Here is a 72089-nt window from a genome sequence, read left to right as displayed (position 1 = left end):
CTCCACACACTCCAGCATCAAACCCCAGACCGCAATAAACACCTAAAACTATGCCTATATGTAGTCGGCTTCTAAGCAGCATAGTGGGAATATATGAAATCTTCTAAGCCTTAATCTTCCAAAACAAGGAGATAAAACAAAGTGGGCATGCTGAGCTTATCTGTAGCCTTTATATATTTTACCATACTTTTTTTTTGGCAGTGAGTGCCACTTAGCCAGTGCCAGCAGTTAAGATGGTAAGTTGGAGCTAACATGTCAGCCAGTGAAAACCACACTGACCAAACCTGTCTGTCAATGGTTGAGAATGGCACCAATACTAGTCTTGCTAAAGTCCAGTTCAGTGCAGAGTGTTTGGTTTAAGAGCAGACAGAAGGAAAATAAAAGCAGGATGATATAAAAGTGGAGCCCAGGCTAAATGTGTCTTGGAGTTAGCGGGCTAGGCTAGCCACCGCATGGCTAAAGCAAACAAAGAGCTACCCAGGGGACTGAAGTAGGCTGTGCTGTGCTCTGACATTAAACACATAGCCACTGAGAGATGGAAACACACATGCATGCACTCAAATACATGCATACAGAAGTACCCAACTGCAGGTATAGACACAGCCACAAGTTGTTAAATAGAGAGATCACATGCACGCACGCATGCATGTACATGAACACGTGCAACATTTAGATAAGCATTAATGCTTTTCTACAAGGTTGCACTTAGTAAAGTAAATATAGATATTGCATATTAAAATGCCAATAAAATCCACTCCATTGGGGGGGGCGGGGGGGGGGGGGGGGGGGTGTTGTATATGGTTATAGAACACGTGTTTTTTCATGTTACAGTGAAATGTTATATTAAAAATGGCCTGCTCCAAATTTGCCATTTCATTCATCGATCCATCCAGTTATCCAGCTGAGGGTTATGGGAGGTGGACTGCATTCCAACTGTCATAAGGTGATAGGTAAAGTATACCCTGGACAGGTTGGCAGTTTTGCTCCATTTGTGGGGTTTTTTTAATTTACTTATTTATTTATTGAAACTCTTTCCATCCATATTTTCAAACTCTTTGACATGTATGTGATGTCAGACAGAGGTGATATCATCTCAGGAACACTGCTCTGGCTAGCTAGCACAGAAGCCTCACCCCCTTGTTATACAAACCATTTGTTTTCAAGGTGCAGCAAATCAGAAGAAAGTTGGTGTAAAAGGAGCATGGCCCTTAAGAAAGAGGTGCAAAAATACTTTGTTTTATATAGTCAGTAATCTGAGAAGATGAACAATAAAAAAAGATTATTCCTAACTATGAATCATACATAGCTACTCCGTTCCACTCCCAGAATAAAAATATGGGTCTGGAAATGAGTATTATTAAGTGTCCTAATAACACGTCTAGTACTTTGGTAATGTCAACAATAATGCAGCCTAATGCTGCTGCTGTATTCTCAATGTCAAATGAGGGATTTGTCCCTCCTCCCTCTCTACATCCCTCACTCTCTCTCCTGAGTATGTGCCACATCTGTGGGCTCTGTGGTGATGTTTCTCTGCTCAGAATGGATTCACCAGCTCAAAAACGTCCTTATTATATTTATATTTTACTACACCACTAGAAAACCATGCCAGCTGGCCTCCAGAACTTTGGGCAGAAAAAGGGAAAGAAAGTGAAGGGGGAGGAGAGCAAGTGAGAAAGAGAGGGAGGAACGAAAGATGGAGAAAAATGGTAAGACGCAAACAAGCACAAAGACAAAGAGAACAGAAAGATAAAACATAAAAAGTAAACATGTAAGGTGGAAAAGAGAACAAGAGAAATCCAGTGAGAGAGAAAGACAGAGAAAGAGAGGGCACCCTTAAATCAGCTGTGACAACATGATTACCATGCTTGCTCAAAGATAAACACAGAATGAATGCATGAGACAGACATGAAAACAGTAGTTCCATAGAAGTCAACTTTTCAAATAAGTGAAGTTACTGTCACACATAGGTTTTTGTACAGTCACTTGCCCTAATCAGGGATGTAGTGACCTCTGATAACCGGAGCTGGAAGAAGGACATAGAAACTTGGCTTTGAGAGAACACAGGGAAGAGTTGTGTGGCAAGGAGGATGGGAGAATCACAGAGGAACACAGAGAAAGTGAAGGGAAGGGAAGTGGGATGACCGAAAGATCTGTTTAAAAACAGGAAGAGAAAATGCAAACGGAAACACAAAAACAAGCAGCTGAAAACAATCCCTTAGGCTATTTTCACTTCATAGCATTACACTAATTTGTAAGATACCACATTTTTCTTCACATTAATTTTATAGAAAGTGCATTCAGCTAGAACAAGATCTATAGGTTTTTCAACATGCTAGTGCATCATTCCAGAGACTGTAAGGGTCACTCACAGTTCTGCTCTAGGTCCAGCCTGGCAGTTTCAAATGATATGAAGCCCATTAGCCATTATCTCAGGCTGTGGATCTGTGTGTCAGTACAAGTGACGCACAAATGAAACCATGCAGACTCAAGAAATCAAGGCTGGGCTCTGAAGAGGAGATCTCGATCTTGTTCCTGATGTTGGTGATGCTCACCAGTGCCACAGCTGCAGTTTTGCCAGAGAAAACAAAGAAAACAGAGTCACACCAAGGTAGCTTGTGCTGTTGATTGAATCTTGAAAGCACACAGAGTAATTATGGACAGGTGTAGACATGCTAATCCCTTAAAAACCAAAATCTTATGCAAGCTGAGCTGGGTCCATTCACACAAACACAAAATGTCAAGGAGTGATCCAGACCTCAACCTGACAGTCATATGCAAGATTGCTGTCAATAACCCTAGTGAGATCACCAAAGCAGCAGAAACAAAGCCCTGTTATGGAAATGAAGGAAAGGAAGTGAAAGTATCAAGTGATGAGAAACTCATCATTTAACCTGCAGGAGTGATCCATCACAAAATGCACAATAGAGACCCGGAATATGCAGGGCTGTTTAAAGTGTCTAATGGATAACAGCCCCAGAGAAGTTTTAGGGCAAAATATCTCGACATCTGTTGCCATCAACAACTTATTCTGGGGAGAAGATTCATTTGCTGTGGGTTTCTTTGAAGTGAGATTAACATTTGTTCTGGATAATGTTTTGAATATATTCCAAAACTTGTATAAAAGTTAATACATATGTGTAAATCCAATAGTAAATATAATTTTGGTTTGACACAGCCCAACTCATTTGGTCAAACATCAGAAAAAAAGGGATAATATTCTATCCAATTTTTGAAATTTTTACCAACACAACATAAGGATGTGTCACGAGTAACACAGATGATGTTGGAAAATACTGCCAAAGTTACTTCCACAACTATCATCTAGAGCTAAGCTCCACTTCTGGACAAAAGTCAAAAATGAATCTTATATAGGATTAGGATCAGCGCCTGTCTAATGGTGCAGTCACTTCTTTTGTTAAAAAAACTGAACATTGGAAGTCCAGCTCTTCCAGAACACTTGTTGCACAGGGGGTATTTATAGAAATATACACTCAGATACTTTCCCATGAGGCTAATACTTACGAGAGTGGAACAGCTACTACGAAGGAAGGAAATTGGGACTCTGGAACAATTTTATTGAGCACAGTAGGACAAATCATGATTGTTATCAAAAGGAAGTGATACTGGCTACTCCCATTAGAACTGAAAGTACAATAGCCACTGTGAACACTAAAAGAAACTATTTTTTTTTTCATATTTTTAGAACGATGAAAAAAATGACACATTGTAACTAACACTTTTACTCCATCTGGTGGGAATCAAAGCATTTAAATCATAAGATTTTCCACCTAACAGGCTTTATGTATACATTTGCAGACATAAGATTCAAAACTAAGAAAGAATATAACAAACTGTTAACGGACATCTATAGACAGTACAGATGCCAACAATTTTAGGACAGTTGTTTCTAGATTTTTAGTAAGCAACAACTCCACTAAAAGATGTTTACATTCATAACCAGAAACATACTCGAAGAGTTTTGTTACTATTTTTTGTGTAAATAAAAGTTTTTGAGGCAAGAATGGCCAGAATAAAAGGATAAAAAATTAAAGTTGAATCATGAAAAACAAGAAAGAAAGAATAAAAGGGATCATAAAGAGAAGAGAGCAAAGAAAGAGGGCAAGGAAAGAGCAAAAGAGAAAGATGGATGGCTATGAAGACTGGTACTGATCAGTAGCTCTTTTTGTGATGCGGCTTCCAGCTTCCAGCCCACCGATTGGTCAGCTGCCTAACTCGGAACATGCGTCCCCACAATCCCTCAGCACCACTTCAATCCCACCACACTGGTTTACCACTCTGCGGCTCAAAACAGTGCCTGCTGGCATGGGCAACATATCAATAAATTCATTACACATTTATACTTAAATATTTATACTGCAGCAGTGTGTTTTGCACAGAGATGGTATTTATAGTATATGTGTATGTGTTTGTGTGCGTCTGTGTGCACTCGTATTTATAGCACGGTGTCACACCGTGGCTCTGCACTGCGGTGAGACAGATGTCTGGGTTGGGGGTGGGGGCTTCTGGGTAAGGTTGGGGGGTGTATAGTAACAGAGAACAAGTGGAAAGACTGGAGTCTTTAACATAGATATATAATAGAGGCAGAAAGGAAATCCAGCTATGACAAAAATACAAATGTTCAGCGAACACAAGGAAGTGGTGCACAGTAAGTAAAAGTAAATGTAACAACTGGCCAGTTTCAAATAAATAAAAAGCTGATAACCATTCAGTACTACTGCAACCACAAAACAACAGAAAAAAAGGGAATGAAAAAAGGGTCAAGCTGATCAAATTTAAAGAAATTAAATATTCTTGTATGGCCTCTGCCAGTCCCACCCATAGACTCATTTGTGCAAAGACAGAAATATTTATTCTGTGAACAAAAAGAAACTGGGGAAATTACATGGCGTTTTATTGTTCTTCTGTTTATTGAATGAAGACATTCACATTCAGAGGCCCTTTTGGATACTTCACTATTGTTTGTATGGTTACAATGGTTTTCATAAAGTCCATTGAAAACTCCAGTGTACCACTACGTGACATCCAGAACTCGGCAAATAGGGTGAAAAGGCCACAGAGACACCAGAGAACCCTCTTAGAAGCTGCTGGTTGGAAACCCAAAGCTGAAAAATAAGTTAATGAAGAAGGGGGAGTTTTAGCATGCACCATATGTTAAAAAATGAATTCCACATTAAACTGTTTTTGTGATGTTCACTTAATCTCACAGATTCCTGGTGAACAACACACATCAGGATGATTACAATAAAGCGGTAGCACTATCACAAATCGAGGTTTGAAGTTCTTGCTTTAGAAAGTTTCTTGTCCTTTGGTTTAATGAATTTGTTTAATCCATCTTCACAATATTAAACTGTACAGTTTTTCCAGAGATTCGTTTATAGTCTGTCTGAAATAGAAATTAGTGTACAGGATTCACAGGACAGTGTTTCATTCAAGGATACGGCATAAGTGTGCATTTGACCTGATCAAAGCACAAGTCATTATGCAGACCTAACATGTAACAGTACAGTTTATATAAGTTATACATACAATTTTTCATCAAGACCACAATTGCACATCAGGATACTTTATTAAGTTTGACCAAAAACTTCATCTATGTTAGAGGAGGCTCATTTATAGATGGTTTTGAGAATTAAGGTCCTCACATTCAAATGCCTGTTTCAAGACAAAGGCTACAGATGGGTTGAAGTATTTAACTGTTATGATTTACTACATTCTAAGCCCCTTAGGGTTCTAAATGATCTCTTACCTAAGCTACATAAGCAATACATATTTTAGTAGCTTCTACCTTTCCCCAGGCTTCTGTTAAAACATGTTGCACACATAGGCCTATGAAAACAAGACAGCAAACAACAGCTTCATACATGGCTTTGACTTCATACATGATCAACAACCTCATTACCCCATATCATAATTATACCTCCATTCCCCAAAACAATATCTGAACTCACTTTCCATGAAGCATATCAGCATCAATGAAAAAGATAGCCATATTGGAATTAGCACAACTACTGTATTTCATTCTGATTTTAAGCTGAAGAAGAATCATATCTGAGTTCTTTGCAGTACAGTATGAAATCTTGGAAACCCAACTCTTCTTCAAATTTTTGCAAAAGTCACAGTGTTGTCATATGTGCATCCAAATATGGCAGTGGCCAACAAGGGAGAAGGAAATTAGCACCGCTACTCTTAATATTTCATCTAAAAAAGAAGAGGTGCCCTTGTTATGTAGGGCACAAAAATCTTTCATTTTTGATTAATTTGATCGTGTTTGGAATAAAGATTTTTCCATTGAAGTGTCTTCAGAAACATAACATATAAACCAATAATCTCTGGCCCCACTCAGCACTTTTGACTTGGAGAAGCGAGCAGCAGTTTTTAGATGTGAGAGAGAGCAGAGTGAGATGATGTGAGAGTAAGAGAGGTTAACAGGGAGAGACACAAACTCAGAGACAGCAACGGACAGACCGAAAAATTAGGGGCTCTACTGACCAGAAACTGCTGTGACTCAGACAAAGTCAACATCTTTTCTGACATCACTGACCATCAGCTCCATCATTTCAACTTTAAACGCTTTGATGGCTCAAACAACCTTCATTTGTCTCAACCCACAAGAGTTTTACGACTGGCAGTGAGACAGAGGTAGTCCTATAGCACTGTAAACTTTATGCTACATCCAAACACATTAAGAGGGTTTTTTCCTTTTTTTTTTAAGTCAAATGATTTCACTCAAATGCTAAATTCTAGTTTTGGGGTGAAAACGTGGTCAAACCTAAATGATGAGCTTGGCATCAGCAAAGGAGGATTTTTTTTTCACTGACTGCGTAGTTAGACAGGGGTGCTCTGAATAAAAGGTCTGTAGAGTGACATGAGAGAGGTAGACAACTGACCACAGGCGTCCTGCAGGCACCAGTCAAATATGCACAGACTTAATTAACACACTAAAAAAAACCTTTACAAGTGTAGCAATGTGATCCTTGATAATTTTTTATAGCGGGAGAGAAACACGGATGTATAGATCTTCTTTTTCTTCTTTCAGCTCCTCCTTTTAGGAATCACCACACTGGATGATTTCATTATATCTCACTCTATCCCTTGCGTCATTTTGTGTCACACGATCTGTGCTAAAGATTTATATATATTTTTGTTTGTTTGTTTTTTGCATAACAAAGTAGTGAAAAAGGCTGAATGAAACAGTCTGGAGTTATTTGTTAAGGTATGCCTAAAACTGAGGATAACAAGCCACAAAAGACTGAAACAGTACACCATGTACGTTGGAGACATTTTAATTAAAACTTTAAATGGCACCTACTGTAAAAAAAAAAAAAAAAAAAAAAAACTTTCACAAATAAATAAATAAACTGCACAATATCTAAAATTGATGAAATATTATAGTTATGAGACTTTAATGATCTCCGATCTAGTTCTAACACAAAAAGGGAAGAGGGATTTTAGGGTTTAAACTTGTGGTAATCAGCATGGGGGGCCAGGCAGGGAAGGAGGAGGGGGCTTCGGGGTCTCAAACTAGCAGCCTGTAATCCTGACACGCTGCCTGCACCAATTATAAGGGCTTCAAACACGACCGGTGGGAGGAAAAAACATGACCAGGGAGACCAGACTAGCGCCGGGGCGTATTTAGCAACATACAGGCAGACTGTAATTACATATATGGCCAACAGAGAGATTTAATGACTTTTTCCTCCTTCTACTGATTGACAAGGCAGAAGGATGAAGGGGGGTATGGTTGGATAAGGCAGCAAGAGAGAAAGAGCACAAGTCTTACTGTGTTATTTCGGGAGGGAAAAAATCTGGATGTTTGTTAACTGGGGATTATTATTATTATTATTATTGTCCCATCAGTGGACTTACTGTATTATGTGATCAGCTTGCCAGACAGATCGTGATAACACTTCATAATAACCATCCATCCATCCATATTCTTCCACTTATCAAATTTAGGGTCATGGAGGGGTAAGGGCCATTATAGCTATCATAGGAGAAGGTGGGGCACATCCTGTGACACATCACTGTCACAGGGCTAACACAGAGGGACAGACAAGCATTCACATTTACACCGGATTTCCATCCATCCATCCATCCATTCATCCATCCATCCATCCACTTATCTGATTCACGGTTAAAGCTGGGCTGGAGCCTATCCTGTCATAGGGTGAGAGGCAAGGTACACCCTGGATAGGTCGCCATTATATCACAGGACTAACAGAGAGACAGACAACCGTTCACATGCACATTCACACATGGATAATTTAGACTTACCAATTAACTTGCATGTCTTTTTACTGTAGGAGGAAACAGGAGTACATGTCATCATCCAAGTGAGTGTCTGCTCTTTTGGTGTTTTTCTGCATTGGCTCTGGTTTTCTTGTATCCGCCCATGGGGACACAGAGCCCTGTTTTCACACCTGCATAATCCACCTCCAGGAATGACAATTAGCAGGCCAGCATTATAAACCAGCCCCACTTTCCACTCAATGCCAGTTCGTCTACAACCCCACAATTTCTTCCTAGACCCAGACTTGACTCACCTGCACGATTTTCTCCTGAATGCCAGTCACATCGCATCAAACTCACTGTTTCAGTCTGTGTGCTCATTCCTCAGAGCCACCACTACTCAATCACTTTCACCTGCCTGCTATCCGTCTCACCGTGCTCTTCGGAATCCCTTGAAATAAAAGGTTGGAGCATCATACTCATTCAGGTGGACACTCCCTCGATTCACCCGCTCACGGAGAGTACAGTTGGGTAACAAATCAAAGGAGAAAAAAAAGTGGTACTGGCCCACCAAACAACCACAGATCAACTTCAATGAGTGAAACATATTTTCTAAAAGAGTTTCCTGTGATGATGGTGGTTGAGAGAACTATCTAAAATGTTGACCCCAAATCTCCAACAGGCACTGAACTGGATTATGATCTGGTGAGTGTGATCGCAAGTTGATACTCATCAAATCTTTAGTGACCCCTTATGCCCCGTGGATGTGGACGCTGTCATCCTCAATCATCAGCCTGGAAACCAGTCCTATACAAAAAAGGAATATTCCATCATAGGTTAAAGGCAATCACTGAGAACAATTTTTTGTTAATTTGAAGCAACGCTTAACTCTAAGGAGTGGACCCAAACCAACCTAGCCAAATTAAGCTGGGATGGTTTGGGTCCTCTGCTCTACACATGGACAGCTGGAGACACCAGCTAGTCATTCCTGTTATACGCCTTTGAAGTCTGCCTGAAGGTTTTTAACCACGTGCTATGTTTTACTAGTGGGCGTCTGTACCCCTACAGCAAGTAAAAAAGTAGCCCAAGGAAAGCAAAATACATTTATGGCATATTTATCAGGGTTGATAGAGATGACCAGACTTCAACTAACTTCAATTTGTGCCGCTCCTTATACAAAGAAGTAACTTGGAGTCCTGCTGGTAAGCTTTAGATTTGTAGCTGTACTGTGTTCAGATAAGCATCAGTCATGTTTAACAACCAAAGTGAATTTGTACTCAATTTGTTCTCTTTTTTTTTTTTACATATTTATCATTTATTTCTTAATCAGTTAAGACCCACAGAGACATGATGTTTTCATATGTTGCTTGTAGATAGCGTGCTGCTCTTGTTTACTCCCTTCGATCTTACATCATTACAACCACAGCAACATAATAACAGCATGCACTGCAGACACACACACACAAGCAGACATGCACACACACATCTCATCCCATCCTTTCATCGCACACCACATTCACACTTCCCGTAAAACCCTAGCTTCTTAACGATGGGTAGGAACCCAAGATGGGTCACAGCCCTATTTCCGGTGGGTTGCCACATGATAAGGAGTCCTCACATTGTTTAAAGAGTAAGCATCACACACTATATTTCTCATTTTGGTTTAAAGGAAAGAAAAAAAAAACAGTTAAAAACATCCTCTTTTATTGATGATAGAGCTTTCCAACCCCCATCTCTCATCTATCCCCAAAATGTTTTGGTCTCTAGCTTTAACTTCTCCCTTTGAATCTCCATAATCCTTCTCTCTCAAGATATACCACAACCATGGAAAAGACTGCATAATTGCTGATTATTACAGGAAGGGGTTACCATACACGGCTGTACAGAGCACAGTTGTTCAAAATGGACTTGCATGCACAAGCATATTGCCTAGGTTGAGGACAAAGTTTCAATTAGACAGTCAGGGTTTTGTTTGTCACTAATCTGTTTTTGGTGAACCAACATAAATAATATTTCAGATGGTAGCATTTTTTACCAAAAAGCATAACTTCTGAATCCCTGGTGAAAGATGAAATAGGTTATAATGGGCTTCAGTTGCTTCTGCTGTGAAAAAAGTAATAGACCGATTTGATCCTGAGAAATTAGTATTAGCAATCAGGAACAACACACAAGTTGCTGTAACTTGTTGAGGATGTGTGGGGTTGTCACAAATTCATTGACAGTTACACTGTATGGATAAAAGTATTAAACCACACTTTTGTGTAATTGTTGAATCCAAATGTTTCAATCAGTCGCATTGCCACAGGTGTGTAAAATCAAGCTCCTAGCCATGGCGTCTGCCTCGACAAACATTTGTGAAAAAATGGGCCTTTCTAAAGAGCCCACTGGTACTGTAATATAAAGTAATGTCAGTTTATGAAATTTCTTCCCTCCTAGATATTCTATGATAAACTCAACCTCAACAACTCATTGACAAAGTTGCAGAACATGTGAAGTCACAGAGCTGGGTTGCTTAGTCCCGATGCACGTAGCACATGTGTCACGGACCCGGTTCCGGGGACTCGAGGTCCGTGAACAGTGAGGACCATTATTGTTATTATTATTGTATTGGATGTATGTTTGCTGCACTGTGCTCTTGTGTTCCATGCTGGTGTGTGTACGTGTGGGTGTCTGCGGGTGTGGCTGAAGGATGAAGGACAGCCACCTGCAGACCTGATGGGCGTGGCCCTGCCGGCTGCCGGTCACGCCTAGGTTCTCACACACCTGCTTCTGATCAGGCTCGTCGGGGGAGCTACTTAACAGAGCGATGGAGCTTCCTCCGGCGCAGGATCGTTGAGTTAGACTCCATGTCAGTGTTTAAAGTACTGGTCAGTGTATGCCTGCTGGAGTTGGTGCCATAACGGCGGTGTCTGTTGTTTTTTCCTCAGGAGAGCGGAACACGGGACTGCAGGACGCACAGGGTGTGCGCAGGCACGGGAGCAGAGAGCACGGAATACCAGCACTTGGGAGAAGGCACAACACAGGAGTTGAGGGAGCACTCTGGAGACCTATTGCGTGGTGTACATTTACCCCCACTGTAAATAAATGCACTGTTCATTGCACTAAGTCCAGCGTTTGGGTCCTTTCTCCAACATTCCCCACGGTCTGCCAGCCAGACCGTGACAACATGAATGTCACTGCAGATTTCCAAACCTACTCTGGCATTAACAGTGCAAAAACTGAGTTAGGAGCTTTGTGGTACAGGTCTTCATGGTCAACCCACTGCAAGTGGAGTGCAAATTTCTGATGTCCAAATAAATGTCTAAATGTCTGATGGAGTCGTGTAAAACATGTCACCACTGGACTCTAGAGCAGTGGAAATGTGCTTTCTGGAGTAACAACTTAATTTTCTTTATTTTTGTTGCATCCTGATAAATAAGTCTGGTTCTGGTGAATGCCAGCAGAATGTTGCCTACCTGACTGCAATGTGTTAGCTGTGAAGTTTGGTGCAGGTGGAACAATGCTATGTTTTTTGTTTGTTTGTTTTTTCTGGGGCTGGCCTGTGCCCCTTATCCCTTTTGTGGTAAAAGGGATGCATGGCTGGATGACTTATGCATGGAAGAAACTGACTCAAACAGCTCTGGAATGATGCAGAATGGAGATTGTGAGCCAAACCCCAAAGTCCAACATCAGAGTCTGACACAAATGCACTTTGGATGAACAAGCAAATATTCCCACAGACACACGCCGAATTCTTGTAGAAACCCTTTTCAGAAGAGTAAAAGCCAACTCCATATTGACGCCGATGGATTTAGAGTGGGATGTCATAAAAGCTCCAGTAGTGGATAAGTGGCTCATTACTTTTGCTTGTATAGTGTGTTTTGTGATTACCAGCCAGTCTTACAAAGGTAAGACTTAGTTAATTGCCCACAATTCAGAAAATGCACAGAGAAAAAAACACATAGCTAAATAAAATGTAAAGATATTGCTTGTATTTACAACAGTCACAGAGCAATGAGAGTATCCCTTTTTGAAAACAGCAAGGCCTTATGCAACCATTCTAATGAGACTGCTGAGTCAAATTTGACCAAATCTGATCCTTAGAATGTATTTCACAGTTGAAATGTAAGAGAGGATCTTTTAAAAGCAGCTCCATCTCTCATCATACTTAAAAACAGTCTGAATATTCATAAAGGTACAGATTTCCTTCAGTAAACTGTTCAGTGAACTGTACCTCAAAACTGTTCGTTATAACCTTTTTTACATGATTTTAGCAAACTGGAATAAATATCCCTTAAAGACCCCTCCAAATAATTAAAATAAAATAAAATACCTAGCGAAACTCCTGGAGATAATCCATACAGAAAGAGAGAGAACATGCAAACTCCAGAGAGGCCAGCTGGGACCTTTGTCTGCTCTGGGAGCATGGGGTACAGTGGTTAGCAGAGATGGTATTACAGTAATGTGTTACTTGTAACGTGTTACTTTAATCTGATTACTTTTTTCAAGTAATGAGTAAAGTAAGGAATTACTTTTGTAAAAAGGTAATTAGATTACTGTTACTTTCCTGTGAGCACGCTGCATCACTGTGTTACTTAACCGTGATTTTGTTTGTCTGAAAGTGACAAAAACATTAGTGTCCACTGTACACTAATGTTTTTGTCTTTCTGCAGCAAAAAAATTTAACTTCAAATCTGAGCAAGCATCTAGTACACTGCCACGGGAACATGAAATCACACAGAAACCCCCAGATCCCCCCCACTGACATGACCGCTGTAGCACTAGGAAAACCTCCATCCACCCCACTCCTGCTAAACAGGTGAAAATAGATTTAAGAGCATGTTTTTTTGCTGTGTTTTACTTGCATCTATTTGAAAGAGTCAGTGTAAACACAAAACATATTGTATTTTATATGATGAAATATGTAGAAAATAGCTTTAAATGTTAAACAAATTTCTTCAAGCCAAAGACTGTTGCATATAATTTATATTTTGCTTGATGCAATGTGCAAAAAGTTAAAAGATTAAAACTAATAAAACAAAGAGACTTTTTCATTTGATTTAATTTTATATGATGGATTATACAGAAAAAATAGAATTGGGCTGAAAGGTCTATTGCTTTATTAAGTATTCAGGTTGTGTATCGTGTTTTTGAAAAGTAACTAAGTAATAAAGTAACTAATTACTTTTGAAAATAAGTAATCGGTAAAGTAACAGGATCAGTAATTAGTAACTAACTACTATTTTCAAGTAACTTGACCAACACTGGTGGTTAGCACCGTCACCTCACACCAAAAATATCCATGGTTTGAATTCACTAGCCAGCTTTAACATTACCATAACAGTATAAATAAACTACTTCATTCTCAACTTCTATTTGTTAACAACTTTGATAATTTTGTTTAGTTTTAACATTTTGCACAAAGGTAACAATAAGAAAAAAGTACTGCTGTCTTAGTTTAAGCCATAGTTTCTGCTAAACCTAGGCCGAAAGACTTTGACGGATGGACCAGGAAGCAGGTATGCCAAAAGCATGGCAAGCTGTCATTGGTAGGCTTTCAGACTGCCCAAAATGATGGTCCCAAGTGCTAATGTCTGCTCTGCAGACAACAAAATAGATAATTTCTTCTGAGGTTTACCAAGCATAACTGCTTTCTTCTTTGAAGAAACATAGCTTAACAACAATATCCCAGATGCTAGCTATTTGCTAGCATCTGGGATGTCACAATGCAGACATAACCTCAGTAAAGCATGTTAAGACTCAAACTGGCAGTATGTGTTTAAGTGAGTGATGCTTGGTGTCATTTGATGAAGTTAATATTTTTACTTTTCCAGCTGAAACATTGTTACTGTCTTTGCTTTGGCATAGCACCTAAAACAAAGGTATTCGTTTTTTGATTTGTTTAATTTTGTTTTTACTCAACTATCAAAATCTTTCATTAGAATGAGATAAATAAATATTGTATTTTCCTACAGTTTTAGTCATTTAAAAAAACTATGAAGTAAAACTTATAGAATATTAATTGTTTTTTACTATGTCTTACTGTTTTGGTATCACTTAAAAGGATCCACAAACTCAAACATGATGCAAAGGCCATGTCCCTATATGCACGTACTCTCTTCTTCTTTCTCTCTCACACACATGTACACACACTTACATACATCTTGCTCCCAGCAGATGTTTCATTCACCGCTGCCTTCCCAGAAACCCACAAGTGAGCGTATTTTCCCACCGCAGGGTCGGGGAGCAGAACCACTGAAGAAGACCGCTGCACCCCAACATAAAACAAAACACCAGAGGGAAAAAAATGTACAGAAAACCTTTCAAAAAGGAAAGGAAGGGAAAAAAGCAAAGGATTTTCTAATCCATCCTTTATTGAGGTGGCTGGTTTTCGGCAGCGCAACCTTTTTTATGTGTGAGAAGACTGGCCTGTAATTTGGGTAGCCACGGCAACCAGAGGGACTTGTAATAAAACGAGACTCTATTCTGGGATGCTCTGTAATAATGGACGCCACCATCCACCACTCCTGTTAGAGATGGATGGATGGATGGATGGATGGATGGATGGATGGATGGATGGATGGATGGATGGATGAATGGATGGATGGATGGATGGATGAATGGATGGATGGATGGATCACCTAGTCTATAGACTGAAAGCAAGATGGACTGTGGATATTTAACTACTTAATCATATTAGTCAGTCAGGCTCACACTAACTATATCATTCAGTACTGATCCTTATGCAATTCTAGTTTTGATCAATACCTGATAGAACTTCCTAACTTCTGAGTTCTACCAGGTACCAGGTATCTACCAGGTCATTATGCCCTTCAACACCGCACAAGTCAGTGTGGTTAAATTTCTGTATTCAGACACCTCTCTATAATCTCCACGCCATGTTAACAGTCACCCATTATGCCAAGGCCATAATTAGGAAATCACGTTGGCATATACATCCTGTCATTAGAAGTGTCTATTGCTATTGCATTGTAATTACATTTTAGTAGGTTGTTATTACACCATTTAGAAGCTGTCCGTCTTACCTCAATCTCCTCCTTAATTGGTTATGTTGGTCTGTCCCGCCCCCTGGGTCCGCCTACCTCTTTGACGGAACATTCCAGCGGTCTAAGCATTTTAAACTGGAGTATTACAACCAAGTCTAATATGCCACAGAATGAAAGAAATGAAGAAGAGGAAAAAATGTGGAAGAGAGAGGGAGAGAAATTAGAAAAAAGACTTGGAAAAGAGAAGTTTTTAAAAAAGGATCAAGAAGACATGAAAGAGGGAAAAGGGTGAAAAACACAGTTTTTGTGTTGCATGACAGATTCCCTCCCAGCCAACCAAGGCTTGTCCTTTAATACCCAGAAGCTTTAATGTGGCTTCTCAACGATTGCACATGGGGCAAAGCTGACCACATTTCTGCCATGCTGCTTATTATACTGCATTGCTCACACTCACACTGCATATATGTGTGTGTGTGTGTGTGTGTGTGTGTGTGTGTGTGTGTGTGTGTGTGTGTGTGTGTGTGTGTGTGTGTGTGTGTGTGTGTGTGAGAGAGAGAGAGAGAGAGAGAGAGAGAGAGTCTAAGGTAACAGCATACACATGCTTGCTGAAAAGCTGTGGCAGTCATGCAGAGAAGGCTGCACTGAGACTTGCTTGTCTTAATTTGTCAACACATTGGTGATGGATGAGAGAGAGGGAATCAGGAGGACAGCAGGAAAAAGAAAATAATATTTTTTGGATTTCATGCAAGCATCGTGAGTGTTTAAGGAGTGGTAAAGTTTGTAAAAGTCAGCATTATATATACATATATAAGACAGTAATATATAGATAGATAGATAGATAGATAGATAGATAGATAGATAGATAGATAGATAGATAGATAGATAGATAGATAGATAGATAGATAGATAGATAGATAGATAGATAGATAGATAGATAGATAGATATGTATACATGCCATTTGGCTCGGTTTGAAATAGACAACTCTGAACTAGAAGCTTCTAATGCTACTATAAGAGTATAACTATAATAAACTGTCAAAAATTAGGTTTATGGGGGTCACTTAAAAAATAAAAACACGAAGACCTAATATAAATCGGAATAACACACAGGGGCATACTTTAATTGTAGGTAATCCCAAGTATACCGCATCATCATGTGTGTGCTATACAGACTCACCCACGCAAATAAACACACTGCATGAGTTTTCCACCACTCTCAAAGGCAAGAATAGAAGGATGAATGAGAGGAAAATGAAGGATGGAGACTATGACATGGAGCAAAACATGTGTTCCTTTCTAACTGACCACAAGGACTTCCTCTTTATGATCTTCGTGACCAGCCTTGTGCATACAGCATGTACACACATACACACTTAAGCATACACATAAAATGCAACTTCCTAAAACTTGTTATTGACCAGATCTGTTTTTTTAAAAATCCCATAAATGATTGTATCTAAGCCAATCGTGCAATTATTTCAAAACCATGAAAAACATTTTTTTAAGGCAAACAAAAATACATATTCTGACAGGATTTTAGTTCATAAAGACAAAGTATGAATAAAAGATATGCAATCACAGATGTCACTCAAACCTTAACAATTATTGATAAATTATTTGTAAATCTTTTCCATCCATCTATCAATACATCCAATTTCTGCAACAGAAGCAGCAGTCTAAGCAGAGATGCCCAGATCCCTCCAGTCACTTCCCCCAGCCCTTCCAGGGGGGACCTGAAGTTATTCCCAGCTAAGAAATGTTAGCTCTCCAGCATATCTTGAGTTTTCTAACAGGTTTCCTCCAGATTGGACATACATGAAACATGACATCTAAGATGAACCTGGTGGAATCCTATGCCCACTCCTCACACTATCTCTTAAGGTGACACCCTAGGGAGGAAGCTCTGACTGACTTCTGTATCTGTGATCTTATTCTCTACTCAGAGTTTGTGGCCATAATTAAGAAACAACTGGATCAACTAGTAAATCAAAATTTTGCTTTCTTATTCAACTCCTTCTTCAACTTAACCTACCAATAGAACCTATCAATTGCTACTGACACTGCACCATTCCCTCTTTCCAGTCCACTCCTCCTCACTCCTGAACAAGACCCTAATATACTTGAATTCCTCTGCTTGGGGCTGAACTTCTCGCCAGTACCCAGAAATGTAGAAAGGTGGTCTAGAGGCAACCAAACATGAAATCCTCCACCGCTTGGCTGCGCCTAAAAATTCTGTCCTAAAAGTCAGATGTATAATTGGTGGCAAAGGGTAGCCCAGGCAGAATCTAACATCCACAGCAAACAGGTTTGACTTATAGCTAGTATTCCAAATCATGCTCTTAACTGTACAAGTATTGAACAGGCCATAACAACGGTGCAGATTGCCCCAACAGATCTCCCAAAAACACCTCTACAGTGAGATATTATATTACTGTCTTCAAATAGTCTATTTTGAAAATAAAAATACATACACATGTATATTTATGTTATGCAATATATATATTGATTGTCCGTGCATATGTATATTGCTGTACATCAGAGTGAATTGTGCAGAGATTTGTGCAGTGTGTAATGGCTGGTTGTGCAGGCCAACTACACAATACACGTTTCCTTGTAGTGTTTAGGATGTTGTGTTGCTAGATCTTTACATAATGTACTGTAAATATTACCAAAAACCCATTAATATTACAGTAATATGCTTTTTCATTGAAAGTATTCATTATGCAATAATAACACATCTGAAATTTATAAATAGACAAATTATGTCAGGGAAAATTGCATTTAGTTGTTTCACTTTCAGAGTACAAATTCTAGTCTGTCATGATTTGACATTTACAGGCAATTAGCACCACTACAGTGTTTCTTCTGTGATTGGTCAAGAAACCAGTTATATTCATTCATATTGATGACTGTAGCCTGCTTTATTTGATTTTTGCTACCATCTGCTGTTCAAAAGTCAAAACACCAACAGAGAACAGTTTTCTCTAGCAAATGAATTTACAAATTATCAGGCAGTACAGAGGTGGGTATACGGTAATATTCAGTTAGTAGATATGAAAGATGTTTCTCTGGTCAACAGAGCTGCATTAAAACTAGATTAAAACTGCAGTAGTTAATTGATTTTGGCATGCGCAATATTAATTTTATCAGTAGAATCAATATTCACTTCCCAAAACAATAATAGTTAGCAGTCATTGTGAAAGAGATAATGAGTCTCTATAAGTCTATATATCTATATTTACATCTATGATAAACCCAACAGATTTTGTTCAGAATCTCCAAATATCAACAGTCACGCGTACACACAGAAACTGTGCAAAGCTTATTGTAGCTCAGCATTCAAGAACATTGGTCAGCGAGCTCTAAAAAGTTGTCAAATGGCCAATTATAGACAGCCAAATAGGGCTGGAGGTGTGTGTGTCTATATATTTGTGTGCGTGCGGGTATATGTGGACAGGAAGTGGTGGTGGCTGGTTTGAGGTCAGTGGCAGGAAAGAATGGTAGCTATGCTGTTGCTCAGACAACGGCTGGTCACAGCTCAAGCTTTTGGTTTCCTGACACACTGCAGCCTGAAACCGCATCACACCATCACTCCTTCCATCCGCCCATACCTGGTGCATTTGTGCCATCGATAATTTTAAAAGTAATGATTATATTTTTCATTTTACCATCATAATGTTTCTCTATTTTTATGCCTTTTTTCTCACTCCATCCACCCCACATCCCATAACACTCCATCAAACCACTCTATGCCCAGTGGCATCTGCTTCCTTACTAAATCCTGCTCCACCCTTCTCTTTAAACATTAAACACTGAACAACAGCGTGACCACAGGAACTAAAAGGCCGTGTTTCTGTGCTGTTTACTAGCCTGAGGAATACCACATCCCTCTCATTCAGAACTGGGCCCACAACCATCTACAAAAAAAAATGAGGCACGAAAAGATATGACCACAGTGAGGAAACTCATCATGTATGACACCTTTTTCACATTTTTGTGACCATAAAAACAATGGCAAGAAGGCATTGTGTAAGACAAGGAATACTGTAAATGTATAGGGCAATGGCTGCTACTTTTTCATTTGCTAAAAGCACATTTTATATCATGTTTAACCAACAAACTAGTGTTCTAGCCATATAAGAAAGCAAGCATTTGTTTTAACTGCACAGTCCTTTTTTACGAAATAAAATGTTGAAAGATACTTTGCAATAGGCAATACACAGCATACAAAGCAAGAGCTAAATGTAACACAATTAAAGAAAAAAAATCAAAGCCTACATATATTTAAAAAAAAACATAAAACCAAGAGAAAGAAAGCAGAATTGGATTCAAGACTAAATTAAAGGGAGAAATACTGAAATAAGACTAACGCAAAATAGGTAAAAGTTCCAAAAACACAATGCAAAAATTCAGATAACTGTCTACATATATCACACTCACTGCTTATTATCATTCAATGGACGTTTACACTTAGGAGAACATTTACACACTTGGGATTTTGCAATAAGACCAACCGTTTACAAAGTATAGGGTGGAAACGAATGAGTGCCACAATCCAACCAGCAGATGTCAGTATTGCCAAAAAAAGGTGTCGAATAAGCTATGCAAAGGGTAATGGGTTCAACAATGAGGAGTATTGCATGGAAAGCTGCTTTGCAACTTGTAGACACACCTTGTGCAACTATTTCACACGTGCAACCATGTTATGTTTTTTATGTTTTTGCATAATCACGAGGGAAATCCCCTTAATTCTGTAAGATCTGAACATTAACAATTATGCTAAAACTAAAAAAAATACCTATATATTCGGTGTCATTGATTGCAGAGTAATTTGCTATTGTATATATATATATATATATATATATATATATATATATATATATATATATATATATATTGTCTTTGCTTTAGTCTCGTGAGATCGAGTGTGGGATAATAACAGCTTAATACGTACGTATAATTTGCCTAGATGCAAATACTAAAACGCTCAAATGATCACCGAAACCAAAAGCACAGACCCAAAGCAAACCATTTTCCCAGCCGTGAACTGCGCGTGCGCAGAAAACAGGCACCAGTCCACTGCCAGCTCAGCTGACAGCAGCAGCGGCGGCGGCAGTACTCTGGCAGCCTATAACCATGGCAGACTCTGTAAGTAGAGAAGAAGTAGCAGTGATTAGTAATACCGACATCACTTCCACGGAATCTGAGAACAACATCATAAATACGGTCGTACCCTTTGTTGTTCTTCATAATAACCATACTTGAGGTTTAAAAATCTTTTTTGTTTTTACTGCTGAAAACCTTTCAAATAGGGCCTAATTTAATGTTAGCCAGTTGGAGCGTCGAAGACTTTTCCACTGTTTCTACAAAAAGCCTGCGGAGTTTTATGAAACGTTCACTGGCTTCCCCCGCTAGATTTAGCTTACTCCCTTCTGCGGCTTAGCGTTAAATTAATTAAATGACTTAAAGTTGCTTCTGCGAAGACTGTGTCAAACTTTAGTCCTAAACTTTAGTCTTCCTGACGTTAGCTTGCTAGCTATTAAGTCTGAACGCTAAACCTAAGTTTATGTTAGCCATGTTGCCCATTCTGCTCTTTGAGTGCTAACCTGTTAGAAAGATTGAATTCCGAATACTAAAGCAACTTTCCCCCCCAGTATTTCGGTGATTATGGTCTTGTCTTGTGACCTGCACACGCCTGCCATAACTCTGTGTGCTGTACTATTGTTATAGTATCTCCAGCTAACCAAAACAGATTACCCTTATTTTATACTCAAGTTTAATGCATATTTCTGTTCTTTTAGCCCCTGTCCGTTGCCGCTAACACTCTTCCATATGTTTACCTTTTTTTGACTTCCATACTCATAATTTATTCTGGTGTGTGCAGATGGTGGAAAGAGGGACGGCTCTGTTGAGGAAACTGGAGATAAATGTGGCAGAGGCAGAGAAGAGAACAGGGAAGAACACTGTTAACATGCAGGAAACATACACTGTGTACCTGATTGAAATACGGTAGGTTGTAAAGTGAAGCATTCACTTTTCTGTCCGCATCATAGGTGCATCATATGCAAATATTTAGTGCTTATAAAAAAGTAGAGAGAGGTGGAGTACGAACACTTGCATTTTTGCATTCTTTTGCGTGTTTTTTTATTTATTTATTTTTTACCTCAGATATATTACAGTTTGCACAACAAATTTGCCTTTTTGTCTTGATTTTTATAGTATTGAACTGGGAAAATATAGTCACATCATGTACAGTACAGTTGTGTCAACTGGCAAGTTGCTATGAATGAAAGTGTAGTAGCTCAAGCATCTACCACTTTTTTTTGACACACCTGAAATACAATTTTTTTTCTCATTGGTCTTTGTCCAGGCCTGCTGAAACAGAGGGAGGGACACCAGCGGCACCTGACACTTTGTGGAGACGCTACAGTGAGTTTGAGCTTCTCCGAACTTACCTGCTGGTCACCTATCCCTACATTATCATCCCCCCGCTACCAGAGAAAAGGGTGAGTAATGCGTAGGTGGTGGGAAAGGACTAATCAATAATTTTAAAAAAAGAATTAAATGGAAATTATTAAGTGACTATTACTAATACAGCTTACCTTCAACTTCATAGTAAATAATATTCAGCCATTTACCTTTTTTGTTTCCACCCTTGTTTGTGTCTCTTACAGGCCGAGTTTGTGTGGCACAAGCTTTCAGCAGACAACTTAGATCCAGACTTTGTTGAGCGGCGGCGAGTTGGCCTGGAAAATTTCCTGTTGCGTGTTGCATCACATCCGGTCCTCTCCAATGACAAAATTTTCTTCCTCTTTCTTACAGAGGTTAGCAGCCTAACATAAGTTGCATAATGTCCGTGTAGATCTTTTGCCATTCATGTAGTATATTCACGCCTTCCACATTCACAGTATAACAGATTTCAAACTGACGTTAAAGATGAACCCTGAACTGTAAAGAATTTAAGAGCTATTTATGCACCCATAGTTGGTAGATTTGTCTCTTCATTGCAGCCGCTTTTGTAGCTGGAATACCCCGTTTTTTGTTTTTTGGAGAGGGGTTATACAATCTGGCTGACTTTCGAGTCTGTCATGTATTTTTTCTGTCATTTCTTTAGGAAAAGGGATGGAGAGATGCGGTTTTGGAAACGGGCTTCCAAGACAAGGTACAACCAGATGGAGTGTGAAAGACACAAGTTCAGGTCACATGTGTAAACGATGCAAGTAGTTTCCAGGTCTGACAAGGAAAGCTGATGTTGGAAGTGCCAGAAACTGGCATTCTTTCTAATGGCCAGCAGGGGGCATCTAAAGTTATGGTTTCATGGAAGACCATGGGGGGAAAACTGCCCACTCTTTTGATCAATGCCTCCTGTAAATACTTTCCTGATGAGCTTATGGGCTGAATCACTACTTTCAGTATGATTATCCCTTTTTAAATTATTGGTCCCACCAGTGTCCAGAAGGACAATAAACCAGGGTAAGCTTTTTTGCCTGTATAAACTGTTCTTGCCACAAACTAATGGCCAAGTGGCAAACATGACAGAAATACATGTCTGCTTAATACTGTGTGATTTATTTTGAACTAATTTCCAGTTCAAAAGTAAGTTGCATATGAGCATGCAGGTGACAATGACATGACGGTGGCAAATCTCAGCTCAGAGCTTTAAAACCAAACCAGCCTGTGGCTCCTTCCATCTTTTATACACTGTAAATGATTCTGTTGATGTTTTCATCATTTTAATCTGAATTTCATATCCGCATTTTTTGTGTGTTTTACAAATTCAAACTGAGTTATGTTTAAAGCACTTCTTCGTATATTTTGCTGTGTGTAATTCTTTTCCCTAACAGGCTGATTCCAGACTCAAGTCTCTGAGTGCCATGTTCAGAGTCAAGAATCCTGACAAGTAGGTGTAAAAACAGCCAAACCTAACCTAATTTTTCCATTTTCTAGGATTTATGCAAGTTACACAACTTAGACAGATTTAAGACTATTGTGAAATACTTTCTCAGGAATTTTTAATAACTAAAATAAATGAAATATTCATTATAAAATCAGGCAGCAAAAACAGGGTGTAAGATGTGTGATAATCACTTGGATATATTTATGAGCACAAATATGAAAATTCTATTTTTACCACCATATTAAGTAATAATTTATTCTGTTCCAAGGCAAACTGAAAGAACAAATTTCTAGAGTGAATAATGTAAAAGAAAATACTGTTCAATCAGTTACTTTTCTTCTTGTTTTGCCTCTAGGCGGTTTACAGCACTGAAACAGTACAGTGATGAACTGAACAGCGTCATCTCTCAGTTACTCAGAATTCGAGCGGTAAGTTTTGGCACGTTTGTTTAGAGAGACTGAGGTTTATCTTAAGTTGATGCTTTGTGCAAGCCGTGGGCATCCGTTGGTGGTTGCTTGTGGAACTTCAAATTCCAACATTTTTGTCTCTGAAATACAAAAATCTGTATCTACTTTCCTAGAATTTTGACTTTCTTTTCCAGGGCACTCACCATTTTATCTTGGATGTCTACTCCATAGCATGCCAACATTTATTATTTAAAAGTGATTTAAAAGCTGGCTGCATCCAAGACATTGAGAATAATAGAAAGTTATTGAATTGCACTCTAATGCCAAATGTATCTCTTCAAGGTTTTTAAAGCAGACGGTCTAAGGTCTGTTTCTAATGATTAGTTTTGTTTTTTTCTTCTAGCGAGTAGCAGACAGGCTATATGGAGTTTACAAAGTCCATGGTAACTATGGCAGAGTTTTCAGGTGAGGAACACCTGTTCTACTCTGTTTTCTACTGTATCAAATTATAGTTACAAGCATAAATTACTGTATCCATTTATATAAGCAGAATAAAAACACATTTTAGGCAGATGATATTTTACCTTATATTGAATTAGGTCACTTAAAAAGTTTCCCTGCAGCAATAATGCATTTAGTATTAAAGGATTGTTGTGGGTCATTAGGGAATTCCTTTTTTCATAGATATGCCTCAATTGCCTTCTTTGTTTCTGTATGCCCACACAATCTCCTTTTGTTTGGGTAATCATGATATAATAGATACTTAACTACTTAAAAACAATCATTATTTCAGACAGCCATTTTCCTGTTTAGTGAACAAAGAGAGCTGCTGCATTCAAGTCAAGTATACATGAACATTTTTCTGTCTTTAGTGAGTGGAGCGCAATAGAGAAAGAGATGGGAGATGGACTGCAGAGTGCTGGACACCACATGGACACGTAAGTAAAGGTGTTACCTGAATTGGTGATGGACACAAACACATAATGTTTGTTTGGTATTGCTTCAATTGTACAGTGACTTTGCGTGTTATCTCAGTTATGCTGCATCAATTGACGACATTCTGGAGGAGGAAGAGCACTTTGCAGACCAGCTCAAAGAATACCTCTTCTACACTGACGCCGTCAGGTATTATATTGTGTTACAAGATGGTTTTGTTAACACACTTATCAGGGTAGACAGATGCTCTGAATATGCTGTCATTTTATTACATTTTGCATAAAAGTTGCATACATGAATCTCACCATATGTAAAAACATGGAATTAGACGTTAGGCATAATACAATAATCACTGTGCTGAAGCAGGTATTCTAGCTCAGTTACCGATGCAGCAGTGATTTATAGCAGGAACAGGAAGCCATCATTATCTTTGTTAATATCTGGAAAGGTTAATGTCTTCCATAGCACAGTCATGTAAACAGTAAAAGGAGACTTCATACCAACAAGGCTTCTGCTTGCATAACTTGGAAAGCCTGGACATTTTGTTTTTCATGCTTTACCTTCCACCTCATCTATTCCTTATTTTGTTTTGTTTTTCCTCTTTCACAAACACACAAGGGTTGCTTTGGTCAGTGTGTAACTTCATGCTTTATTCCTCTTAATTGGTCTGTAGTGATGCAGCACACATTTCTGACACTATATCTCTTATTTTATGTTTGCTAAAAATCTATTCTTCTGAATGAATTGAATTTTATTGTAAGCATTAAAACATCATTCAGCAGAGAAAAGAGTGTCAGTTTTGTAGATCAGACGCAGCCCACATCTTTATTTACAGTAAATGTAAATACATTCTGTTGACTGTTATAGCCTTTGTAGCAGAATGCATTCATGTTTTGGGACTGTCAGGGTTTAAAGTATGTCTGAATTTGTGTGTGCGTTAAGGTCAGTGTGCAGAAAACATGAGCTGATTCAGTATGAATTGGAGATGGCAGCTCAGGACCTTGCCCAAAAGAAACAACAGAAAGAAGAGCTGGCAACCGGGGTAACACACTTTCACACACTCTGGCTTATAATCTGTCTTTCTCCTCGCACGATATGTGCAAATTAAGAACCAGAAGTGGGCGTGTGTTCAAAAACACCGTTGTGATCCAAATTGTCGTGAACATAATTTAATGCGTGCATTTGTTTTTCCGTGTGTGTCTGTTTGTGTGTGAGTGCAGACGGTGCGAATCTTTTCTTTGAAGGGAATGACCAGTAAATTATTTGGCCAAGAGAGCCCGGAGCAAAAAGAGAGCAGGTTAGCAGCCCTGGAGCAGAGTATTCAGGAAGGAGAGGAAACGGTCAAGGAGAAGAACACCGAGTGCCAGTAAGCACAACACTATCTTATCAACCACTTACCTATTTTGAAATTATCCCTATTTTAAATTTCTCTTCCTCACTGTTCTTCCTCTGTGTGAAAAATATAGCACATAATCTGACTCTGTTTTCTGACTGAACTGTTGCAACTGAACAACATAAATGCAAAGAATAATAACAGGAGACTAGATAATTTTTTCCCCAGCACAAACTGGTGAACTGAGGTATTTGCTGAAAGTGTTGAGAGACAAATTGAGGTTCTGTGTGTAATTAAAAAGTAGTTCTATTCAATTTCTTTTTGTTTTTTTCAACGGAAAAACAAAAGTCAGTGGTATCAGTAGAAAATACAGGAACTAGAACCTAATAAGAATAAGGAACAAAGCAAATGCTGCATTGTTTTTCTTTTCTTCTTCCTCTACCTCTTCCTTTGTTCTTCTCCCTGTGCTTCTTCTCCACGCAAACAGACTAACAGTATCATGCGTCTTTGTGATTGTGCCACCAGGGAGTTTGTGCGAGCAGCATGGGATGACATCGAACATTTTAAAGAGCAGAAAGACAAAGATTTGCGTGAGGCGCTGATAAGCTACGCCATTATGCAGATCAGTATGTGTAAGAAGGTGTGGACATTTATTCTTGTGTGTATTTTGTGTATGTATATAAATTCATAGCATGTGGTCTTTTGTTCAGCAGTACCACTCCTTAACTGTTTAGTATTTCTGTCTTGTCTTTCAATGTCTCTAAGTCACTCCTTTTTTCTGGTACTTGTGTACTGTTACAGGGAATCCAGGTGTGGTCCAATGCCAAGGAGTGTTTCAGCAAAATGTGAGCCGAACTTTCCAAAGCGATCGTACTTTGCACCAAAACTATACTCTGATTGTACAGACTAGGACCAACAGCCAGTGATTATACTGTAGTCCTGTGGAGAAAAGATGGGAACCCAAATGCTGCCTTTAATTTGTTTTGCTATACTCAGTTGAAGCACACACACATTAAAAAAGTGAAAGTGGAACAATGCCTCTTTAACGTCAAGTGTCTTAATAGAACCTTTTCCTTGATTTTCTGACCTTCGTACTTCAGACAGTCCAAATTTACACACTCATCCTTAGTTGCGCTTTCATTAACATGTCCAAGAAGAAAATGTGGCATTATCATTGCACAATGGATCCATGGGATTATCCATGCAGTATATTTCAGTTGTTAGCTCTCTCAATCAGTCACAATGAATAACACAGAGCAATATACTAGTTTGAGTTGACACAGGCTGCACTTTGCAAACAGTGGTTCATGTGACTCGTTTTAGAGTTGCCTGCCTTGATGGAAGGGTCTTTACGTGTTACCTTTCAACCCTCTCCAGAATCTCCTTACATAAAGGTTTTCATACTATTTGATTTTAGGTGATTAATGGCAATAGTGATGAGTTAAAGAATGGGGAACTTGTTTCTGACAGAACTTCTAATGTTATGCTTACGTTTGTGTTTAAATTTCACATTTGCAACAGCAAGTCGAACCAAACAAAAGCAGAAGAGTGCACTGGTGAATGTTCAATTTGAAATAAACTGCAAGAAATATGACTGTAAACATGGACCGAGCTTTAGAAAGCCACTACACTTTTTACATTTCCATTTTTCTTTTTCTTAATTTTTTTAAAAGTCATTTTATGTTCGTCACACAGAAGTAATCTTTGTTATTGTTAATCTGTTGCTGACCAAAGTATTGACGACCAAGTGCTTTTATACTACAAATTTATAGTAGAAAATACAGAAGAAGGGTTGAAAAACTTCGGTTATGTGATTTTTGTTTTGTTTTTTGGCTGAGGAAAGAAATCACTCTCACAATTTGAGTTTCATAGTTTAATTGTTTACACAAAATTTAACCGTAAATGCGAAAAATCAGATCCTTTATTTGCTGTCAAGCATTGTAGCTTTAATGCAACAGAAAAAAAACCCATATAGAACTCAGCCCACTGTCAATGTGCCTCACCACTTATTCTGATATGACCTGAGTGCAGCTACACACAGATACAGACTGTTTTTTGGTTGAGATCCTCACATTAGGCTTACATAAACATACACGCATACTTGTGCTTCTTCGATGACATCAATCTGAAGGGGAGAAAAATTGGTGCATAATGGATCTGACGTCTGAATGTTGTGCTGAGATCAGCAAAAATTTTTCCCCAGAATAAACAATTGTTTTACTGAAAGAATCTCAAATTGAAGCTTTATGTATGTTTGTTTTGTTTTTTTTCTAAATGACAAATGTGTCAGATGTAATCATTGTGTTATGACACTAATAAACATTTCCCTTTTTTGAACTTACTGTTGTGTTTTTATACCGACTGGCAGAGGAACCAAAGAGAACGGGGAAGCAGGATGAAATGTGACTGCTGGTTTTGCTTAGCATGTAAAGGTGGCTGTGGGTGTTTTGATTCTTCACGTAGACATGTTTGCTTTTCCTGTTTACATTTATTTGCCGTTAAAAGATAAGAGAAACAGGCTTTTTATTACCAAAGTCTAAAGGTCAAACCTCAGTGATTCATCTCTGCCAAGATAACTCAAAACCATCCCCTCAGGTTTTTTTTTAAATTTTTCCATGACACTTGTTGGTGCTCATATTAGTGTCTTCAGTGGATACATGGGTCAAATGCATGCAAATGTACTACACAGCACACAAAATGTAGTGTAAAATTCATTAAAAATGTCAACAAACGGCCCTAGATGGTGGCATGTTGTCTTCTGTGTTTTTATATCTGAACACAGCCCTGAACATTTGGAGTTTATTAAGATTTGAATTAATGGCGCCACCTGTGGATTAATAAAAGCACACGCATTTCACTTTGGCAGAGAGGAAAGGGTTTTTTTGGGGTTTTTTTTTAATGGTGAGGAAAGGAAAATGTTCCCCTTTCAGATCCACCTTCTGGTCGGTTGGTTGGTGTGCATGAGGTCATGTGTGGTTTTCTCAAATGGAAACCTAACATTAATTTAACATCAAAAACAGACCTAAGGCTTACATCAGTGATTTTCTGTCCTCTTCAGAAAATGATATTTTTAATAAATTGAAGCAAATTACAGACTTAATCTTAAATCTTAGCATAAGTTTATAAATGTAGAATACACAATCGAAATCATGATTAAACTTATGTGGAAATCATTAAGTCATGAAGGGATAAGCTGCTGTAAGAAAACAAAACAGACAAAAAAAAATCCCTTTAGGTGTCTCAGCCAAGGCCATGGGAAGCAGGGGTACTGAGGATCCTGCAGCACATCCTGGATTCTCTGTTATTTTTATTTACTTTCCATTTAAATTCTATTAGTTTAAGAAAGTTTTAGTAGTGTATGGTGTGTGTGTATCTTGCATAGGTTAAGTTGTGTCCCTGACCACAGATTAGTGACTGCACATGAAAATGGCTATGCAAAACTGAATTTCCCATGAAACATCGTTAGAATCAGCATGCTGCTCCTACAGTACTCACGAAGACAGCCCAAGGAGGTTGGCTATTTCTTTGCTTCAAGGGAGCAGAAAACCAACCTAGAAACTAGACATGATGAAAAGTATGTGGCTGGAAACATACTTTTGGGGTTTGGGTAATATTTGAAATTATTGAGAATATTTGAGGCCTTCCGTGCTCTGCCACAATAAATTAACCAAACATCACCTGTTATTAAGTGTTAGTTGGATCCGATGCGTTTCCTTGGCCTGTAAATTGAGCATGGCCGGATCGACAAGATATTTATGTGGCTTTCATAAGAGCCAGCTCAGAGCTGCTATTGGCTGTTACTATTCTGTGGGTAAATCATGGCGTGCTTGTTATCTGGTTACCACTGGTTTTGAAAGGAAATGAGTGTTTGAGGCAGTTGTGATAAAGAGTGAGGCTTAGGTGCAGTGTTGTCTTTGCTGTCTGGATGGTTACAGGTTTATTAATGTTTTCTGTATAAATCTGCCTTTCATCTCGCAGCCGTTCTGTATGATTTTTGTTGGGTTTTTTTTACTTTATTTTAAAGGCAATCGTCATATTAGGTAACATGGTAACCAAAGTACATTTTACAACATATATAATTTATACAGCTCTTATCTAACTGCTGATGATACTACCCTACCCAACTCATAGTACCATCCCCACAGCTATGACCTCAGCACATAAGAGATAGATCCTTTCGAGGTCTTGCTGGACCCTTTATCAAAATTTGGGAAATACTTAATGAATGACACGATTATACTCATTAGTGGCACTTTCGAGTTAAAATAGTGCATGGCGGCTGCTATCATGAATGACACAAGTCCTAATCGGCACTAATCGCGCTTGATAACGAAGAGCATGCACCCGAAATGTTCGCAATACTTAACAGAGAGATACAGACAAAAAGCCCACTAATTAGCGCGGAAAGTCATGTGAATGCCAGCACAGCAACGTACCTAGCAGTCAGTCCGCCTCCCTTCATTTGAGAGAAGAGACCGCCTACCAATAAAAACCGAACCTTCTCTCCCAATCCAGACAAAGGGGACGACGGATCCGCGGCGGCGCGCACTGAGCCTGAGCATCTCAGCACCTTGGATTGATCCGACGCGCAAGAACGCACCGGCACACACGCGAGCACGCCCTCCAGATCTACCTGAAACCTCCACGCCAGTTAATTGTCATTGTTGAAGGGCGAGAAAAGGGAGATTGAACCCCGATTTTATTCGCAGCCTCGCCGTGTTCCCATGATGTCATACCTGTGGATTCTGCTATTAGGAAGCCTGCTGGCTACGCACGCCAAGGCACAAGGTAATAATTTGTTTCCAGTTAATTCAGCGCATTCTTCAGCAGAGCATTTCATGTGTTAGTGTGCATGGTGGCTTCTATCTATCTTTTTATCTGTGCATCTATCTGTCTATCTATTTATCCATCTATGTCTGTCTCTCCCCCCGTCTGTCTGTCTGTATGTCTGACTAACTGACTGTGCTGGTCATTATCTCACTGCCTCCATTTCTCCCCCCACCTTTACTCCCCTCTGGCTCTCACCTGTCTTTCTCCTTTTCTGTCTTTTTCTCTCCTCTTGCCTTTGCTTGTGTGAGCACAATTACCACTGTGCCTTTTGCCCGAATCCCTGTCATGTTTCAATTCAATTAACCTTTAGCTGATTAAAAAAAAATCTATGTTATTATTGTTATTATCAGTTCTGGCTAAGCGAATGAAAAGCCCTCCATCTTTATTACTATATTGGGGTTCCAGCTTTGTTTCCCAGACATCATCATTAAAAAAAGGTGTGTCTTGTCATGTGGCCATTTCTTTTTGGACTGGAGTTTAGGTCCATAGGGGTGTGGTGGTTCCATTGTTGTTACATAAATAATTATAATTGATTCCCGTTTCCCTGTTTCTGTTTCAATGTGTTATTGAGCCACATCTATTCTTTTCCTCTGCATCTCTCGTTCTTCGTGTTTTCTCTCTCCTCTTCCTTTCCCTTCTCCTTCAGCTGGCCCATGGGCCTCTGCCCTTCCCTGCGGCACATGCAATGATTCCAGATTGTTTAAATGTGCAGTAAAACTCACAGGAATAGAAAGAAGCATTGAGAAAAACACATAAAGTGAGGAAAAACTAAAGAGAAAAGTGGACAGCTGTTGGCAAAAGATAAAGGAACAATGTAGCTGATTGAGAGGGAAAACAAGGATACACAAGCATGGAAAAAGTGAGACAAATTCGTTTTATTATCCTTATGCAAAAAAATTCAGTTGGACGTTGGTGCGCATGGATGCAATCTGGCAAAATCTCACTCTACCGGTTATCACCAGATAAACCATCAGAGAGGAACCACCTTCACACACACGCACACTCTCTCTCTCTCTCACACACACACACACACACACACACACACACACACACACACACACACACACACACACACACACAAACAGACAGACAGAGAAAGAGAGCGCTTTTTTCCCTTCTCTTTTCACACACATTGCCCATAATTGCAGAAGTTTAATGTGATTTTAAACTCAGTAGATGTTGGACTACTCAATCACAGAAAATCTCAATGGGTGTGTTTGCTGACTTGCATATGTGTGCACACCAATTCTTAGTCACACCAAAAAAGATGGGGCGCTAGCTCAGCTGTATATGTGCACATCAGTTATAGTGCGATTTATAGAGTTGAATGATAGGGAGTGTCAGTAACTAGATCCAGCACCAGCTGTAGACAACACCCATCTACAGAACTAGTCTCAGCGCCTTACGCTTCCCGGGGGCCCTTAGCATCTGTGTGCGTATGTGTAGGTGGGAGTGGGGTAGAAGTTTAATGTACAGAACATGTGGGAGTATGGGTGTGCTTTATTTATCGGTGTGCACAATTCAGCTAGGGAACATGTGTTTGCCTTAGAAACAAATAAAAGAAAAAAGAGCTGTGATGTGAGCCAGGTGTGTGTGTGTGTGTGTGTGTGTGTGTGTGTGTGTGTGTGTGTGTGTGTGTGTGTGTGTGTGTGTGTGTGTGTGTGTGTGTGTGTGTGTGTGTGTGCAGACTTGTCTGTGTTTACACCTTCAACTGCTAGCACATAAATCATTCTTTCGGTGGATAAGGGAAACCCACACCCATGCACACAAACACTCCACACATGCATTATCTCTATGGGGGCATTGTTAAGACACATGATTGGGGTAAACACAGCACTTTCTATCCCATAGAAACACAACAGAACCATACCTGTGTCACCTGGCACACATGCACAAATGAGTTCATGTGTATTTTTACAAGGCAGGGCATGCACACGCATTATTACTCATTCAGCTACACACAGGAAATCGCACAAAATCTCATGGTAGGAACCAGAAAAGCTCGAGAGTAATGTTCTTTTTTACTTCATGGTGCTGGTAACGTGTTTCAGATTCCAATTTATGTAATGCACTGTCCTGTGTGTTACATAACTAAAACTCCATTAAAAACACCTTTACTCTTCTTCAGTTTCCAAAACAAACAAAAAGAGAACGTAATAGGAATTAAAACAAATTCAGCTTTTTATTGTCAGGCTTGCTAGGGCGTAATATAAAATGCCAAGATAAGGAGTTCCATCACTGGACATATCCACATACTAGTATAATTCCCAACTGTCCATGTTATTTATCTTTCTACGATAAGATAAGATAAGATAACATAAGATAAGTTTATTAGTCATTTCTTTACAAGGGGCTTTTCACAGTATATAGATTGCTATCTTTGATGTGGCAAATGTTTATACTAGTCCCCTTTCCTGAAAACATTGAAACTAGTTAACATGCTGTAAACTACAGAAACATCATTATTTAACACAGTATATTAATTGTTCATAAGAACCACACCTCTTTGTGGCATTCTTTGCAATCACATATATTTAAGTGGAATTTCCTTTTAATTAAAGTTCTTACCTTATTTCCCAAGAACCACTTTTCCTGGTTCCTTGTCATGACAGTTCTGTCTCTCTCTTTTTTTTTTAAAGCATGTTGATTTATGCCAGAGTGCCACCATGACAAAGCTGATGCCCATATCAGTTTGCTATCCTAAGTGCTATATTACAATTTCATCTTGGTTGAATTATATAGGCGAGGTACAGCATACTTCAGGATGAACTCTTACATTTTGGCATAGATCCAGAAGGCTGTTATCAATCACTCTTCTTTCTAGATACATGTCATATAAAAAAAGTAGTAAAGCAAACTGCCGGTTATGTAACACGGAAAGGTGAAGATGGACTCGAAATGAGCTGTGTGGAAAGATGCTTATAAAATTTCTCTCACGGAGCTAGAAGTTGCCAGGAGTTATAGGCAGAAATATGTCTTTTCCAAGAGTCGTCCTTTTCAGGAGAGCAGCTAGAAATAATCAATTAACTGCCTGCTCATTGCCAGTATATTATTTGATATAAATGTAGTTGGCAGTTGAATGATTAAGTAATAATTCACTTATATCTAAAATGTTGAATACTTGCCATTTGTAGCTGCACAGATATTCAAAACAAGACATTTGATCATGTCACTCGGGCTGTATGAAATTATATCAGGCATTTCCCACATCTGCTTTCATTCTACCCAATTAAATTAGTCAGTATTTGAAAAAAATCAATCAGCAGTCTAATCAATAATAATAATAAAATTAATAGTGGCGGCATTCATTTCCAGCAACGGCATAAACCCAACAAGACAAGTTCTCTTTATTACACTTTAATTTTTGTTAATTAATGAGCTTCTAGGTGCTGTTAGAGAGATTTTTCCGCCAGTCTAATTGATAGTAAGATACGTTCCCACATGGGTGAACTGGTTTAACTTAGGAACTTCTTTCTCAGGGAATATTTTTGCAGTTTAGCACAGTTGTTTTGCGCCACACAATAGCGTGCGGCCATGTCAGAGACACAGATGACTCATCAGCCTCAAGGGAAAGTAGCGACAATGAAAGAGAGAGAGAGTCGAGACTTGGTGAAATGGAAGGGGCGATAGGGAAGGCAAGGAGTGAGAGCGCTTGGGATGTGCAACAGTTGGCTTCACTGCTGTGCTAACACAAAACAGGGCTCCCCTTACTCAGAGAGGGTGAATGGGAACATGTGTGCACATGAACTTCACACGTGTGTGAACATGTAGCTGTTTGTATGATAGGGGACAGGAGGGGAGGAGGGAACATTACATGAGTTTGTATGTATGCATGTAAGTGTTGCTGGACTGGGCAATGCTTATGGGAGAGGTAGTTAAACGAGGAAGTGGCAAACTAATAGATGGGAACAGAATGTTCTATGAAGAAGGAGTTTGCATAGAGGGGTAGCCTCTACACACTCATAAACACAAACACACATGCACAAGAACTGGGGGAATTATATTTTATCCTCATGTCTCATGCACACTGCGTTCTCACACAAATAGAGACTCATTATTAGAGTTAATGGTTTGAGAGATTATTAATAAGATTGTGGCAGAAGGTTACTGACAGCTGTCTAAGGAACAGTTTGATGAATGTAGTGTTTTTTCTGTGCCTCACCATAGGTGTTCTGGTGAGACTCATCAACTTCAATCTTAACTGTGTTCCACCCCATTAGCCTGAAGTGGCATGCTACAGCACATCTTTGCTGAAGACAGTAATTTCCAAAGAACTGATTAAGATAGTGAAATTGATACATACCACACATATCCATGCGCACAATGTATGGAAACTGATTAATGTTTGTTAAACTGGTGCAGTGATATTCAGTGGAACAAAGAGATTTTTTTCTATGATGGTTTCAGGAGCCATGCAGTGGTGCATGAGAGTTTGCATGTCAAATATTCATGCTGCAGTGTGTGTGTGCACTTGCTTTTGTTTGTGTGTGTGATTTTTTTTTTCCTGCAATATGAATGTATATTTGTGTGGATGAATGGATTCAGGGTGTAGCCAGTACTTGTTACCACTAAAAGATTTTCACCCCGATGGAAATACTTTAGATGTGTTGCTGCTCTCCCTCCAGGCTTTGCTGATTGTGATACAATCTCACTTGGCAAGCCCCGTGATTCTTTATTGAAAATCCACCCTGCAATGAATAGCTCTTAAAAAAGTGGTAGAGGTATTTGATTAGATTTTTTAATCAGTCCTGCCTTAATATTGGGTGTTTTGTGAAAGAAGATCTGCTCAGATAAACCAGCATCAGGGTGCTGCTGACGTCAGCAAGCAAAGAACAATCAAGCCAGAGCTCACTTTACTGCTTGAGCTTGTCACATGCGACGGGGGAATGTCACAGGCGTACACGCACACATTGCTTGTCACACACAGACTGACAAAGAGCACATCTCTGTCATTTTCTCATTAGCACAGAGTTGCAATGCCAGTGCTGAGGTTAAGACTGCATTTGATGTGGAAGCAGGTCACAAGTGATCGATGTGTATGTGAAGCAGGTTTTTTTCGTTTGTTTTTGGCTGGATCGGTAGCATCAGGCACCAATCAGGCCAGGGTGTGGTTCTAAGTTTATGTATGTGTCATCTTAAACACCACTCAGATGACTTTAATGACTTAGAGGAGCAACAGATGGAAGGCGATTAAGGCGTGCTGCTTTTTAATAATCAGCGGTTACACATATCATGCCAAAATTTTAGTAGAAACTTTATTATCTATATTATTATATTAGAAACCAATGCGATATTCCTTGCATTGGTTTTCAAACAGAAAAGGTACAAAATAGGGAATTGTATCATCGGGAAGTTCTATGGGTTCAAAAGCATGGAAAAATATTCTTTGAGACACTGAGGTGGACTTTGAGTCGCCATGTCTGCCTTTTTTGTTTGATTGTTGTACAGGTTCTGCCAGCTGTGGCACCATGAATTGGCTTTTTCCCATCTGTTTCCAACTGATTGTCAGTATGTAATCCCACACTGTATTATTCTCTGACTTGCGTCTTTCACTTAACTTTGTGCAGATGATATAATCCCAACAGTAGAGCCATCTATTGAAACTCCCACATCTAAAGCAGATGTAGAGGTCATCGACCAGCATAACCTTGGGGAGGTGGTCACTGCAACTGAGGTGAGAAGTTGAGATATTTTGTTTGAACTGTTCAGTCCTGGGTCCCTGTCAGCCGTTTGAAAATCTCACCTAGTGTTACATAGACCGTTGCTTATTTAAATAAAATGTTGTGCCAAACAGGAAGTATTGCAGCCTGAGCCCACTGCTGACCCTGAGGCTGAATTAATCCAAGAAGCAAATGCTGCAGATGTAAGCACAGAGCCAGTGCCTACAGATGCTCCTGCAGGGGAGGAGGGTCAATCAGCGAGTCCTACGACTGGAGAAACAGAACCAGTTATTTCTGACGCGCCTACAACTACACAAGGTGATTAATAGAATTGCATATATGCACATTTAAAGCAATAATGAAACATGGTGCTTTTGTTTCTCTTTTTTTGTTAGATAAATAAACTGCTGTCAGTTTCCTCACTTTTTAATACTTGGCATTCATACTACACTGTTGTTTTTATTCTTTCTTTCTTTTTTTTACCTCTCTGCTGTAAAATGTTTCAGGTAGTTAATATCTCACAGCAAAGCTGCAGTTTATTAAAAATAAAAATCTTCATTCTTCATTGCAGCAAAAAGCAGGTTCAACTTTTGCACTATTACATCAAAAAAAAATGATGTAACTTTGAAGGAATGGCTATTATAATGTAAAATGTTTCTTACATGTCTTTCTTGTATTGTTTTTATCTGTGCAGCAAAACAAGCCCTAAAAGCCCATGCCACAGAATGTGGTAATTGGGCTATAAAAGGAAAAATCAGTGAACTAATGCTTCGCTACTTCTGTTTCACTTCTATCCATGGCCAGCTGCTGATTCTGAGGATGACACTCCAGAAGCTACGCAAACAGCAGTTAATGAGGAGGCGCAACCCACCACAAATGCGAATACAACACCTGCTCAAGACGAGGTTAATACCATTTTTTAAAAAGTAAAACTTCTTATTCACACCTATTAAGGTTTGTATTTTACAGATGTCATTAATAGGTTGCTATGATAGTGAGTAAATGTGTCCTGTACTATGGGTTCATATGTGTTATAATATTTTTTTAATAGAGTGGACTTCATGACATCATAACAACAGTAGGTCTAGAAGCCAATGAGGAGGCACCAACTGATCCATCTGCTAATGAAGAGTCATCCACAGATGATTTCACAACCACAGATGAAACTGTCACTATAAGTAAGTAAAGATATTCAAGTACATATTTTGCACACTCTTGTACATGCATTCATGAATATGGAAAATGCACCTGAGTTTTGAAAATGAGTATGTGCTAAGACCACAGAGAAAAAGTTGTAAACAGAGCCAAGCACATGTATTCTGTAGATGAGGCCATCTCTTGAGTGTCTTTTATGATGGGATATTACACAAACTTCTTAGTAAAACGTCACCTGCTGTCCCTTGTTTCCAGTATAAGCATGTATTTTGTGTGACAGTAGAACTGCAAGTCATAACAAGTAGTATAAAGAGACCTTTATATGCCTCATATATACACAAATAATAGCATACAGACAATAAACATACCTGTATTTTCCCTTTGCAAATGCAGGTCGGTTATTATTTGGCATTATGACTCCTTCTTCTTTTGATCATATAACCTCTAAACAAGACCTAAAAACATTTTATTTTCCTTAAATTCAGTTATATGAAATACACAGAAGCTTGCAAGTTAAGCTGATGTTCAGAAATGTTCATTTACAGCATTTTAAATAATTACAGAAACGACAGATGAGGATCTGCATAGCTTGAAAATCATTTGAGCAGAAACATTTTTTAGAGCTTTCTTAAGATGATCAGTTGAATCTTGGGGTTTTCCCATAATCTCTGAATATACGGCAGCGCTGCCTGTCCCTGAGCAAAGACTTCAAATCAAACAGATCTGAAGAATGCCTTTCATTCTTGCAGTTTTGTTTTCTAGATTTTGGCCATAACTACATATTTTAAATTTGAGATTCGATCTCAACTGAGAGATTCTTTGATTCTGGGACTAATAAAATTACTCCTGACAGAACTTTTGCATTGTCACTCATTAAAAAATATGTACATGCTGTAATGCTTTTTTGAGGTGTAATGTACTCTATATTTTTTTCTGCAACTCCCTGTTTTCTGAACAAAATAATCCATCTGTGCCTTTCTATCAGGAAATACAATTCCCTTAGGAAGGTTCTAAGGTGGGATTTTGGCTTGGCTGATTTTATCTTCCAAATTATGAATGTCATGAGCCTGCCAAATGACCCGAGTAAAGGTTTATGAAAATAGAAGTGTCTCCCTTAATTTATTTCTATTTATCTTATAACACCCTCTTTCTCAAACTGGAGTTTGTGCTCTTTCATACTAAATGTTATGCTGACCTCATGTCAGTATGTCCTATTCTAAGGTTATGTTTGGCTTTACCTTTTTTTAGACAGAGACATTGTGCTTTAGCTTAGCTTGTCCCTAGAAGTGCAAGCACTGAGATGGGAAAGGAAGTTAGTAATTTGGACCAATTACCCTGGAAGAACTATTCAGACAAGAAGAAAAGATGTGGGGGTCAGAATGAGAGTAATGTAGGTTTGTTATTTAACATCCATCCTATCAATAAATTATTTTGGTATTTTAATTGCATTTGTTTTCATGATGTTATTAACAGAAAGAATAGGTCCCTAGAAAATAGGTCACTGAGGTTTCTATCAGTGATAAATTAATGCGGTGATCACACCCCACCCTGCCCTGGCCAGCCTAACACTATACACTGAGTCCCACATGTTATTTAAGTCAATTGGGTTTTCCTCAATAAATATATAGTAGGGTAAGGTTTTGTTCGTGACAGACAATATCCCTTAATCTAAGTCAACATTGGTTCACAAGATCACAGTTACACCCTTGGAGCTGGCTGTGTTTCAGTATTTCAGTACTGAGAACACCTCTGCAGGGCATTCACGAGGGTCATGAGGGACTGAGAACAGAGTGTTACAGTGTGTTACATGTGTTTCAATATGTTTTGGCATTATCTAGATAAAATTCCTGTACAGTGATTGATTTTGTGTTTCTGTTTATGTATGTATGTATGTATTTATTTATTTGTTTGTTTATTTACCAGATCCAGGGTTTAACATTGAGAAGACGTCAATTGCAGAGCAGGAAACACATGGTCAGTAATTGCTCATAATAATTGCTGTTGAGTTTATTGTTGCTATTGATAAAAAAAAATGGAGATGCACAGAAGTACCTGTCCAATACAGCACGAACAGATACTGATGGAGATTTAGCCTAAAGTGTCGTTTTGACTGAAAACTTCAAATCAGTACAATCTATGCGATGCAAAGAGAGTAGCATTGTTTACCACAGTGACTGTAGATTTTAAGGATCAGCTGTTATGGCCCCATCGACATGGAGGGCTACATGCTTTTTATTTCAGTGTTTTCACAAACACATTGGCAAGATTGATTGACTGACAAACAGGCTTATTGATTGATTGATTGATTGATTGATTCATTTATTTATTCATTGTTTTACTGTATACAGTGTTAAACCAGGAAACTCCCGTGAAGAGCAGGATGGGACCACGGCAGAATTCAGGTAATAATAATAATAATAATAATAATGGATTGGATTTATATAGCGCTTTTCAAGGCACCCAAAGCGCTTTACAATGCTACTATTCATTCACTCTCACATTCACACACTGGTGGAAGCAGCTACGGTTGTAGCCACAGCTGCCCTGGGGCCGACTGACGGAAGCGAGGCTGCCATATTGCGCCATCGGCCCCTCTGCCCAACACCCGGGGATCGAACCGGCGACCTTCCGGTTACAGATGCGCTTCCCATCTGTAACCGGAAGTTGGGAAGTTGGGAAGTTATTGCTCATAATAATTTCAATTCAGTTTAGTGTCGTAACCAATAACCATCTCTTAGGGATCAACTGTCATGGCCCCATCGACATGGAGGGCTACATGCTTTTTGCTTCAATGTTTTTAAAAACACATTGGCAAGATTGATTGACTAACAGGCTTATTGATTGTCTAATTTATTGATTGATTGATTGATTAATTCATTCATTTATTCATCCATTTATTGACTATTTTACTATATACAGGGTTAAACCAGGAAAGTCCCGTGGAGAAGAGGGTGGTAGCACACCAGGAGTTAGGTGGTTAGTAATTGCTCATAACAATTAAAATTCAGTTTATTCTTGTAACCAATAACCGAAAATGTCCAGAATAAATAAAGATATGAAACAACACAACCAGTGCAATGAGATTAGCCCTGTTTACGACAGCGACTAGATCTTAGGGATCAACTATGAATAGTTGTATTTGTATATCCAGTTGAGGCTTTTGCCTTAGCTGCCATCATCTAATTATCTATTATTTTTAAGTGGTGAAATTAGAGTCTTAAAGCCATTAAGATGCAAAATATTACAGGGGAAATTAGTGACAAGACTGTTGTCATCTTCATAAAGGTTTAAAAAAAATAACAAAGTTATTCCTCTACCAAAAATTTTTTAGCACTTGATCACTTGAAAACTGCATCACAGACTGGGGTTTGAGATGGTCCTCTGGTAGCTCTAGAGCCTGGTACAACAGGGCTAATGCACCATATTCACAGTAGGTCTTGAGCAAGGGTTAAATTGGGATTTGAAACTTCTTAGAGTACTTATTATTTGTGAATAGTGGTCAATATTTTAGCGGGTGTTTAGCCTACTGTATAGTACATCTACCACTGAATGTATTCATATTAACACTAATGCATTTCAGTGCAAAATTAGTTCATACTGTTAGCACCTGTACAACATAACCAGCAAGAAGTGTATAAACTATGCATGATATTGTTTAAGTCAAACCAAATGCTAATCGTTACTGTGTAGTTAAATGTGACTGAGCTCAAGACGCTGGCAGCTCCCATTTAAATCCAATGAAAGGGGGACAGAAACACCATGTTATAGTGTGTTAGATTTGTGATATGTATTCATAAACATCTGATAAGAAATTCCCATTCCGAGAATAATTTTGCATTTCTTTATTGATCCACGGTATTTGTTAATTTTATTTCATTTATTTTTTTAGCACCTCTGTCAAACGACGAAAATAAAAGCGAAGATGGTTGGTATTCATTCATAACTATTATGGTTGAATTTATTGTTGTATCCAAACTAAAAATGTCCTGTGTATGTACAAAGTTAGCATTGCAATCAGGGGCTAGTAAGGTGTAGTTTGGTTTTCATAAAACATTCTTCTCATTCCTCTTGTCTCTCTATTGGAAGAAGGCTGTCGGTTCAGTGCCTTGCTCCCATGACAAGGTGCTGAACTGACTTGTTTTACAAAAGCTTAATCACTAACCTTGCGGCAATATGACAGAAATGTGGGAACAGCAGATTTTCCTGAAGCAGCTTCTCAGTTCCCTCCTGAAATGTGAAAACTCAAAAGTAGTATAATCATTTATATACTTGCGAAGGGTGAAAGACTCCTCTTTAGTACTCTGTTATTAGCAGCTTCTTCAAGTCGAAGCAAGTAAAGGGCAAGGATGATGTCACAGACATATACAGACAGGCAGTGCAGAAGGAGATAACAGGGTTGTTTGAGTGTGGATAAAATCAAAGATCAGGTTGTGAAAGAGCTGGAGAAAGTGTTTGTCTCTCTCTCGCTCTCTCTCTGTGAGATATTTTATCGCTCTAATGCTATAAAAGTATCTTTGCCATCTTTGTAACTGTACATAAGGGATGTTTCATACAATCTTGTGTATGCATGAGCGTGTGTGTGTGTTTGTACAGTCTAGTTAGGACAGAAACTTTAGAACTCTTAATGCCCCTGAGGTTACAAGTCACTGTAAAGAGAATAATCTCACCTTTCTTCTTTTTTTCCACTTTGTCATTTCAGCAACAATGCTTTACATGCATCATTAGAGCATTTAAATAATACCTTCTCTCTCCTTTCTTGTCTTTCTGTCTCTCTTTAGTGCCTGCTTTGGGTGCCTCAGGGAGTGATGGTAAGGATTTAATTTTTTCTGTTTGTCTTTGAGATCAAAAATACGCATGATAGCAAAATATTACAGTGCAAATCCTAGTCAAATACCGTACATAGGATCGTAGCCGCAGCAGCACAAATAGGCCCAATGTGGTTCTGAAACAGACAGGATATTACTGGCATGCCTTTGTCAATGCAAACAGGATACAAGAGTCACAGAGAAATGCCTCTCTCTCGTGTTTGAAGCAGGTCTTTAGGGGTGTGTCACATCGAATTTTATTGGAAATAACAGTAGAATTAAATGTTCATATCAAAGCAGATGAAAGGATACAAACAGTTTACCATGAACAACTGAATGTGATGTTGTTGTGTTGCTAACTTTTTGTGTGTTCTCTCTTCTTTACAGCAGATCAACAGCCCCAAAGTGAGTTCTCTCCTCTGTTTTCCTATTTTAAAGTAACAATCCACGTGTGCCACAAACCTACATGTAACTTAGTTGGCTAAGACTCTCAACCTTTCACCATAATCTCTTTCCATATTCACTGATCAAAAATCTATTCAGTTCCCAACCTGCACACATACACATGAGCATTACTCATTTGTAGCATTGCTAAATATTCACTGACTTCTGGGGCTCACAGCGTCCTGAGCACCACTTCTGAAGTCTGTGTGCACAAGACACAGACTTCAGAAGTGAATCGCTGCTGGGCCAACTATGACTTCACTGTGATGATTATTACCAGAATGTTTTGGTAGCAAATAATTCAAGCCCCACAGCAACACCCTAATTACAACCCCATTATTGATCGGGTCATCTCAGTCACTTTTAATTATAGTCTGTTTACATTGTCTTTCTAACACTACAGTTAAATTTTGGAGTTTTGCCTCTATGCACTGCTCAGTGGATTTTAAATTAAAGAGTCAGACTTTTAATTTTGAATTAGAAACATTTTTATACATAGGTCCTATTTTTAGAGGCTCACAAAGACTGTTTTTATTACTTGGGCGATAATCCTTTGAAGTTAGTGACTGCCTAAAGCCCCGAATCCATGGACATCACCAAATGTCACATTACTTGAGATGCTGTGCTTGGTCTTTACTGAAGCTACTCTCAGTTGCTGCTTTTTTGTGGGTATTTCTGCATTTAGTTCTGTCGTCAGTAACTGAAAATCATGCTCTACTGGGTTGATATCAGGTGACTGACTTGGCCCTATCGAATTTCTTGCCTTGAGAAACTCTTGGGTAGCTTTGCAGTATGCTTTGTGTTTTTATCTATTTGCACTGTGATGGGCTATCTCATCAGTCACATCATCAGTAAATACCAGTGGATCCGTTCCCCTTGGTAGCCATACATGCCTTTGGATCATGAGCTGTTTCTCTTTTACTCCATGCTTTCATAGTACTAGTTCAGCTTTATTTAATCTGTTCCATGTTTGTCAGAACTCTGCAGGCAGTTTTAGATGTTTTCCAGCAAAGCTAATCTGGCATTCTTGTTCTTGAGAATAACCAGGGCTTCACACCTTGTTGTAAATGCTGTGTTCGTGAAGGCATTTCTTGATTGTAGACCTTGAGAAAGGCGCACCTACTTCCTTGAGAGTGTTCTTGACTTGGCTAGATGTTGTAAAGTGTTTTCATTAACCAAGTATAGTGGCTTCGATTGACTGTAACAGGTTGTAATTCCGAAACAGTTAATGCTTTGAAGTCAGCATTTCAATCGCATATTGATTGTTCAATTTAGAATCCATTGTAGTGGTAAAGGGAGGTAAAACTTTAATTATTATGTGTAGTCAAGTAGCTTTGGTAGGTTTGATGGTTAAACCTTCCTTTCAAGTTTAAAAAACATCTAAGAATAATTTTATAAAAGAAGCAAAAGCTGTAGAATCTACCAAATGGATTCAAGGTTTAACTCACAAGTGCCCAAATGTTTAATTACAGGAGCGACTCTAAAACATATTTCGATGATAGTCAGTGTCATTTAGTATTATTTCATGTCAATGCCTCTGTTCAAGAAACAGTTGTGTCCCAGCTGTATGTGATGCGTTTATGCGCATTCATGCTCATACACGTCAGTTTCCACCCACCTTTACTTCCTTTTTCTGACTCACTATACTCTCCGGTTTCATTCCACTTAATTTAACTGACTAATTCCCACTTTTTATTCGTCTCACTTTTCTGACTCATGCCACTCCCTTGCTTTTCTCGCCGTGAGCTCTGGATCTCCTGTCCTCTTTTATTCTTTTTTTTTTCCGAACTTGTCTTTTATGCCTCAACATCAATTTCACCCCTGTAGCGCTGAAAGTCTCGCTGTCGACTCAGGCCACAACAAGACAATAAAAGCCTCGCCTTTAAGTTGGAAACACAACAGCATGAAATCATGTGCCAGATATATGTAGTGTTAGTGTAGCGACCTATTACAATGAGTTTGATGGGGTTACTTAAACCTTTTTGTTTGTTAAAAACATTATTTAGATGCACAATTAATTACATTTACTCACAATTTAGCCAATTTAGTGATGTATGTGCCAGTACCTATACTTGGCGGTGTGCTGTCACACAGCATGAAAACTATTCATTTTGGTGTTGTCATAGTAACTGGGTTACAGGTGCAGACAGATTTCTGTGAATGCTCACTGTGAATGCTGTGGGAAGTTTAAATGACAGACGAATGAAAAGGAATCAGAAAATTCTGGAACGAGATGATGCAGCCTCGCTCTCTCGCTTACACACACACACACACACACACACACACACACACGCACACACACACTGTTGCTTGCACTTCATCTCTCCTTCCCTTCCCCCTGTCTGTCTCACACATACACACATAATTCACACATTATGTCATGTCAGTGAGCTTCTTTGCTAAATTGATATTCATTCTTTCAACTGCAAAATGGCACCCAGTGCTGACACTCAGTGTTACAGTTACAGTTGTCATAGATGGATTTTCACAGATCACATTAATGCTCAGACCAATAGGTTTACAGTTCCAGTGGCATGTTCATAGGATACTGCTGAACTTGACTGCACATTCTCTGCTGTTATGACTTATCTTTATTTGTCTCTTTGTTTGTTTGTTGTGCTACAGAGGCCAGCTCAAGCTCTTTAGCAGCAATCCTTAGTGCGATTGTTGTGTCTGCAGTGGGAGCAATCGCTGGATACTTCACCTATCAACAGAAGAAGCTGTGCTTCAAAAATAGACAGGGTAATTATCTGATCCTTTTGTTGCTGGTGGAAAACTAATTAATAATAATAAATCAAAGGGAAAACTCAATTTATACAGTAGCTACCTTAACTGCTGTACGCAAGGTTTGGTATTTGACCAGACAAGAAATTCTTCTTGACCCTCATCAACAATGAATGAAGTGTATGCCAAAATTGTGTTTGTTGTTCAGTTTGGTGCCCACATTAGCAACAGAAGAACTGCTTATGTCCAAGCTCTTTGAAATGAATGCCAACCCCCATCAGAGCTTCAGATCTGTTAAGCTTTAATGACGCTACAAAAGAAAATTATTCATCTTTTATCTGAATCTCCGCTTTAAATCAAGTTTCATCCTAACTGTGTCCAGTGGGCAAGGTGTGTGTTTGTTACTTGTAGTCCTAAAAGCACGGGTTTTCAAGTTTACCAGTTCTTTTAAATTCAGCTTTTGGCTCCCTTTCATGAACTGTTGTCAGTGACATACGACTCACACCATCCTCGCATCCTGCATCCTATTACTGCCAGTTCAGCAAAGTTTTCATTTGCAGTCAACATGAGTAATAGGGCATCCACTTATAGCAGTGCAGGCCAGTAGTCAGATTCAAAGTAACTCTTATAATTTGAGCATTTAGAGTAATAGACAATATGTGTTTTTAATTTGATTAAACATATTTAGACATGCAGTTTTCCTCTGTAAAGAGCAGAGGTAGTAATTGCAGCTAGTTTCTGCTTCACTAACAATAATTTAAAAGACTTCACGAATAGGTATAAGTTTTCCTCTGTGACACAAAAAATAAGAAACTAATTTTCATGGTTTGGATAATATGCAATTACCCCAAGAAATCAAGATCCTTAGAAATTCACACTTCTGTACAGCTGGTGAAGCAGTTTCACACTGAAGGAAGATGAACGCTTTTCCTCATATTTGAGAGAAGGGACGCAATAACTTGATGCTAATTAGTAGAAACATTATTAAGCTAAATCATAGACTGTATACAAAGGATGGGCATATCCACCATGATGTCACAGATTCACAGATTGCGAATCTTAATTTTGAAACCTCAACTTTAATAGTATAGCTGTATAGCTGTATAGGAGTTCTGCATTTTGATCTTGATTAACTTGGGTCCAGTTCAGTTGTTTGAGTCAGCGAAAGTGAAGCCTAGCAGACAGGCGGTAATACAGTAGTGCTCACAAAGCTGTCCTTTTTCATGCAAACTATAAGCCTTGTGGGGATCTATGAGCATATATTCACTTTTAATTGTAGCCTTAAGGAATTGCAATTTTTTTGGGCAATTGCATGTTGGCTTCATTTTTTCTGCTCTGGAGGTTGTTGCTTAAATACTTGCGAAATTCAACTTGGCAGTACAACCTTGCAATTGAGCAATGAGTTCCCACGTTTGTTTTATTCGCTTTTCTCTGACTGTCAATCTTTGTGACTAGAAGCAGACCCTGAGGCTCCACACAAAGCTGATGCAGCAGAGGCTCGGTCAGATCCCCAGGGTATGACAAACACACACACACACACACACACACACAACGAAAACGCAAAGAACACATTTTTGATATAAATATTCACATGTAATACTTTAAACGTGTTAACCATTAATCTATTTTTTTCCTCCTTTCTTTATTTACAGTTCTTAGCAACCTTCTGAACTCCTCCTAGACCTGAAACAATCACCTTACCGCCCGGGCCAACTACAGTCTAACAAAGTGGCAATCTCACTGTTCGGCTCTGTCCTCTGTAGAGCTAAATTACTGTGAGGCCCCAGAGTAGGGCTGCGTGTTTCAGTCTGAATTTCTATGTCTGTATGTTGCTCTACACGAGCTTGCGTGGATGTGTCTCAGTGTGCGTGTGAATAATATCCGTTCATTCTTGTGTGTGCATAAATGTGGAAAGAAGGAGCTAGAAAAAGATCATGTGATCTTTAGGGCTTTCATTATTGTTAAAAAAATGTATTAAAATAATTGGTCAAACACTCTACTTTAAACCAAATTATTATAATTTTTTTCAGAGTGGCCATTAAAGAGATTTAATCTCAATTTACGTATAACCATAAAATGGATTAATTATATACCTACCTTTTAATTTTATTTATATGGCTACTATTAATTCAATGTAAATACAAAACAGTAACTGAAATCGATGTTGTAGGTGTTTAACTTGTAATTGTTTCTTTGGAATTTTATACAATTTTGCCATTGTTGAACTGCCCGTATGATTTTAAATCATTTAGATAAGACATTTCTTTTTCAATTATCTATAGTACAGATGCAGGTTAACTGGATAACAGGGGGACACAGTAGCAAGCATTTTGTGGAGTCTGGTTAGGAGCTGTGGTAAAGGATTTAAAGACGAGTATTCTTGGGATGCGTGGTCAAATGTGTTTAGATGACCACCGATGTCACTGAATGTGTGTGCTTGTTTTCTGATAGGTGAAGGGGCTTGATTTAAAATCCTGTTAAGTGACCGTTTCTCCTCGGTCGGTTGAATACATTAAAAGATGACACAAATCAAATACAGCCTAAGATTCAAGTCATATTAATTTAGGAAATACCAAAAACAAGCCAACAAAAATATATTGTGTAAACTTACTAAAGTACGATGAAGTAAAGTCTAATCCAGTGTTGTTTCTGTAAATGGATGAATGGTCACCTGACATGGACAAATTCAATGGAGGTCATGTAGTAATGTATTAGACTTTGTTCTGATGTAGTATGTGTGTAGTTGTGAAGCAGTCTTTTTTTTTTTCTCTATAGTGCCTTTCACTGACACAGCCTGGCTTGAGCAATCTACAGACACACAGAGAAGATATACAGGGTGACAAATTAAAGGATGGTTTATGCTGCAGGGAGATTTTTTTGTTGCTGTTTCAAATTTCAAATTTCTGAGCTATTCTAAATTTAAAACATTTCACTTTGATGCCTGAAGTCTCTTACAAGATGAAAATACACCCATCCAAATTGCCTGTTTAATTGCTTGGTAAGAATGAAAATAATGGGATCCATAAACTATGGACTTATCAGTCTGAGATCTCCCCCCAGGTCTCCAACAACGTTATCAAAATACATAATGAGGGAATATTTTTTCAGAAGAATATTGTTTTATTCCTCCAATAGTTCCAGAGACATGAACTGGCTTAACACTTTAAACACCCTTAATGCTGGGTCAACCTTTAACTTTTTACCCATCTGTTACTGAGAAGACAAGCAAACCAGTAGGAGGCTATAACAATGAAAGAGTGTTCTGTATTCATTCTTAATCTGTCATTTACGCAATTACATTTTTTAAAATTAAACTGCTCATGCATGTAAAATAATAACACAAACATAACAGCTGCTGTATGTGTGTCCACAGTCGGGCCGTTTACAGTCTTAGTTATTTTAGCTAATCTTGCAATCTAAACTCTTTCAACCACCTCCGCTGGTGGCAGATGTAAAACTCTTCTCATTGTGTGTCTCTTTATTTGAGCAAGCCAGCTGCTGTAACAGTGTATTTTTATTGTTCATGTATCCACATTACAAACGCCATTCACTTGTGATTTTTTTATAGGAATCCTTTACATTTAGCAGCCGTGCCTCGGAGCCGACAGATTGTCTTTAGTCAACTTGTTTGCTGTGCTATTTTGTTAATATTATTGTAAAATGCAAAGAATGCAGCGCTACGGCTTTTTTCCAAATGTAGCACACACACAAAAAAATCGTAACTTCTGAATGTCTTTTTTGTTGCCTTGAAGTTTTGTACTTGCCCTGCTCCCTTTAAACTTTGATATATGGCTATAGAGGCTGCATAGTGCTGCAGGTCATGTAATGTGTGTTACTTGTAAAGCACCATATAACTGCAATACAGGACAGAGACTGTTGCTAACAGCCTAGCCTCAAGCTGAAAAATGTTAATAATCTGTGATCAATTCCACTCTACAAACTGTGGGTCAGACGCAGTGTCAGCGATCTGCCTTCTTAACCTGTAATCTGTGACAGACAAAAGCTGTTTTCTCTTGTAACACTGAACTACGTAGATAGTGTATCAGGAGTGACAATGCACAAAAAATACCCACTCAATAATAATAATACAAATAGGACTAGCCACCGATGCCTTCAAAATACAAATTTTTTCTTTAAATGCAGTACTGCCCTGCAGTGAACAAAAGCACTGAAATGTCCTGCGATGCTCTTTTAGATAACTTCCTGTAATGGAGACTCGTACAATAATCCAGAAAAATTCGATATGCGTTGCTTGCACTGAGGACATCATGGTCAACAATACATTTTGCCGAAACACTCTCGGTCAATAATTCAGTCTTATTTATATTATATCAATTCACAACTACAGTCACCTCATGGTGCTTGATCCCAGCAATACAAAGTATCAGAACACAGCATTCAAACCAGAATGTAAACCTTGAGTGTTGTAAACTCATTGGGTCCTGAAGTGCACTTGCCACATAACACTAGGGCATCAATCATGGCACTGACCAGTCCTGCCTTATTCCTTATATGCTCTTGAATATTCCTGATAGGAAAACAAACAATAATGTCATCATAAAAAAACGACACAGCGACACAAGCAGAGATTTTTTTTGTAATCTCAATGGGAGAAGCACGTTCCTATCCTGTATACATCTTGATTTACTACACATATATAGACAATTCATTTGTTCTTCTTCTGACTTCCTGTTTATTTAAATATTCTGTGTGGTTTTTGTGTAGGAACTGTCCTTTTTATTTTTGTCATCTGGCACTTGTGTTCTTCTGGAGTTGTGTAAATAATGTTTGAGGAATCAATTAAACAGTTTTTGTGGGATTTCTTTTTCTTTCATTTTTAGCCACTGTTGATAGACCAGTTCATCACTTTGGTATACATCAAAAACTCTTCAGTGATGTAATGGATTATTGTAGAACGGACATTCAAGGTCACCAGAAGATTAATTGAATTAGCACCATCTAAAGTTATTGTAGTTTGACAATTACTTTGGTTTATGCCAAAATACATTAGTATTTAGATTTCCCATTAGTCAAAGCAGTGTTTGTTTTTATTGCTAATTCTAAAATGTATGTTTTGTTTGTTAATGTGCTCAAATCTAATGGCAAACATGTAGACTGGCCACTTCATCTGGTACACCTGTTAACACAAATTTCTAATCAGCCAATCACATGCTGGAAACTTAATTTATTTAGGAATATAGACATGGTCAACATGACATGCTAAAATTCAGAGTGTCAGAATGTAAAAGAAAGGTGATTTAAGATACCCTTTTGGTGTCAGACAGTCTTGTCTGAGCATTTCAGAAACTCAGAAACACCGCAACCATCTCTAGGGTTTACAGAGAATGGTCCAAAAAAAGAGAAAAGTTCCAATCAGCAGCAGTTCTCTGAGTGAAGATGCATTATTGATGTCAGAGATCATAGGAGAATTGCCAGATTGCTTTGAGGTAATAGGAAGGCAACAGTAACTCAGATAACCACTTGTTACAACCAAGCCACACAGAAGAGCATCTCCAAAAGTGCAATTTATCTGCAATTTAACAGCAGAAAAACACACTAGGCGTTGCTGCTGTCAGCTAACAACAGTAAAGTGAAGCTAGGATTCATGTAAGCTCACCAAAACTGGACAATGAAAACTGAAACTGAAAACATGGATCTATCCTGTCTTCTAACAACTGTTCAGGCCAAATGGTGGTGTTATAACGAATATAATATTTCCTTGGCACAGTTTCAGCCCTTAATACCTACTGAGAATCACTGAAATCCCACAGCCTGCCGCAGTATTGTTGCTGACCATGTCCATCCCTTTATAACTAGTGTATACATCTTCTGATGGCTGCTTCCTGCAAGGTAACAAATCATTTCACAAAGTTCAGATCATCAGAAACTAGTTTCTTGAACATGACAATAAGTTCAATGTACTCAAATGGCCTCCACAGTCACCAGATCTCAATCCAATACAGCACATTTGGCATGTGGTGGAACGGCAGATTGTTGTCATGGATGTGCACCCAACAAATCTGCAGCAACGGCATGATTTTATCATATCAGTACGGACAAAAATCTCTGAGGAATGTTTCCAGCATTTTGTTGAATTGATACCACAAAGAATTAAGGCAGCTATGAAGGCAAAAGGGGGTCCAACTAGTAGTAGGGTGTACCTAATGAAGTGGGCAGGGAGTGCAATTCTGTATGGTAAACACCAATGCCCTATGGGTCTTATGAGCATGTGGTTGTGACCAATGAGTAAGCTTCAATTACTGTTATTTTACCATACATACGATATAAATACAGTAAAAGTTATTCTATTTTGTGTTTGTGGCTTTTTGTGTATGTGATCTGTCGAAAAGTTAATAAAGTTCAGTGAGAAAAAAAATCTAAGATATGTAAGGTATTTATAGAAGGACAGCCACACAATAATGATTCTCCCGTTGCAACTGATTTATTGTGACAGGTCTATAAAGACACACCTGATCAGTTTCTCAGAGATAGAATGTGGGAAGTTCCATAATGTTTTTGTTGGTAAGCCAAACACACCTATCTTCATGAGCACATTTGGTACCCCCCCCCCCCCCCCCCTCCCCCCAAGGCATTACGCCCACACCAACCGTAAGCCGTCCAATTAAACAAAGCAGTGAAGGTGACTATGGAGACGAGGTAGTGACTAATAGAGTTTGCGCCCAACAAGTTAATCAGGTAGAATGATTTCTCATGAAAGGTCTTGTTTTGGTATCGAGATAAAATGAGTCATGAAAAATACAAGAGAATAATTTAGTGTAAAAAATATCCCTCACAAATAGATGTTCTGAGGTATAACAAATGCCCTATAAGTCCATGAGTTTATTATATACTATAAAAGAGCTATAGTTGTGTTTTTGACATCTATTTCCCATTATAGTTTGCAACATGTTGCATTTCCATAACACTTAAACCACTTAATTCTTTAAACTGGACTGAATAACTATTCATTGATCATAACTTTGAAAAAATAATAGTAGATAAAGATATGTAAAAAGTACGGAGCCCCGCAGGGGACATGGCAGAAAAAAAAAATTAAGACGGACTTTTGCGAGATCCCGAGTTTGTTTTGCGAGATCTCGCAAAAGTTCATCGTAATTTTTTTTCTCCCATGTCCCTAAAAAAGTGCACCTTTAAAGTATGAGACAAAAACAAGGGGTGTCGACCAGTAACTTGCAGGCCACAGCAGTTTTTTTGTGCCTTTATGTCCTACATTACGGTACAAATAAAGGTTCTGCGCTCATACTTGAAACAGTACTGTACAGTCAGCGAGGCGGGGCCAACGAATTTAGCTAAGAAGGAACTCCTGTGTTTATGGATTCATGAATGTGAAAGCCCATTATGAGGTGAGTTCGGATGGGAAAAAAATTCTGCTTATCGAGACAACTGCAAATGCAATTGCTCTCACACGAGCTACGGTAAGAGCCCGTTGAAAGAGCTCAAATTAAAACAAAAGATAAAAGGCACCTATCTGATTTCACTTTTGCTCTCCCGACAGTTCGAGCTTCAGAGCAGCAGCACCTATGTGTCACTTTTTTTTTTTTTTACACATTTGCCACTGTTGCAAAACACGTATCACAGCAGTAGACGCGTCATATTCTGGATTCGTTTTATAACCAAAACTAAGAATCGTTATCACGTTGATACATTAAGAAAAAAAGGTTTGGTATATAAAATGTAAGACATGTGATCCAAAAAACAAAAAAGAGTTGCACGTCACAAGTGAAATCGCAAGAGAGTCCAAAGTGAAATCGTAAGTTTTATTTGCTCGAAGTCCAAAACCTAATACGGAGTCCAGAAATCTGATGAATTCATATAGGTTTTATTTAAATATCGAATAATCGACGTCTTAATCACCAATGATGATAAAAAATACTAACCTTGGGTTCGGAAAATATGTCAGTGTTTCTTTGACCCCTGATTGTCAAGATATGGGGGGGTCTAAAATCACATATAAGAGAACTTCAGATGTATAACCAGTGTTTTGCTCTCAGGTCTGTCCTGTTGGTTCCTTTTCTCTTCCTGCTCCTGACAACAGGACGTGATGTCACAGGGAAGGGATTTGACCAGAAGCCCAACTTTGTTCTAATGGTTGTTGATGACTTAGGAATTGGTGATATAGGGTGCTACGGTAATGACACCATTAGGTAAGTCTGAAATGTGTGTAGCTGTGTGTTTCGCTCCACTATTCTTTGTTAAGTTTATTTTTTCACCTTTCTAGAATTTCATTACTGGCTAAATAAATTTTAAAGGACATATGCATTTTTAAAAAACCTTCTGTAGTAATTATACACTTTGAAACACTAGCTGATAGTGAGGAACTACAATTGAGGAATTACTTCAGATCCTTTAGTAAACGTTGCAAAGCCACACCATGAGAATGGCCCATAACCCAAGCAAGTAAAGAAGTCAGGCATTTAATAAAATTACAAGTGTCTGAGCACTATTGGGCATTTTACAGTTGTTCTTGATCTCTTTGATGCACTTCAGTCATTTCCCCACCCATGCTAGCCTTTCTCATTGTGTTCGTGCACACTTCTATTGTCTGCACGTGCACTTCACTTCTATTTTGTTATTGTGTTCATGCATTTCTCCTCTGGCTCTGACAGGTCATCAAAGCAGTTTGTCCTTATGTCACTCAGGACTATAGATCTCACACTGACCTTAATGCCGTCCAGCATTGCATTAATGTTTTCAATCCAATGTTTTTCAAATATGTGTGAAAGCACACAGCCAGTCACACACTGTCAGTGGTAATAGTGAAATTGGCCTTCAGTTGAAAGCAAATATAAACATTTTCCTGTTCTCAGTCTTGTATCACAGGTGAATGTCATGGCACTGCTAATTACACACAAGCAAGAACTGTTCTTTGTGTATAGTAATAATGAAACTGAAACAACCAACAAACTTGCAGATGTTCTCTTAAATGTTTCCATATGGCTGAATTAGTCTTGTTTTCAGTTAGTGTGTTTGCTTTTCACCAAGTTGTACAATCTAATGTTTACATATCTGGAGGAAAAAACTGCGGGTTGTAGGCTGTCATAAATATTTGGGAATTGTATTAAACTCTAAACTCTCTTTTAAGTCCGTAATAAAAACGGCATGTAATGTAGTTAAAGTTAATTTTAATCTTCATACCAAATAATATGTCTGTTCATTCAATTTTAAAGCCATTCCAGACTTTATGTAATGTAGCATTAAAAAAAAAATTAATAGGCCATATTGTTATCACCACTGTTTAATTTTACAGAAATACAGCTTTCTTAGTTTTGAAAATGTTGTTAAATACACGAATATTTGTGTGTCTCTAGTTTCTTAAAACTGGGGTACATGGAAACCAAAATAATATAATATTATTATAATATTACGTATGACAGATCCTGGTGGTGTAACTTGCAAAAGCATTCGCTGAAGTTAGCACAACCTGTTAACTAAGTGACTTCTCACGTGTGATCGTTTGAAAGTTCAGTCCCCGCGCCATCATATAAACCCTCTCTTTCAAGTCTTTCCTTGTTAAAGTGCTAAAGGAGTTAATGAGATACTCCTTCACACTACATCCTAAATCCTCATCATCACACATCTTCACAATGGTGATTAGCAGGAAGAAAATCCTGTAGAGGTGATACACACAGTGTGATCTGCTCATTTACTTGCTACTACAATGTGCTAAATGTGTATAATAATATAATACGTGCCATATTGTAACTGATTTCAAAACAGTGCAATCTGCAGCAGGGACAGGCTAAACTAGCACACTTGTCTGTGGCTGATCTCCCATTCCTTTTCAGTCTGAAGAGCAGAATTACCAATAATCTGAATGTGGATCCAGCCAAAAAAAATGTGTCTCTGTTTAAACTTGATAAGACCCTTCATCATATCTGTTCAATGTCTTTAGAACTCCAAATATCGACAGACTTGCTTCTGATGGGGTGAAGCTTACTCAGCACATTGCAGCTGCTCCACTCTGCACCCCAAGTCGTACTGCTTTTATGACGGGCCGTTATGCAATCCGCTCAGGTAACAGACATATTTACGCTCAGTCAGCAAGTGGCAACCTGGACAAACTCCATGTTCCATATTTGATTAACCTTTTTTGTTTTTTGTGCATGTGTGCATCTATTGACTAGGAATGGTCAGCACAGGGCGTGTCCAGGTGCTGCTGTTCCTCGGAGGTTCAGGAGGGCTTGCACCCAGTGAGACCACCTTTGCTAAGAGACTGCAGCAGCAAGGATACACTACTGGTCTAGTGGGTGAGATGACATAATGTGCTATGGCCCTTTGGAAAATTGCACTTAAAGGTCTGCACACCGGGGATGTTTTATTGAGCACAAGAAGGCAATTTGTGATGACATCAGCATTTCCTCACTTTACCAGTGAAAGTGAGAAAAGGTTGATGGCACTCGCAGCACTTGAAATTCATATGGTTTGCATTTGGTATGCACCGTAACTCATCTGAAGAAACATACCCAGGATTTATGGTTCTGGTATCTCATCTCTCTATATCTCATTTTCATTGTATATCTACAGGTAAATGGCACTTGGGTGTGAATTGCAAACACAGAGAGGATCACTGTCATCACCCGAACCAGCATGGCTTCAGTTACTTCTATGGTCTACCATTCACCCTGTTCAATGACTGTGTGCCTGGAGAGGGCAGCGACGTGCTGGTAGATCTCCAGCACGCGCTCCAAAATTTGACCATGTTGCTCGGAGTTGGACTTCTCACAATCGTAAGTGTGATTTTTCTGTCAGTTTATCTTTGTTTTCATCTGCACACATTCTTTTTTCATTTATTAATCCTTTATTTATCCAGGTAAAAATCTCACTGAGATTAAAAATGTCATTTCCAAGAGAGACCTGGCATGATCATACAATTATAATCGTAACAAGAACAACAAGATCATAATGAGGTACATTTTATTTTAAAGAAGTCTCACAGAGGCATATTTACTGAAAAGAATGGAATTATAAGAAATCCTGAGGGATACAACATCCTTGTTAGACGATGAGTAAGAAACTGGAAAACAAAGAGTCGTTGTGCTAGTTGCCCGAAAGCAAAATTAACTGATGTGTGTAATCACTTAGACATGTGCTTAAGAGGTTGGAGGAAAAAAAAAACACAAACTGGAAACACAAACTGCAAATGTGAAATTCAGTTACGCCGCCCAGAAACTTATTCTAGAAAAAAAGAATAACGTCATTATTGAAATTTGGTTAACACATGAACGTTTATTGATGCTACCTCACCTGCAGCATTGGTATTCCCAGGAGAAACCAGGGGGTACCAGTTAGCTGTGTCATTAAAAATGATTAAAAGCAAATACAAAAACCAGGAACCACTTCATCCTCGTCAAATGTTAACAAATACAACTATTTTCTATTTTCTGTTCTAGTGTGAACAAAGGACACAATGTACTACTTGTTTCACTAAGGGAAAATAATAAACTTTCATGGTAGTTTCTGATGCCATCTAGTGGTTGTATCATGAAGTTGCACAAAAGTAAATTAATAGAGAAGGGTCCCAGGAGTAATATCTGTACAATAAAATGTCTGTTATGAAGAAAATATGGTTAAATGTTAGAGAGGACTGAGTCAGTTATATATAATCTCTGAAGTTGTAGTTGGTAATCAGGTGTTGCTGGCAAACATTACATAGCGAGTACCTAATTACCTGAGTACCTAATCTGTTCTCCTGCGTATAGAACCTAAGGTGAGAAAACCACTATAAAATCAAAAGGCTTTCTAAAAACACTAGAAGTAAACCGGGAATAACTGTGAACATTGTCATTAGGGAAGAACAAACAAACAGACAAATCTTTCTGAATCCAGCCTTTGTGTGTCTATGTGCTACATGTTTTCAGGTGTGTGCCCGTGTGTGTGGCCTTTTTGAAGTCGGCCTGTGGCTCCTGGTACTACTTTTCTTTCTCTGCATCCTAGCAACCGCTGTGTGGTATGTGCCCTTTAAGTTCTTGCCAACATGGAACTGCATCATTATGAGGAACCAAGAAGTAATCGAACAGCCGATGACCGTGGAGACACTGCCCCAGAGATTGCTGGGAGAAGCACAAAACTTTATAAAGAGGTAAAAGTGGTGGAGCAAAACAAATAATCACATGGCTTTTGTGCAGAGACTTTTACTGGTAGTCTTTTGTTTGCAGTCTTATCAAGGAAGTTAACCTTGATATGATGGTTATGTTAGAGTTACAGCTGATTGATCTCCAACAATACTAATAATTTTCTGTTTCCCTTGTGAGGAAATTAACCTTAACATTTGAACTCAGACTGACATCAGTGCACGTTCAAATGATTCTTACTAATTAGGACGTCCCTACCCTCACCTATGGCCACGAGCTGTGGGTAGTGACCGAAAGAACTATGGAATAAGAACGAGATCGCGGATACAAGCGGCAGAAATGAGCTTCCTCCGAAGGGTGGCTGGCCTCTCCCTTAGAGATAGGGTGAGAAGTTTGGCCATCCGGGAGGGGCTCAGAGTAGAGCCGCTGCTGCTCCACATCGAAAGGAGCCAGCTGAGGTGGTTCGGGCATCTGACAAGGATGCCCCCTGGGCGCCTCCTGGGTGAGGTGTTCCAGGCATGTCCCACCGGGAGGAGGCCCCGGGGCAGACCCAGGACACGCTGGAGAGATTATATCTCTCGGCTGGCCTGGGAACGCCTTGGTGTTCCCTCGGATTAGCTGGAGGAGGTGGCTGGGGAGAGGGAGGTCTGGGCCTCTTTGCTTAGGCTGCTGCCCCCGCGACCCGGCCTCAGATAAAGCGGATGAAGATGGATGGATGGATGGATGGATGGATGGATGGATAGGACATTCATTATTTCAGATAGTTATTACAGGGATCATTACCAAAATAAATCGTATCAAAAGAAATCATAAAACAGGATCTATAAAAAAATAGTACACAAACGGTTGTACGGACTAGCAACTAGTCATTTTTATTTTTTTTATTTTCTGTATGAAAACAAACTAAAACACTGGAAAAAGATGCAAGTTTATAAACTCATAAACTGATTCGCACCAGAATAAATGAACTCTGGGTGTGAAAACGCCCTAAGATTCTTGTGTGTGTGGACCTGTGTTGTTTTGATTCACTTGAACTGTTTTCAACTCATTGAAGCCATTTAAAAAAAAAAAAACTATATAGAGCATCAAATGTCACACAGACAATGCTAGTGGCTTAGTTTGCATCAGACTTCAGCTTCACAGGGCAATTTATGTGAGTGGGATTAGATCATTGTTGGTTATGGTTGACAATGACAGGAAATTGCTTGTCCCCATTGCCATGACAAGAAAACAGGCAATAATTAAAAAGATAAAAAAAGGCCTTTGAGAGAGTGTTCAACTCCTTTTTGCTGCTCTTTAGGAATGTGGATCGTCCATTCCTCCTAGTCTTCTCATTGGCCCATATCCACACGCCAATGTTTAAAACACCACAGTTTGCTGGCAAAAGTCGGCATGGTGCCTACGGTGACAACCTAGAAGAAGTGGACTGGATGATTGGTGAGTGAGGGTGGTGAAATAAGTGTGCCACCATGTGCATGCAATGTTAAATATTATCCAGTGGCTTGTAGCTTTGTGGCAGTCAGCAATCCATGTTTTTATAATCACGACAAAATATGGCCAAATGTATGAAAGCAAGATCTCAATGAATCAGTTGCTCTGCACCAATTAGGAATCTGTGCAGTTCTTAATTTTCCTTTGAAATCAACCTCATCCTATTATCTTACTATGCCGCTTGTCTTTTTAGGTAAAATTACAGAGACGGTGGATTCCCTTGGCATTGCCAACAATACTCTCATGTACTTTACATCCGATCATGGTGGGCATCTGGAAGATTCTGATTCACGAACTGGGCAGAAAGGAGGCTGGAACGGCATCTATAAAGGTAAACAATGTGTCAAGCTGTTTTTTTGCTGATATTAAATTGCAAACTTTAAAGATTTTATAGCAGGCATTCAGACATTTTTGTAGAATTTTAAATCTCATGCGTACTATTGACAAACAAAACCAAAAGAAAAATCACATCTCTGTGTTTTATTATATCTCCTGTTGTTTCACATGTAGGTGGGAAAGCTATGGGGGGCTGGGAAGGGGGGATCAGGGTACCTGGCATTTTCCGCTGGCCAGGCAGGCTGAGAGCAGGAAAAGTGGTGGATGAACCCACTAGCCTCATGGATCTGTATCCCACCCTTAAATATTTAGCCAAGGACAAACAACCAGACAGGTATATCAATTCACTCCCACAAGTGCTTTTTAAATTGTGTGTAATTGTATTAACTGAGTCTTGTTTCTTTCCTGTTTTCTTGAAAAGGTTAAAACAGTTTCCGATTGTATTTTACCCCATCGTTCTGACCTCTTTTTTTCTTGTGATTCTATTCCAGACAATCCGATGGCTATAACCTCATGCCGCTGTTGGAGGGGGAAGTTGCACGATCAGAGCACGAGTTCATGTTCCACTACTGTGGCATCTACCTGAATGCAGTGCGCTGGCACCCACCTGGCAGTAAGTTTGCACATATATAAACCTAGAAGATCAACATTTTTGATTCTTTATTCCTTATTTCTTGTTACAGTTAGGGATATTAATGCCAAAAATTCCCAAAGTTTTTAAATAATGTGATCTGTAAATATAAACAAAATAAATTTTAATGCTCAGTAACAAAAACTTGAAATAGAAAACAGCACTCAGAGACCTCAATTGCTCCCCGAAGGGCAAAGGCTATAATAAAACATTGATGCTTTATCGCAACATGCTGACATCAGCCTGTTTTTTATTACCACGTGATGGGATTAGCCTACAGTAGTAGCAATAGCTGACGGTGTGTCTGGTGTTTTGGCTAAAGGATAAAATAAGTACATCCATATTATATGTGCTCTTATTATGTCTTATATTGTAAGCTGAATAAATACAGTGAGGGACATAAAAAACTTCTTTCTTATTTCTTAGTGCAGCAAAAACTTTGTCCCACTTCAGAACATCAACTTTGCACAGTTCATCAGTTCATATACAAACCTTCCCTAATATTTGTGTTAGACTCATTAAAATAGATGCTTCAGTGATTGTTTTGGCCTTTAGCTGGTTCACTGTTCACTGTAGACTGATTAATATCTAAACTCTAGAGCTGCAACCTTTCCAGCTTCATAAAAATCAATGATTGATGACAGTGAGTCTTTCCAAATCAATTTTTGGGATACGTGCGTCACAGCAGAAGATGGTTTTTGTTTTTTGTGTTTTTTATTTATTTTCATAGTAAATTCCAACCCTGAAATGTTTATTTTTAAAGGTCAAAGTAAGGCTGTTGCAAATAATTACGTGTCATTGGTTGGACTCTTGACTCTTTTTGCTAATTCCTGACTCTAGTTAGTCATTTTTTAATTTGAATAATCTTTTCTATAAGAACAATGTAATGGTTTGTGTGCTACTAGTTCAAATTAATGGTTTTGTCATGATTATGACCTCGATGAAGATTTGACCTGATTTCAGTACATTTCTATATAAAGATAATTTTTAAATATTCACTTTTTGTCTTGCCACTCTATGTTGATATATCTTCACCGATGTGTGTTTCCATACAGGTGACTCTATCTTCAAGGTGCACTTCTTCACTCCCAACTTTTTCCCCCCGGGCGCCGGTGGCTGCTATGACACAAAGATTTGCCTTTGTCATGGAGAGCATGTGACTCACCATGACCCGCCGCTACTGTATAACCTCTTCCACGATCCCTCAGAGTCTCGGCCTCTGACTCCTGATACTGAGCCCCGATATGCTGAAATCCTTGAGCAGACCGCCAAAGCCGTGGAGAGCCATAAAGGCACACTCCCAGATGAACAGGCACCTGCTGGTGCTCATTCAGAGGCCAATAGAGCTGAACAGGGCGTCGAATTGCAACTGACTTGGGACAAGATTTTGTGGAGACCCTGGCTTCAGCCTTGCTGTGGGACTTTTCCATTCTGTGGATGCAAAGAGAACACAACTCATATGTAAGAAAGACAAAAGTTGGAACAAACGACTTTGGTTTCATGAAGGTGCTGTTTAAAAAAATCGAATAAAATAGTTTAATAATTTAATTAGTGCTTTTGTTTTTCATTGGATTTCTAGCATTTTCAGTTTAAAGATACCAATGTTTTGTGTGGAAATGAAGAGAGAAGCTGAAAAATGACTAATTAAATTAATTAGAAATAATCCAGAACCAAGTGTATTAGTGTTGAAGTGGACTAAGGACTCCACACGACTATACCTGTGATACCGTAATCTACATTTTTGGTGCAGTTGAGTCAAGGAAGATTTAGCTATGTAATAATTCAGTGAAGTGAATTAGTGCTTTTAATTTGTATTGGGAAAAGTGGCTTCGTGGTGTAGTGGTTACCACATTCACCTTACATGCAATGAGACAAGTCCAGCTTCACGGGGTCACAAGCTCGTGTAGCCTTAGTGCCGGTTCCAAGCCCGGAAAAATGAGAGGGTTGCATCAGGAAGTGTATTTGGCACCAAGTCAAGCGTGAGCATTCATCCACTTTGACAAGCCCTTGAGAAATAAAGGGCATCTTATAATGGGAAAAACATTAGCCGTGCTTGTTATATGAAAGAAGGAAAAAGAAAAAGCTCGGTGAGTTTTAATGATTTTGCCTGCATTCAGTCTTCTGGTGAGGTCATTGTGCTTTACCCTGTCTGTTTTTCGTTGTCTCTCTCTATGCTCTTCTCTTTCTCCTTACTCCAACTGGTCGAGGCAGATGTCCACACTCCCCGAGTCAGGTTTTGCTGGAGGTTTCTTCCTGTTAAAAGGGAATGTTTATTTATTTGCTTTAATCTACTGTGCCAAGTGTTTGCTTAGAGGGCATTATTGTGTTTTAGAGTCATTACGTAAAATGGGAAGTACCTTGAGATGACTAAAGTTGTGATTGGGAGCTATGTAAATAAAAATGAATTGATTGTATTTTTCTTGTCTTTTTTTTAAATTAATTTTTTAATGAAGTTCATTCATTCATCCAGCAGTGCAGAAAATGGAGGTAAAACTGCTCTAGAAGGTAATATAGGCTGTGTTCCATTAGGGGGCAAAGTCAGACTGTGTTTGGTTTGGTGAAGCGCTTTCCAGCTTTAAAACAAGACTTAAGGGTTAAGTGTGAGATTATAGTTCTGCCACTGTAGGCTGCTATGCTGTGGAATAATGATCATAATTATTATAATTAGGAATATTATGTATATTTACATTACAAAAGTAAGTCTTAAATACGCAAATGAGGTAAAGTATATTGTATCAACTTCAATTAAGATTTTAACACTAGTCATTACCAGAAATCATTTGACGTTTCCTCGTGGCCTTAAGTCTGTGCTCTCCTCGGAAATCCTCACCTGTGACTCCTTCCTTCCCAACGGTGCCATTTTCGTTACATAATAATACTTTTTGATCTTGCAAACACTTAAAACCCTTTCATTAAGATCAGAGCACAAAGTCATCTGCTGAACTCCAGTGCTCAAGGACACTGAGGCAGGGTGGGTGGTTGACCTAGTTTGGCACGCTCTGGCTCCACAGATCTTCAATAATAAAAGACTTTAAAGACTGTGTGAACTTCTCCATCATCAGTGTCATCACCATTTATTATCTTCATCATCACCACTGTCTCCCTCCAGCAGTGCCTGGCTGTCAAAACATCAAAGTTTGCTACAGCAGCACTATAATTGCTCCCCCTCCTTCCCTCCTCTCTTTACCCACTTCCTTCGTCTACTCATCTCCTCCTCCTTTTTGTCCTCCTTCTCTCCCTCTAGAAATTGAACTTGCGTCTGCGACGAGAGAAATTTCATCATCATCATCATCACAGTAATTGTTGCCATCATGGCCGTAGTATTTACTTCTCTCCCTCCAGCAGAGACCCGTACATCAAACACTCAGCAAGTTCATTACAGTGGCCACTCCATTATGTCTCTAACAGTAAATCATGCAGTCGACCATACATAACGACATTTGGCTGTACATCATAGTTAATGATGGCTTGTGGGGTGGAATGTTACTGGCTGTACATCATGTCACACACAACTACCTAAAAACATGAACGTGCGCGCAAGCTCAAAAGCACACACGCTCGCGAACACGCATGCGCACGGTATATCATGTTTGTTTGGAACAGATCAGTGGTTTTCTGGAAAGGTCAGTGTTTCCTGGGACGCCATAAAGCATTTTTACAACCCACTGCTTGACACACGTAAACATATGTGGAGCATGAAATGATGGGAAAATTGTACGGCAACGTAAGCAAACTGGAAATAGCTCTCCTGTATTAAAATACTAATATCTATATGGGGTGTTTTGGCTTTGGTGATATTGAGCATAAAAGACAACGTTCTGACAATCTGCTGTTGAAATTCAGCTTTATGTCTTGTCAGTTGGTTTCGTTTAATATTTCAATTTAGAGATATGTCAAATGAAGATATGTTTGTTTATGACATTTAAAATTTCAGTTTTGAAAATGTTCATATGTTGACCATTTCAATGTCACATTATGAAGTGTTTTATATATATTCTGTCCAAAACTGTTTTATTTGCTCTGTTCAAATTAGTTTTCTATACTGCTGCCTCATTTTTTATGTTTTTACCCCAGCATACGAACAATGCAGCAGATAAAAAGACTCATAATTTATTCTAAATACACTTTTTTGATACCTTCAATTCAGTTACATGTTTTTAGTGTCCATTCACAACAACAATCACTGGATGATAAACACTTGTATATATACACAAAAAGAGACAAAAAAGGTTGTGATTTGATACTTAGGTTCAGAAAAAAAAGAAGGGGATTGTGCAGTTCAATGATTATAGAGATGCCACAGTGAAATTACTAAGTTTAGTACCACAGGAGGAAGGAACAGAAACCTATATTAAACCCTTTGCCTACCAGCCATATCTCGCAACTTGCTCAGTGACAGAGGAGGCTTCATGAAGCTGCTTGTAAGCAGATGGATAAACAATTACCAACTGAAAACATATAAGTTGTCCTAGAGCCAGTTCGCTTAGCACCAGTTTTGTAAAAGCAGGACAGTTATTCCATGTGTGATAGTTTATATTTGGCATGATGGGTCTAAGGACAGACCCATCATGCCAAATATGTGTTATTATGCACATACAGAGAAAGACAAGGCAGGGAATCTGAAACCAATACAATACCCCCAGCACAAAAAAGAGCAATGACAGCAGAAAAAGTGAACCTGGGCAGGAGGTGGGTTGCAAAGTTGCTTGCAGGTGCAGCAGGAACAGCAGCCAGGCTAAAGCAACTTTGTGTGTCAATTGTGTGTCCTATATGAGGTTTTGCCAATAGGTTGCACAGAAGAGTGTCAGCTGAACCGTCAGCTAATGTGAAATAGCATTTAGTTGTTACAACAGCTGATAACATCAGCTGTTGTAACAACCATCAGCTGTCTGCATAATCATTACCACCTACCCCCTTTCGACCTTTAATAGCTTCAGTCTAAGCAGACCCATAAACATAGAAGGTGTTTGTTAGCAGTTCAAAGAAAAGAACTGCTAACAAACATGAATTTATGACAATGAATGCAGACTCTGAAACTGTTAACAATATTATTGCTCTGGAGAGCAAAAAACAGCATATGCCATTACATTCAACATTTCAAGTGCAGCACAGCATGTATTCTTTGCTCTCCTATATCAATTTATTCCTTTAATATTTTCTCAAAAGGAATTCTAATATTATCAGCCATGAGTTCAAAGGCCTGGAGCCAAATGACCAGGGAACTGAATCAAACGCACACAGCATAATCGTAAAAAGTGGGCAGAGAAGAAAGCAAAGTCAAGATTTTACAAATGCAATGTTTCCCAGGACCAGCGGCAACATTTTTTTGATCAGTGAGTCCAAAAGAAAACCACTGCTATTCCACCAGTTAGTGGTGACTATCCATTTCTCCTTCTGGTTAATTTATCTACTTATCTCTGAAAACAGGACACATCTGAAAGTTTCTGTGGTTCATCTGCTGCCTGCTGCTCTGATCTGCTTTGTTCAAGTGTGGTTTCATCTACCACAATAGATTGCCATGGTAAAGCAGCAATTACACACCATTACAACACTATTACATTAGGAAGCACAAAAAAAGAAGAGACAGGCAGAGGGAGAGAGAGAGAGAGAGAGAGAGAGAGAGAGAGAGAGAGTCACGTTTGTCAATAGATGAGGCTTTTAGTGCAGAAGAGATGTTCGAGCTGCTATTAGTGCTGATTGGATTTGTGTGTGCATTGTGTATGTGTTAATGCAGAGAAAAAGGGCAATATATTTGCATGCATAGCTGTGTGCTTGTTTATACCCCAAATGTCCATGCAGCTGGCACATTTGTGTGCATTACATATTACACCTAGACCATATGTATGTATAATCTGTGCCAGCAGGACTGGGCACAATTGTTACCACGTGAGATAGGCTCCAGGAGATGAAATGTCATCTCTGCTGGGGAACTTTCACTGCACACAAACATGCACATACACTCAAACTCGTACTGACTCTAAGCCTTTCTCAATCTCTGCATGTCTGCACGCTGCCCTTGTATCTAAATGTAGATCTTATACTGATCCCAAAGACCTGCAGCGAAGTGGTGCTGCACAAGACCATGCTAGGTTTTTGTATGCATGTGTATGTGTGTGTGTGTGTGTGTGTGTGTGTGTGTATGGTGTTGCAGAGAGTCTGTGGTTTAAGTATGTGTCATGTTGTATACCATATGTTTAAAATTACCTCTTGCAGGGGACAAGTCTCCAGGCAGGGAATAGAGTATTTGTAGTGGCATGTCAACAGCACACACGCATATCCTTCTTTACACACATAATTAAACCATAAAGCTTACACAGCATGCACAAGCACACACAACCTATAGACACACATTTTCTCACTAACGAAGTATAGCTACTAATGACAAACACTTTCAGTCATTAATGCGCTCATCTACACACACGGCTTTAACATCTAGCTCCTCTGATGAGAGAAGATGGTGCTGTAAATGGGGTTTGATGAGAAGCAGATAGCTAAATAACTGGGGTAATAGGGCAATTGTAACCCATTACACATACATACACTGTACTTAACCTCTCTTCCTGTCCTTATGCCTCTTAAACCAACAGAGTTTGGCTGTAGCACTTTCACTTGTTTTTCAGCGTACCACTCAAGAGCAACAGTTATCTAGTGTTTGGTTGCCAAGACATGCTTCTTTGACTCGGTAGGAAAAAATCAAACCCTAGCAGCAGCAAAATGCAAAATTACACAAAGTTAGTAGACATTTCAGACTTGTGCATGTAATTTAGGAGAATTACAACTTTTCAAAGCACAACCCACCCATATGCCTGACACATCAAGCTCATTGCACACAAAAACACACGCAGCCCACACCAGCACAATTGCAGTGCAAGCTGCAGATGTCATAGTGATCTCAGTCAGGCCTAAAAATTACATGTATGGCCTGCAAACATATGTTCACTCATTAAGGTGGGACACGACAGCTTTTAGGGTTTTTCATTTTATTGTCCTGGATTCTAGTTTCCAGAGGCTGTTTACTCGGTTTATTCTGACATCAATTAGGTCAAAAAAATACCATATGGTCGTAGGATTTTGGAACCAGCTCTTCTTCTGAGAACTTAAGGCAATCTTTCTTTTTTCACAGTGATTTTCTTTGGAATTTTCTTTTCACAGGAATGGATGCAAAAACTATTTTCTCTTTTAAAACAGCCATTAATTCAACAATATCCACCCAGGGAATCTGTGTATTGTTTAGCAAACACAGTTACCGGCTAAGGGGCCAAGATTCATTACTTAAGGAGGACAGAAATTTAAATTATCAAAATTAAACAATGTGGAGGGACTGCAAGTAGTTCCAGGAATACTTACACAGCACTTTAGTATTATTTACACATATTATTATATTATGCCACCAAGGGCAACTTGCATTTAAAACTCAAATAAGAAAGTTAACATTACAAGAAAACAAAAAACAAAAAGTACAACACGCCCCTATAGATTGATAATGTTACGATTTTAGTCCAACAATATGAAAAAACAAGCAAATGCTGTTTGAATCATTCATAACCCCGCTGACCACATATCCCCTCTATAACTCATCCTGACAGTCCAGGCTTGTGGAGAGCTGAGGCAATAGGAAGCAGAGCAGGAATGAGTAATGCAGAAATGGTGGATGGTCAGTGAAGGAGGGATGGGTAATGTGTGATGAAATATATGATAATGGGAACAGAAGATGGCAACTACAGCAATACAAGAGGTGCTTGAGGTGTGACCAACAAGAGGAGGACCGGCTGAACACAAAATGAACAAAAAATGTTTTTATAGAAGAGTTAAAGGCGAGGGAAATAGTAAGAGGGAGGAATAAAGAGAATGAAATTGTTCTTGAAGTATGGGCCAGCCTTTGTCATACCAGAGAGAATGACAAAAAGATGAACATGTAATAGGAGAGAAAGTACTGTAATGATTTTGTGGGTAAGAGTGAAAAAGGGATGGGAGAAAAGAAATTGTGACTTGTTGACCTAAAACTCAAGGTCTCACAAGGGTGGAGGATAGAAAGCTGAAATAAAAGTGTCACAGATCGTAAGAAGAGGTTGATCTCTTCAAAAGCAGACAGGGACAGATAAACTCAATTCAGGTTTATTTATATAACTCCAATTTACAACAACAGTTGCCTCAAAGCACTTTATATTGTAAATAAAAGACCCTACAGTATTAAGTGAGCCACCTGAGTAAGGGCTTTGCAATAGTAGGAAGGAAAAAATTGAATTTAAGAGGAAGAAAACTCTGCAGCATTTTGGACTAAGTGAAGGGTTTTCTAAAGAACATTAAAAAAAATTGCTAATAATGAATTACAATTGTTCAGGCTAGAATTAATGAATGAATGCATTTTTCAGCATCATTCTAATTTTAGGGATAATGTCCAGTTAAAGGAAAGTAGTCCTATATATTTGTAAGACTACAAAGAGTGGAAATGAGACAGTGAGATAGGCTATATATGGACTGGGCCAACTACACATCACACCTATAGGATCTGCTCTGCCATGGAAAACTGGATGTCATGAAACTCTTGGCACACAGTATTTGTGCAGATGTTAATGCCAGAGGAGGTTTGGAACTCTGCAGTTGTTGAGTCTTTTACATAATCTACACCTCAGCATTCGGTGACCCCGCTCTGTAACTTTATGCGGTCTGCCACTTTCTGGTTGAGCTGCGTCCATTATGCAATAATACCTGTTAAAGTTGATTGTGGATATCTAGAAGGGAAGAAATTCCACGAACTCATTTGTTACAATAGCTGCACGCTGTTACAGCACCACACTTTCAGTGGGCCATTAAGAACAACTCATTCTATCACAAATGTTTATAAAAGCAGAATGCATGCCTAGGTGTTTGATTTAATACACCTGTGGCAAAGGGACTGCAAATACCTGAATTCAAAGATTAAGAAGTGTGACTGTGGTAGAAATGACCGGAAGCACGCAGCTTTAGGGACACGTGAATGACTTTATTTACAAGTTGTTTCTTGTTCGTCTAGCTTCCCAGCTGCTTTGTAGCGCAGCTTTCCCCGTCGGGTCCAGGCATCCTACTGAAGTAAGGAAAGCATGACCAGGTGATGGAGAACAGCTGTGTGGGTCAGCCTCTCCTGACACCACACCCTGAACCCTCTACTCTATCGCGCCCCTGCAGCTGAGCTAAAAAAAAAAAAAAAAACACACCTCGCCAGTGCATCAGTAGGGCCAGTGGCGCAATGGATAACGCGTCTGACTACGGATCAGAAGATTCTAGGTTCAACTCCTGGCTGGCTCGGCGCTATTTCTTGTGAATCTCCCATCTCTGGGACTAACAAATACAAATCTCACCTCGTTCTTTTATCCGTATAGTATAACATAGGGTCTCAAGATATACAGTGAAATCTACACAATATATAAACCCTTGTCCTGCAGTCAGTGCCTTTGTGTATTGTCTAACTATATTTTATGCCACTCTAATTTTATTGCTTCAACAGATACTGTGCATAAGGTAAGATCAATAAAACAGAGTTTCCCTTCTTTTTATGTGTGAGAACTTCACTGGCTCGAAGAGAGATGAAGTGGAGCATCCATTCTGATCTTATGGCCTAGCAACAACATTCCCAGAAGAGCTGAAGCTCTCTTATTTGAAAGATATTTAACAAGCATATGTACTTTTTGAGTATTTGGTTTCGATGTGTGGGTCATTCTCTCTAGGGGAAATGAAAGGACAGAGGGATAGCCATGTCATCTTCAAGGAGAAAGCGAGATGACACACCAGATTGAAGGAGTAAGAAGGAGAGGCGGCTTTCTTGAGAGATAGCCAAAGAGTGAGTGAAGTATTTGTCATCGCTGGAGAGATGAGAAGAAGAGAATAAGATGAACCAAGGGAGGAGAGGGAGAGAGACGGAGCGAAGAAACGAAGAGAGAGGACATAAAGAGAGATGAAGAGGAGTTCAGAGGGCATAATAATGACAAAATGACAAGAGGATGATCGAAGCATGGGTCATGTTTACCCACAGGAGAGAGAGAGTAAGAGAGATGGTGAAGAGTCTGGAGGCAGAGAGGCGACAGCACTCTGAAGGGTCACTCTATTTACGGGGAGAAGGAGAGATTGAGGGATATTGATGTGAGGAGGGAGGAGAAAGATGAAGGGAGACAGCTTGGGATGGAGACAGCCCCTCTGGCTATGAAAAGAAGAAGGGGTGATGAAGCAGAGGAATGAAGAGAAGGGGGAAGGAGTCACAGACAGAGGGGATATATGGAGGAAAAATATAATAGTTCGAGGGAAAAGAGAAGCTAAAATCCAATGAGAACATGAAGTCCACTGCACAGGGGGCAGTTATTTGATGTTTTAGAGAGATGCAGGGAACACCAGGGCTTCAGTCTGCAGCAAGCATTGTGTGGTTTTTTTTATCCAGATGAGGGAGTCTGCAGGGAATGAAGTAGACTGAAAGACATGAGTGATTTATCTGTGAGTTAGAAAGGAGAAGTACAGACAGGAGGAAAAAGATGGTTACAAAGCAGGAGAAGCTTCTGTTCTGAGTTGAGATAGAGAGATATGGCTAGACAGAGCCCAGTCTCACGACAATTCGTGGAAGGTTTTGTCTGCAAAAAATCAGCCAGAGCTGTGCCTTGACTGTAAATCAGGGAAGTGGGCTCACCAGAGACGGATTTAATATTATCCAGACAACAATATTTTCATTCTGAGATTGAGCAAACACCTGAACCTGGCTACAGATCAACACTGAAAAATCAAAAGGTCTGAATAGAAAAAGTACCAAGAAAAGTACAACAAACAGTGAATGGCAAACAAATCATAATTTCATTTTCAATAAAGAACAATATAATTCCTGCAAAAACTTTAACCCTGTGATCCCACAAGCTCTGCGACACTAAAAGTGGAAGGTTGAGTCCCCTCAACCAGCTGCTTTGGCAATGCACAGCCTCACAGTAGCCCACATTCACTCTGGATTAACCACAGAAAAAGAAAAGTGCATTTAACATACAGCAACAGCATCTAAATATCTCAGTTATATGAGATTTTCTTTAACCCATTCTAATTTTCAGGGGCATCGAACCTGAGTGCATTGCTGAGATGCCCCTTTGTGGTCTTTGATGGACTGCTATGCTCACAGTATTTGTCCCTTTTGAAAATGCACGCTTCCAAACAGGTTAACAAAGTTCACCTAAGGACACGGGGAGCCTGATGGTGGTGTAAATCAAATAACTCTAAAAGGGTTTCTGGCAAAAAACAAAAACAAAAACAAAAAAACCCAAAGAATCCCAGCAACAGTTTTAGTATAAGAAACAACCTTATTGTTAGACCAGCACTTTTCAGCATGTGGCCTTCATCAGTATCATCATAAAATCTAATGGAAACAAGATTTTAAATAGAATAGTTGTGAGGCAGGAAACAAAGCAACCAACACCCAACTAAGGATGGGTTGGGCATATGGTCATGTGGCGATTAGTTGTACCAGGTTGGCAGAGAGAAAAGGGTACTACCCAGTAAAGGTTTAGTTAAATCTCATGAAGTATTTCATATTTATACACCAGATAAAGAGTGTATGAATGAGAGGTGGCCAGTGACCCCCTTGGCCTCCATTAGTAGGGTACACTTCACTACGTTGATATGGGTCAGACCACAGCCATCATCAAACCCGACCTTCATGTACACATTTACTATCTGTATCTTTCTCAGTTGGAAGGAAATCAGGTTGACAAAATCTGCCAATAGAAATAAAAACCTGCCAAAGTGTTTAAAACCACCTTTGTGCTGGCCCAGAGTGCATTTAGCCATAATGGCACCCACACACATGCACAAATTCACAAGGTGAAAACAATAATAAGCTGAGCAGATAATACCGAGAGACAGATTAAATGAATACTATAAGCAGCCAGAGACTGAGAGAGACATTACACACTGGCAATTGAGATTGTTCAAGATACACAAACCTGGCATCATGGAAACAAACCATCCAGAAAGAACGTGTCAGTTCTGCTATCTGAAACTTGTAAAGGCAGACTACAGCCTCTGTGAAGCCATACTTTTGCAAAATTATTTAACTAAATCTTACCACATGTTAAATTTTCTTTTTTTGTGCGCACAACTTATATTCCAG

General features: G+C 39.0%; 3 protein-coding genes and 1 non-coding gene across 9 annotated transcripts; all 4 read left to right on the top strand.

Moving 5' to 3' along the window:
- The first annotated feature begins 20277 nt into the window (after positions 1–20277).
- On the top strand, positions 20278–28146 carry snx4 (sorting nexin 4). 2 transcript variants are annotated; one of them, XM_004555495.4, is made up of 14 exons: positions 20278–20384; positions 21121–21245; positions 21607–21742; positions 21911–22060; positions 22351–22398; positions 23081–23136; positions 23489–23561; positions 23944–24005; positions 24413–24478; positions 24576–24665; positions 25419–25518; positions 25697–25842; positions 26335–26449; positions 26611–28146. In XM_004555495.4, the coding sequence occupies exons 1-14, from the start codon at positions 20373–20375 to the stop codon at positions 26656–26658; spliced, it is 1227 nt and encodes a 408-aa protein (XP_004555552.2). In that variant the 5' UTR covers positions 20278–20372; the 3' UTR covers positions 26659–28146. The 2 variants fall into 2 exon arrangements, with proteins under 2 accessions (XP_004555552.2, XP_004555551.2); XM_004555494.6 differs by having other exon boundaries at positions 20296–20462.
- A 2166-nt stretch (positions 28147–30312) lies between these two features.
- si:ch211-39i22.1 (uncharacterized) lies at positions 30313–50246 on the top strand. Of its 4 annotated transcripts, none has more exons than XM_076875121.1 (14): positions 30313–30597; positions 36207–36313; positions 36434–36617; positions 37104–37204; positions 37351–37477; positions 39378–39428; positions 39803–39856; positions 40374–40430; positions 41344–41379; positions 42233–42262; positions 42647–42664; positions 45329–45445; positions 46886–46942; positions 47080–50246. In XM_076875121.1, the coding sequence occupies exons 1-14, from the start codon at positions 30534–30536 to the stop codon at positions 47106–47108; spliced, it is 1032 nt and encodes a 343-aa protein (XP_076731236.1). In that variant the 5' UTR covers positions 30313–30533; the 3' UTR covers positions 47109–50246. The 4 variants fall into 4 exon arrangements, with proteins under 4 accessions (XP_076731236.1, XP_076731235.1, XP_014263772.1 ...); XM_076875120.1 differs by having other exon boundaries at positions 46883–46942; XM_014408286.3 differs by lacking the exon at positions 40374–40430 and having other exon boundaries at positions 46883–46942.
- Positions 50247–52615: 2369 nt separating this feature from the next.
- arsh (arylsulfatase H) lies at positions 52616–62391 on the top strand. 2 transcript variants are annotated; one of them, XM_004555487.6, is made up of 11 exons: positions 52616–52791; positions 53484–53592; positions 55341–55462; positions 55573–55695; positions 55973–56175; positions 57307–57527; positions 58820–58956; positions 59204–59341; positions 59521–59680; positions 59838–59959; positions 61033–62391. In XM_004555487.6, the coding sequence occupies exons 2-11, from the start codon at positions 53534–53536 to the stop codon at positions 61440–61442; spliced, it is 1695 nt and encodes a 564-aa protein (XP_004555544.2). In that variant the 5' UTR covers positions 52616–52791; positions 53484–53533; the 3' UTR covers positions 61443–62391. The 2 variants fall into 2 exon arrangements, with proteins under 2 accessions (XP_004555544.2, XP_004555543.2); XM_004555486.6 differs by having other exon boundaries at positions 53440–53592.
- A 6798-nt stretch (positions 62392–69189) lies between these two features.
- Positions 69190–69262, top strand: trnar-acg (transfer RNA arginine (anticodon ACG)). The gene has a single exon. It is a non-coding gene; the product is annotated as a tRNA-Arg (tRNA).
- The last annotated feature ends 2827 nt before the right edge of the window (positions 69263–72089 follow it).

Source organism: Maylandia zebra, linkage group LG16, assembly GCF_041146795.1.
Source record: "Maylandia zebra isolate NMK-2024a linkage group LG16, Mzebra_GT3a, whole genome shotgun sequence".
NCBI lineage: Eukaryota > Metazoa > Chordata > Actinopteri > Cichliformes > Cichlidae > Maylandia > Maylandia zebra.
The sequence above is the reverse complement of the archived record's forward strand: the minus strand, read 5'-3'. Positions and strand labels throughout refer to the sequence as shown.

Coding starts and splice junctions, on each gene's coding strand:
- snx4 (XM_004555494.6), top strand. CDS start 20,373: ATGGCAGACTCTGTAAGTAGAGAAGAAGTAGCAGTGATTAGTAATACC. Junction 24,479..24,575: donor GCTGGACACCACATGGACAC/GTAAGTAAAGGT, acceptor GTGTTATCTCAG/TTATGCTGCATCAATTGACG. Junction 25,519..25,696: donor AAGAAGAGCTGGCAACCGGG/GTAACACACTTT, acceptor GTGTGAGTGCAG/ACGGTGCGAATCTTTTCTTT.
- arsh (XM_004555486.6), top strand. Junction 55,463..55,572: donor CCGTTATGCAATCCGCTCAG/GTAACAGACATA, acceptor TCTATTGACTAG/GAATGGTCAGCACAGGGCGT. Junction 56,176..57,306: donor GAGTTGGACTTCTCACAATC/GTAAGTGTGATT, acceptor ACATGTTTTCAG/GTGTGTGCCCGTGTGTGTGG.
- si:ch211-39i22.1 (XM_076875120.1), top strand. CDS start 30,534: ATGATGTCATACCTGTGGATTCTGCTATTAGGAAGCCTGCTGGCTACG. Junction 30,598..36,206: donor TACGCACGCCAAGGCACAAG/GTAATAATTTGT, acceptor AACTTTGTGCAG/ATGATATAATCCCAACAGTA. Junction 46,943..47,079: donor GGCTCGGTCAGATCCCCAGG/GTATGACAAACA, acceptor CTTTATTTACAG/TTCTTAGCAACCTTCTGAAC.